This window comes from Vicia villosa, linkage group LG6, assembly GCF_029867415.1.
Source record: "Vicia villosa cultivar HV-30 ecotype Madison, WI linkage group LG6, Vvil1.0, whole genome shotgun sequence".
Taxonomy (NCBI): Eukaryota; Viridiplantae; Streptophyta; class Magnoliopsida; order Fabales; family Fabaceae; genus Vicia; species Vicia villosa.
Genome location: NC_081185.1, coordinates 165,031,438 through 165,100,586, shown reverse-complemented (window position 1 = coordinate 165,100,586; position 69,149 = coordinate 165,031,438). Strand labels below are relative to the sequence as shown.

Here is a 69,149-nt window from a genome sequence, read left to right as displayed (position 1 = left end):
GAACGTTAGCATGTTAAATTACGTTTTAGTATTTAAACCCTAATTGTTAAGTTAGCTTGTTTATTAAGTTGACTTGTATAATGGGCATTGTGAAAAAAACCCCATTAGTTAGTATGTTAGGTTTTATTATAAATAGCATACAAGTCTCTCATCATTGCATGCTGCAAATCCTAATTTAGGATGAGAGAGATTATTTGTTATTCTTGTATACTTGTAATCTTATTTTCTAGGAGAAATTAAAAGAATAGCAGTTATAACCAATTCTCGTGTTCTTCTTTTTCCTTGTTCTTTATTCTTCCCTTGTATTATACTTTGTTCTTGGCATTGAATTCACAACAAATTGGTGCGGTGAGCGTGGAGAAGATGTCTTCAACAAAGTATGAGATTGAAAAGTTCACAGTAGTGAATGATTTCGGTCTGTGGCGCTTGAAGATGAAAGCCCTACTGGTTCAGCAGGGTTGCTTGGAAGCGTTGAAGGGAGAGGCAGTCATGAATGTTGCATTAACGGCAGCGGAGAAAACAATTATAATCGAGAAAACACACAACACAATTTTGTTGAGCCTTGGTGATAAGGTTCTCAGATAGGTACCAAAGAAGACAACGGCATCAGAGTTATGGACGAAACTTGAAAGTTTGTACATGGCCAAATCACTGGTAAATCGACTCTACCTTAAGCAAGCTTTATATCCATTCAAGATGATTAAAAACAAAGTGTTAGCTGAGCAGTTGGATATGTTCAACAAGCTGATTCTTGATCTTGAGAATATTGATGTGAAGATCGACGATGAAGATCAAGCGATGTTACTATTGTGCGCTTTGCCTCGATCACATGCTCACTTCAAAGAAACTCTCATGTATGGAAGGGAGTCCCTGACCTTTGAAGAAGTTCAATCAGCCCTATATTCTAAGGACTTGAATGAACGAAAGGAGCATAAACCTTCGACTGTTGGTGAAGGTTTGAACGTTAAAGGAAAATTCTTGCTAAAGGATGGTAAGTTCGACAAGAAAAAAGGCAAAAGCCAGCAGAAGTCTTATAGTGGCGAAGCATCTGTTATTTGATGTTATCATTGTAAGAATGAGGGTCACACAAGAAAGGTGTGCCCTGAACGCCTGAAAGATCATGGAGGTAAGGATAATGGCAATGCATCCATTATTCAAGATGATTTTGAATCATTTGATGACCTTATTGCACTTGGCACATGACTCTAAAAAAAGACTTGTTTGAGTAATTGTGTGATCAAGATTGTGGATCATTACTGCAGGGAAACAACAAATCTTGCAAGATTGCAGGTGTTGGATCTGTGAGATTCAAGCTCCATGATGAGTCAATAAGGTTGTTGACTGAAGTCACATATGTTCCTGATTTGAAGAGAAATTTTATTTCTCTTGGTGAGTTCGCCAAGAAAGGATATGTTTTCCAAGGAGAGAAAAGTATCCTAAGAGTCTTGAAGGGGTAGAAGAAAGTCTTGAGAGACGTGAAGAAACAAGGCTTGTATACCCTTGAGGCTGAAGTTGTAAGTGGTTCGACAAATGTAGCATCCACGAAACCTTTGTCGAAGATAGAAATCTGGCACATGAGATTGGGCCATGTTAGTGAAAGGGGTCTGGTCGAATTAGGGAAACAAAATCTGCTTGGTGGAGACAAAGTCGAAAAGCTAAAGTTTTGTGAACCCTGTGTAATTGGAAAATCTTGCAGAGTGAAGTTCAACAAAGGCAAACAAAGAACACATGGATCCCTTGATTATATCCATGATGATCTTTGGGGCCTGCAAGGTGTCCATCACATTCAGGAGAAAGGTATTTCCTATCCATAGTTGATGATTATTCCAAGAAGTTATGGGTATTCATCCATAAGACTAAGGATGAAACTTTTGAGAATTTCAAAAGTTGAAAGACTCTGGTCAAAAATCAGACTGACAGGAAGGTCAAGAGGTTGAGAACTGATAATGGCCTTGAATTTTACAATGAGGCATTCGACAGTTTTTGTGCTGCCTCTAGTATTGCAAGGCATAGAACTACTGTAGGTACTCCCTAGCAAAATGATTTGGCTGAAAGGTCTAATCGAACTATTCTGGAGAGTGTCAGATGCATGTTGACTAGTGCTGGGTTAAAGAAGGTGTTTTGGGCTGAGGCTATTTCGACAACAACATATATGATAAATAGATGTCCTTCAACAGCGTTAGATATGAAGACACTTGAAGAAGTTTGTTCGCGACATCCACCGGATCTCAACAAACTGCAGGTACTCTAGAGCAAATTGGTTTGGTTGAAAGGTTTAATCGAACTATTTTGGAGAGAATCAGATGCATGTTGACTAGTGTTGGGTTAATAAAGGTGTTCTGGGCTGAGGCTATTTTGACAAAAACATATCTGATAAATAGATGTCCTTCAACAGCGTTAGATATGAAGACACTTAAAGAAGTTTGGTCGAGACATCCACCAAATCTCAACAAACTGAGAGTATTTTGCTCATAGCCTATGCTCACATTAGGAAAGACAAGGTCGAACCTAGAGCTCTGAAATGCATGTTCATGGTATACCCTGAAGGACTCAAAGCTTATAGGCTTTGGTGCCTAGATCCAGGTCACAGGAGGTGTATCACCAGTCGAGATGTAGTTTTCAAAGAAGCTGAGATGGCTTTCAATAAAACTGATGATGGTTGAAGTGCATAAGAGCTGGAACAGGTAGAGATTCCTGTTGAGGTGGAGAAAGTTGATGCTGAATTGCATATCCCTGATGAAGTCGAAGAAGAAGCAGAAGATGCCAAGGAAGTTGAGGAAACTGTCGATAACTACCTATTGTCGAGAGACAGGTCGAAAAGAGTCATCAATCCACCTCAAATACTTGGGTATGCAGATCTTATAGCTTATGCCTTAATCTCTGCAAGTGAGGTTCTAGACGAATAACCTAGAGACTACAAGGAAGTTACAAGGAGTCGAAATAAGACAGAATGGCTGAAGGCCATGTAAGATGAGATGAAATTTATTCATGATAATCACACTTGAACCCAAGGATTCTATGTGTTTTTATCTTGTTTTTTTTCCCTTCTGTTGAACTATCTTTTGCTTTATCAATCAAGTTTTAATTTCGTTATTTCTTTCTCTGTTATATCTTTATGTTTTCTATGTTTTTCACACATAATCAACTTTTTGACTATGACAAAAAGGGGGAGTAATAACTGAAGTTAATATTTTGATTATAATAGTCATATTTCCTGACATGAATAGCTCACATTCTAATCCACATAAACTTATTTTCTGTTAGAATCATTTTTCTTTCTCAGGTATCATGAACTGAAACACAATCTGGAAGTAATGAACAATGTTTGTGGCTAACTTTTGGATTTAGACTCTGAGATGATTTTATCCATAATCAGACTATGATTACTCAAGAATTGATTCAATATATTAGGCTCTGAAAATTATATCAAGCTCTAAGTACTCAAGATCTTATTTGGCAATCAGACTCTGAGTAAATTAAGTCAAGAATCATGCTTTGAGATGACTGGAATCAGACTTCTATCAGGCTCTAAAGATTTCAAGATCTTGACTGGCTACCAGGCTTTTAGAATTCAAAATCCCGGTTGGCTTTATTGGTATCAAGAAACAAGACTTGCAAGATCTCAATATCTGATCTATTGCAATCAGGGGGAGTTACCCAGATGGTTATTAATCAGGATATCTGATCTTTATCAAGTCTTTGATCAGAGGGAGCTTCTCATATAAATAATAAGTATTCCTTATCTTTTTCTATGAAACTCTTTCTAATTATGTACAAAATTGTGTCATCGAGATACATAGTTTTGTCATCATCAAAAAGGGGGAGATTGTTATAACAAGATTTGATTCTGCAATAATATCTCTGAGTTTTGATGATAATAATGAGTATGTTTGTATGAACAATTTTGGTACCCAAAACTTATTATTTTTTAGTATTTAACAAATAGGTTCTGATCTGATTCAAGGAGCTGCCAATACATCAGAAGAAACCGTGTTATGCTACTGTGCTACATAAGTTATGTTGAACAGTAGCAAATCACTTCAGAAGGCTTTGAGGTAGTGACTCTGATACGCTATCTAAAGAAACCAAGTTCTCAAGATATGAAGACAAAGGTTCTAAAGAATAGTCCATATACTTATGTTTTTTGAAGATAAAGTGCTAAAGACGCGGTTTTGAAGATTCTGAAGACAAAGTGCTAAAGACGCGGTTTTGAAGATTCTGAAGACCCCGGGCTTATTTTCTGTCTTCTAACTCATGCTCAGCAGAGCCTCTGAAGTCCACTTCCATGAAAGGACGAACGTATCGTACGATCTTGTCCCCCAATACATTCAACCTACCAACTTTATGGAAATTCCAGATTTTCCCTCAAACGGATATATTATTATATTTGGCTATAAATAGGCTTAAAGACTCAAAGAGCGAGGTTTCTAATTCACCCTCATGCACACGCTCTTGAAAGACTATTCATAATCTTTTCATTCTCTTTAAGTCTAGAATATGAATTTACTATTAACTCCAGCTTGTGTAGAAGCATTTATTGAAAACAAACTTTCTTTCACAATGTAGGTTGATATTTTCTTTAAGAGACCGGTTGGTCAGATTTCTTAAGAAGCCTAAGATTAGTTTGTCTTATAGGTTGTACCTTAGTCACTTGCAGTTAGCTTGTGCATTGTAATATTCTTGAGATTATTAGGTTAAGACCTTGTTGATAAGGAGAAATCACCTTGGCGGGTATACTAGACTAGCTTGATATTTTTCAAGTGAACTAGTATAAACATATTGTGTTCTTTCCTTCTTGCATATTTATCCTTATTATCAAGAATCAAATTTGTTTTAAAGGGAAAAGTTGTTGGTGTTAAAACCCTATTCAAACCCCCCATTTCTAGTGTTTTTCACACCTTCATGAACCACTGTCTAAAGTGCACTAAGCTAGCAATTTTATCAGGAAGCGCTGCCTTAGCCAAGGCTTTTAAGAAAAAGCACTGCGTAAAGTTCACTTAAGCCATCGCTTTTACATTAAAAAAGTGTTTTCTATACCTATAGCAATGTTAGAATAGACAACGCTTAAAATCGCTGCCTCAGGTCAAAATAAATGTTGCCTAAGGTCTTATTTGGCATAGTAATTTGTAGGTATCACATCACAAAGAATTTAAGAAGTTGAGTTAAACCTGCAGTTGGGACTAAGCAAATTAAGGGACAAGACATAATAACTATCAAAGCTAACATCATAGCGGAAAGAATAATGAATGAATGAAATGTGATAATTAATTCTTCTACAAAAAGAATTATATGTCGATGTTGTTATACATTTCAGAAAGGTGTGTGAGAAATATCCAAATTTGTTGAAAATATGTTGAAACTAGATTTTTGAACCAAGTGAAGGAACAAATTATTTATGCTTTGGACCGATCATGTTAGGCACCTTGAAAATACAACAACTAACCAAGTTGAGTATGCCTATGCAACATTGAAGAGTTTGTTGGGAAATAGTAAGGGTGATTTGTGTAGAGATTTGTAATCTGTGAACAAAATGACCCAAGCTTGATAGTCCGGTACAAATGTATGAGGTTTCCACTTACTATAAAAGGCTTAGGTTTGATGATGAAGATGGTGTAATGAAGGACGATAAATCGAATATCCTTATCTTGATCGAATGAGAAGTGATACAAGAGAGAATTTTGAAATCTGATGACAATATGAAACTCTACATCAAAGAGCAATTGAGGAAAATTTCTTATCCAAAAACGATTGAATTGAAATCACTGTCTCAATCGATAAAAATAAAAGGTGCTCCTAAGAATTTCAAACGAACACCGAATGAAAATTCAATGATGTAATTTCTATTGTATTTTGAACATGTTGACAATCTTTTTCCAGTTTCTCCAACTCTAAAATCTAAAAAAAAAAGTGTTTTCAAAGGAGATGGTGATTTTTATGCACAAATATATTGAATGGATCATTAATGCTAAGAGTGACGATAACTGTGACTTTTGAGCTATTTTTGCTTTACTCGGTAAAGGAGGAGAGGGTCATACAATTATCTGTTAACTACGTATCAAAGAGTTGAAGGTCCATAAAGAAATATACACACGTCTATATGGGATAAAAGAAAATTTTAATGCAATTTATGAATCTCTTATTCCTTGAATTATGGATCGATATTGGAGGATAAATGAATGTACTTCCCTGAAATGAGTGTGTATTGATATGACAAGACAAAGTTTCTCTAAAAAAAATTTTCCATTACACACTGACCCATCTCCAAGTCCAAACAATCATATTATGTGTATTAAGTGGCTTTCAAAAATGTGGAACTTTATTCAAGTTTATTTAAAACTAGGATGCCCTATACTAGTGACATCACTGAAGTGGACAACTCATTCATCAACAAAAGTTGAGAGTTGGCTGGATCATTTTTTAGAAAGGATGCAAGAGTTCACCAGTTGAGCAAGATTGAAAGAGAATCACATAAATAAAACTCAAAGGCGATACCACTCATAGATATATATTTAGTCGACGACACATGTTTCAGTTCAATTTAATTTTTGTATGTAATCTTGTATTAATATTGATGATGTCAAATATATACCTTTTCAAAAAATTCAATACATGTTTAAGTTTACTGAAAATTTGAATATTTTTCTTTCCAAGACAGGTTATCTTAGTCACGGTTTCTGAATTGTTATTGTGTTGGGTGGTTTCGCAAATGTATTTCTGGATGCACCCAAGTTTTTAAAAATAAAACAAACACGGAGCTGTTCAAAATGCATCTCCATACGCACCAAAAATGTTTAAAAGAAATATGAATAACGTGGTTCTAGATATACATTTCTGAAATATTCTTTGGTACAAGATAGGAATTTTGTGGTCCATATTAACCTATAACTTCTATAAGTATGGTTCTCACGCATTATATTTTTACACCATTACATTGCACCTGAATGAACATCATTTTCCATAATGCATATGTCTACTTCGATGAGACAAAGGCCTCGATTGATTTTAAGTTCAATGAGCACACCCCTCTAGCAGATCTAGAATTCACACTAGAGAATCACCTACCATACTTCTAAAATTGAAAAATTGTCAAGCTCGATTATTGTTCACCCTCGATTGACAACAAAGGCAAGATTGATTTCAGCAACTTTGAGCTGAAGACTGGTGCAGATGTAAGGGTAATGTGGAATACATTTTTCTATTACGGAAAAAATGTTCGATCGACATGAATGCAACAATAGAGAGATCTATTATAGATATTGTTAGGATATTGGAACGTCCACCTCAATGTTGAAATGTAATGTTCGATTAATATTAATGATTACTTATGTAATGTTTCATCTTTGATGTTATCAATTTTATTTTTAAGTTCAATTTACATCTGTCTCTCTGGCTCTGTATTAGTTTAAAATCAAGAAATGCATCTCCGTATAAAATCAACGTATTTTTTAGAGTGTGAATCAAAACAAATGTGCTATGTGTATTTAAATGTGTTAAGCGATGCATTCTCGAAGTCTAAAAATATTTTAAATTTTTCAGAAGGTGTAGTATCATCCTATAAAGTACCTTAAGAAACTCCATTAATATTAACACTCATTATCTATGCTAGGAATAAGAGAAGTACACAAGAGACTAAAACAATCTTATTATTGACCAAGTTGCCTTTAATTTACCGACATGGACAAACTAAGTTGCAAATTCAGCTCTTCAGGCAAATGTAATGATTAGTTCTCCAAATTAAGCAGAATCCTAATAGGACCAAATCTCCTCCACAAAATTTAATATCTATGCATTTTCATAACTAGATTCAAACTCATAATCTATAATCAAATTGAAAGATATTTGAATCATTGAAGCTATACAAACTTGGGTAACAAGTTGTCATTGGAATTTTTTCATAGAGATGTTAGTTTTTCTATACAAACTTAGGCAAGTTTAATAAATAAGTTGCCATTAGATAAACAATTTAATTTGAAGTTTCACTACAAAAAAAACTCAGTTTTACCAGGTGAAAGTCACCCCGCAAATACCAAAACCACCCTGCAACTCAACAGTTGCGAGGTGGGCTAGCCACCTCGCAAAAACGTTAGTCGCAACTTTTTGCAAGGGGATAGGCACCCCGCAAATTTGCCAGGTACTTTTCACCCCGCAACGTTGCAAGGTAAAAAGCACCCCGCAAACACGCTTTCCAAGTGGTACATACACTTTTGCTCAGTTGAGTCAGAGCAGGATTTTGCAGTGTGCTTTTCACCCCGCAACTTTGCTAGGTGTATAGCACCCCGCAAACACGCTTTCCAATAAATGCTACCAACTTCGTTCAGTGTGACACAGATGATCCAGTACAGGTATTGCAGTATGTTAGGCAACTTGCGGGGTGAGTTGCATTTAGCAATATTTGAGTATTTAATACTTGCAGGGTGGATTTCACCTGGCAATTATTTTGACATACCTTGCTTATTGCACAACGCAAGTAGTAACATATATAGTAAAAAAAATATTTATATTATTCTAAATATTTAGAATAATATAAATATAATAAATAATTAAAATTCAATTTTTTTTAAAAAAATACTAAATTTATAGTTAATTCTAAATATTTAAATTCATACTTAATATAAAGAAATTCATAATTAATATAAAGAAATGCATATTTAATAATTAATATAAAGAAATTCATGATTATCCAAAATATTTAAATTCAAAATAATATTCACTTAGGATCCGGGTCGTCCGCATTATTTACGTTTTCTTCATCATTCTCGTCTACTACTCCTTGGTTACCAACCGCTCCAAATCCACCACCACCATATTGTTGTCGAAAGAATTTTTGCATTTGTTGCATTTGTTGTTGCATTTGTTGTTGTATTTGTTGTTGCACTTGTTGTTGAATTTGTTGTTGAGTAAGCATCATTTGCTCTTGTGAAAGTCTCAATGCTTCCTCCAACTCCATTTGTTTTTTTCTCAATGTTTCATTTTCACGTGCTGCTTCACTCTGAGCTAGTTGTTTAATTGTTTCAGTTATTTCAGGGGTTAATGTCGGAGGACGTGAAGATCCTTCCCCGTCTGCAATTCTCCTAAATAAAGAATACCTATCCCCTCTTTTGTAGTTGCTAGCTAAAGGTCCTGTAGCATAAATTTTACCATTTCTCTTCTTTCCCTTACTTGCTTGCAACCACAAATACTGATCAATAGCTGGATCAAGAGGATATCGTCCACGTGGACCGCCTAACTCAGGATGTTTAGCTAAAAACTCCTTCTTCAACCTTTTGTACTCCGCCTACACATACATAAATAAATAAATATAACCTTTAATATGAAGCCATCAAACTAAACTTCAAGAACCTTAAATATGCACTTATTGGATCACATGGGAAAAATGGAGGCAACATCAAAACTTAATCAATAGCATGGGGTTCTATGAAGAGATACACATAAACCAACAAGTCATCACACAATTTTATTCAAACATCAACAACAAGGATATCATCATATATTCAAAAATTTAGTTAGAAATTAACATGCTTGTATTAAAAAAAGAACAATTTCTTGCATGTGGTATGGAGCTGTAATTTGCCAAATGCTAATATACTGCGGAAGACTATGCACCAATTCGTGTTTCCTATAACTATACTATTTTTAATTCTTTCCTGCAATCACTTGAGCAGCAAAAAAGTTCCCATAACCGATATATTTGTCTGGCTTACTGTTTCTACCATTGACAGAGAAGTATACCATTTTTTGTTTGAAAAAGCCCCTTCTTATTAAGGAAACCCAATAACATGCTATAGCTTGCTTAAGATGTGCCACAAGTCAAAATCAGATATAAATACAACAAAAACATATCCAGAATCCAGAATACTAATAGGAATAACCCTTCCCTAAAGGGATCAAACTCCACTAACTTAGCATTCCAAACTAATGAGAGGTAAAATTAACCAGAGATTAAAATTAAAACAAAGAGAAGAAATATTAATATCATCTTACTTGAGTATCTCTAGCACGGTCGTCGCAATACTCTCCATCTCTTCCCCGATAAGTCCTCTCGTGAAGCTCTTGCATTAATGGAGCTCTTCTCTTAGCCACAGCCTAATACACATAGAACTCCAATAAAAATATAACACAATTAAGATTATAATTAAAAAAAAGTAGTGAGAGGAAAATATATTACCATTCGTTCAGCATGATCAGCAATACTAATGCTTCCGGCTCTATGATTGGCGGCTCCCCTTTCTGATGCTCTACGTTGCTTTGCTTTTTCAGATTTTTTCTTAAACTCATCTGTTTTCCAATAAACAAGCATTTCTTTAAACACATTTTCTCCCATCCATAGAGGTCTGATCCCTCTTTCTTCATATCCACATCTGGCACGCCTAAGCATATCTGAAAGTCGTGCCGATGCTCTTTTCCTAAAATTTATCTCAACCAACTCTTCATCAAGTGTGTGCCATACACACTTCTCCTACAATATAGAAATTAAAACAAGATAGTTAGAAACAAATTTGAAAATAAAAAAAAAAAACTAGCAGAAGATTATATGAAGAACAAAGTAGAAAGTACTGGAAAAGAAATATTTAACATAGTTTTAATGTCTAGTTTAATCATTGTCCCACTTGCAAATCAACTAGTATTGGAAAAGAAATATTTAACATGGTTTTAATGTCTAGTTTAATCATTGTCCCACTTGCAAATCAGCTAGTCCACATCGGTTATTTGCTGCATATCATGATAGGAAAGTGACACTTGACAATGAGCTAAGCCATGACTCTGAATTTGAAGTTTTTTAATATGCAAAGTAATCCATTGGCAATGTAAATCAGCTATAATCCCAAAAGATAGAATGAGACAGTCTATCAGTGAACATCCATTTAAAGAAATAACTATATAAATGATCAGAAGAGTTAGAAAAACATTAAAAAAACTTGTAAAATTCAAACTCAATTTTATCTTGATTATTTTGAGTACACCTAGCATATATATTATTATTATTTTGACTGTAATCAACTAGCATATATATTATTATTATTAAAATGTTAATTGTTTGAACCATATAATAAGCACCTGATGTATGATAGAATGATAGAATGAGACAGTCTATCAGTGAACATACATATATTAATCAATGTTTCTCTAACTCTTCTGAATTTGTACTTTATATCAAATATGACAAAAGATAGAATGAAATAAACTCACAAGACTATAATCCCAAAGATTCTACTTAAGATTTCAAGAAAGAAAGCTATAAAATCAAACTAAGGACATTAGTTTTTAGGAGGAATTGCAGAATGGAGAGATTCCTGACTCCATTCTGAATTCCTACTCATAATCTTAACATTGCCAAGCTATTTAATGTAGGATTATAGCATTCACTGAAATTTTCAGTTATTTCAAACCCTTAATCATAAAGAAACAGGCTTTCGACACAGGGAGCAACCCAAATAACCAGCAACACAAAACCTTACTGAAAGGTGAGGTAAAATGCATTGAATGTAATTTGTGACACTTTTCTACTTACATACAATTTGTGACACTTTTCTACTTACATTTACATTGAATGTAAGTTAGTAATTAAACTACCCTCTCTATCCAATACAATTATTAGTACTAATTATGGTTATTAATATTTTTGGTTTATGTATTAATTAGTTATCATTTGATATTTTTAATTAGTTATCATTTGATATTTTTGTTTGAACCATATAATAAGCACCTGATGTATGATAATATAACATGTAACACACACTCTTTCTGTATTTTTTTCTTCTTCATATTTTCTGTTAAGAAGTTATCTTAGATAGAACAAGAAAAGGAAATAATGAAGCAAGAGAATGAAGAAGGAAGGGATCTGAAGAAACCATTTTTACACACAGGAAGTTGGTATAAAATTAGTGGAAGAAGAGAATCATCAAGTTTGTTTGGGTCAACTCAAGCAATTTGTGATTCTTCAATTTCTGTCATTGCTTGTGTTCTCATTGTTGCTTTGGGTCCAATTCAGTTTGGTTTTACAGTATGAATTATTTTCCTAAGAACACTTCAAACATTGCTGGAAATTAAGAAACAAGGACTAATTTGAGAGTATTCTACAGACACAAGGACTAATTTTCCCATTTACTCTATTAAAATAACAGGGTATCAACATGAGAAAAGAATAATATTTTCCAATTTCAAACTACACAAAAACAAAATGAAATAACAGGTAGCTGTTGGCTTAGTGGTGCAACCGGAGTTACCACCTGCAAAATAAGCACACTTATAAGCACACTTTTAAGAACAACCTTAACCCTAACAAAATTATTATTATTTTTTTTTTTAATAAGCAATGGGATTATAAGGGAGTATTATGGATACTCCAAACCAAAAGGAACAAAGGGAAAACTCCTTCTACTCAAAACAATTGAGAGGAAGGATATTCCAAATGTGAAAATTACAATGATCCCTAACGACATAATACGAATGAAGCCAATTCCAAGAGGATAAAACTATCCCCGAAATACATTCGGTAAAACTAAAAGACTCATTTCTAAAAATACTCGCATTACGTTTTAACCAAATATTCCACACCGTTGATAGCCAAATCACCGCAATGATAATTCTCTTAGCTTTAGCCTTCACCTTCTCTAAGAAATCAAAAAACTCCTCAAACTCTTCCAACACAAAATTGTCGACCGGACCAATCCACTCGTACACCTTCCTCCAAATCCTCGCAATGACAAAGCACCCTCCCTTCAAATGCGATAAATCTTCCTCCTCCGTTTGACAAAAAACACACAAACTCCCTCCCTCTACCAAAGAGATACCCCGTTTTATTAATTGGTCCTTCGTTGCCAATCTATTATGAGCGAGTCTCCATCCGAAAAAAAGAATTTTCGGAGGGGCTTTAATGCTCCACAGAAAACCAACTCTCTTGAGAATAGTAGAATCTAAGGAGGGACTTTTAAGCTTTTCAACAAATCTATCATAGCAAGAATTTACCTTGAAAATTCCTGCACTGTTGCAGCCCCAATAAAAGCTGTCAAATGTCCTCTCCGTTGGCCGGAAACCGTCAATTTGATCAACCAACTCCTACCACAAAAAGTCACTGCTGCTACCACCATGGAGCAGCTCTTCCGCGTCCTTCCAGCACCACCCAGCAACACCAAAACTGCCAGCCTCCGCTACCGACATTGCGTCATTGTTTGCGAGCACGAACAGCTCCGGAAATTGATACATTAGAGCTTGCTGCCCCGACCACGTGCTGTACCAGAACGGGACAGCAGTACCACTTCCGAGATTACATCCTATTGCACCTGTTAAACTGGTATATTGCTATCATTTTTATTTCTGTAATTGTATATTGTTACAGGAGAATAGGTTCATATATATACATGAAAAAACCTTATTTTTAATTATGACCATATCATGATAATTAACAAATAATAACTATATTCCTATTATAGTTCCTAAAATCTTGTTGACAGCTAATGCCAACACTCCCCCTCAAGTTGGTGCATAGTGTCACTCGGTTTTTTTGAGGCGAACTGACTCCTTGCTCTTTTTTTTTGAATTTTTTATTTTTTGCAAGAGTCGCCACCGACTTTTATTTTATCCAACATTTAGGAAAGGCATAAAAGAACAGGAAAGACCTTTTGACAAATTTTGGGTTCGGGGGGTTGGTTATACAAAGGGAAGGTTTTAAGCACCCTTTGTATCCATGGTTATCCATGGGCTCTTAGTTTTTCTTAGATCACTTTTGCTCTTGTTTGATTTTTAAAATAAGCTCGGCAAGACATTAAGCCTTGTGCCTACATACCTCCTCGGTGCAATGGAGAAGTCAGAGCTAATGTAGTTCCGCTTAAAAGGGAAAACGGTTTTTTTTTAAAAGGAATAAACACTTTATCGTCGTCGGAGAGAAATACTCAGCCATTGATCTTGATTATGAGAACAAATAGATTCTTTGCATCAAAAATGAAAGAAGAGCTCCAACTCGGATGAAAATCAACGAGTATGACACTATCTCTTTCACGTGGAAAAGATTCCATTATATCAATCAATCTCAAAATCGTGGGGTATCTCAACTCACTACAACACTTAATCGTGTCTAAACTTTGAAAGAAAAGCCACTAAGGGCAAAAGGTATTTTATAAGAAAAGATTTTTAAAAGAGGTTTTACAAACATAAGAAGATTTTGGAAAAAGGGAGAAGATTTTGAAAATTTAAGAAGTGGGAGGAGATGAAGAGGCTATCCTAGTGCTTAAAATAAAAGTTTAAGGAGAGAATGATCTAACCAAAATAAGAAACCAACAGTTGACCGACGCATTACCACTTGGGGATACAGATGAACTTATTATCTTTAGCACCACTTTGCATTAAGCACATTAAAATTCTGACGAAAATCGGGCAGAGTAACGACTGTTTTCGGGTAAAATCCTTATCTCAATGCCTTGGAATTAACCATCAAGGACTTTCAAGGAAATACCTGCATACACAAACAAACAACAATCCAATGCCAGACAGACTGAACAACCACAAAGTAATAACAGAATAAGGGTCCAGAGGCACTAAATCCATAAGTCCGAATCTCCAAAATGCTAGGGATAGTAACCAGTAGTCCAAGAGAGAACCTTAAGCGTTTTTTTTAGATTTTGTTGTTTATTAGTGTTTTAGCATAAAAGTAAAGTATGGTCCAAGTGGACAAAAAGAAAATAGCGGAAACATAAACATAGCGTCCAAATGGACAAAGAGAAAATAGCGGAATATAAACGTCCAAATGGACAAAGAGAAAATAGCGGAAACATAAATAATATGTCCAAGTGGACAAAGAAAAATAGCGGAAATATAAATAATACGTCCAAATGGACAAAGAAAAAATAGCAGAAATATAAATAATATGTCCAAATGGACAAAGAAAAAATAGCAGAAATATAAATAATATGTCCAAATGGACAAAGAAAAAATAGCAGAAATATAAATAATATGTCCAAATGGACAAAGAAAAAATAGCAGAAATATAAATAATATGTCCAAATGGACAAAGAAAAAATAGCAGAAATATAAATAATATGTCCAAATGGACAAAGAAAAAATAGCAGAAATATAAATAATATGTCCAAATGGACAAAGAAAAAATAACAGAAATATAAATAATATGTCCAAATGGACAAAGAAAAAATAACAGAAACATAAATAATAAATAATAAAATAAAGCATAAAGCAAGAAATATAAAGAACAATATAATAAAATGCGGAAATTAAAGTTAATTGTTAGTATGTTAAAGATAACCATCTTGAAACTTGTCAAGTATGTTATCAAAGTTAGTAATAAAGATTGATGGTGAGTGAAGGATGTTCTCGGATTTAAATTCAATGGAACTTTATCAGAAGCTTGATAAAATCATAGCGACTACACGATAAAATTCCATAAGTCTTAAATCAACCGCATACAATTCTCTTCCATGTTTGATCTTTTTTATCCCAATTCAAGACAAAGAAAAAGAGAAGAAATAATATCAAATAATAAATAAATATAAATATAAAACAAATTAAGCTTAATATTTTTTTTGTGATTTTCTTGGAATTGATTTTTAGTTAATTAACAAACTAATTAAACAAATAATTATACAAATAATTAAACTTAACAAGAAAAATATTATTTTATATGTCAAAAATTAGATTATAAAAAAAAATAAACCTAAATCTAAAAGGAAAATATTTTTGGAGTTTTTTTTTATTGGTTAAAATAATTAAAAAAAGCAATATTTACATAATTACTAATTAATTAAGCAATATAAATTAATTATGAAAAGAAATAAAATATTTTTATGTTAAAAATTAAATAAACATTTTATCAACTTAAAACTAAAATTAAAACATTTTTTTTTGAGAAATTGAAAATATGCATAAATATGGAGTTTTTAATTCATGAACTCCTAACACTACTACATATTAAAAATTACATTGTACTTACTCTATGATGTCCCAAGAGTGGAATAGAGTGATTGAAATTGATTGAAAGTGGCTATTTGAATGAGCCTTGATTTTTACAAGTTTCTTGAAACTTTTGAAAAATATAAAACTTATGCTATGCTTTTGGAGTGTGTTGTTGTTCTTCTCTTGTTTCTCCCTTTTTTTCCTTCTTTTTTCCCCTTTAATGAAGAAAATGAAGCTTTATTTATAGGCAAAGAGTTTGATCTAGGAGGCCAAGCAAGTGGAAAAAATAATGATTGATTTTGTGGAAAAAGAATGGAATATTCTTTTATGCTAAGTTAAAAAACTTAACCATGGTTTAATCACTCAATTATTATTCTCTCCAATCTTGCAATCTTATCTTTGATGCTTTGAATATATCATTGCTTGTATCACATGAAGCTTCCTTGCATTATCCTTGAATTATCATTGAATTATCCTTGAATTATCTCACTTTAATTAAACTTTAAATGAATAAAATTTAATTAAAATGAAATAAAAATGTTATGGATCATGGGTGGGTCGTGGATTCCCCTTAGACATATGGGAATCAAGATTGAATCACAAAAGAATTGGCCTTTTTGAAAAAGAATCATGTTTTGGTCATTACTTGTTTTATGCATTTTCCCAAAAAAGGTCAACTTCATCAAGGCATATATCCCTCAATTTTGATCCTATGAAAGTGTTCTTTAACTTTTTGGAAAGCCCAAGATGTCCTCTACAAGCCACTTTGGAAGCGTTTTTGCATTTGGAGAAGTTATCTTGATGATATGGGCTTTGACAAAAAACTGCTTTTTGTTGACTTTGAAAATGACCTGTAATGTTTTGGCTTATATCTCTTAGGCGGAAGCATTTCTTGACCTTGGTCCCAACATCAAAGTTGTAGAGAATTGAATTTCCTTGAGAATGAGCTTTGGTTGGAATTTTTCTGATAAATTATGAGAGAGTTATGGTCGGTCAAAGTTCAGTTGACTTTTAGGTAAAAAACTCTAATTTTGCAATTTTGAGTTTTGTCGATTTCTGAACTTTTCTTGATGAATTATGATCAACCATTGATCACATGATGAATCTTTTGACAAAATATGGATGTTGACCAAAAATTGCATTTTTGACTGTCTGTTGACTTTTTGGTCAAACTGGTCGTCTGTTGACTGTTTGAGCTGTTGACTGTGCGTCCGAGCGAATCGAAGTTTGAAAATTTGTCTGGTGGTACTTTGAGACGTATGTAGATCCATGAAATCCATTTGAGGTCTCAAAAACTCGTTCTCCTGAAAAAAATAAAAAAACCTAGTTAGGGACTGTTTGTGTAGGAGACAGTTAGGCGTACCTGATTTTTGTGCACTGTTCAGTCTCTGTTGATCATGTGATTATCAGAAGACTTCCAGAACAAAATCTTGGAAATTTGAAGTGCGAAAAATTGATTTGACTGATGGTACAAACACGGAGAATTGAGCTGATAGCGGGTTTGACTGGTAACTAGCTGTCCGGGTATTAACGTAACAGTTAAAGTGAAAACTTAACGGTTCAAGTCAATTTTTTCTTTTTGTTTTTTTTTGGTTTGTTAATGGTGAAAAATTTATTTACCTGAGCTGTTAGAAAAACATAAACATAATAAATAAATAAAATATACTGTACGCATACGAAATTACCGATAATAACCTTGAAAAAAAATATTTAATGCACAGAAAAATAAATATTTAACACACATAATATTATCTTGATAATTAAACTACGGTACGACAGATAGTACAACATTTAATACTAACAGTACAAATATTACATAATATAATGAACAGTATGACAAATAAAATAAACGGTACACTATTTGAAAGCGACAAATACAACAAACTTTAAAAATGACGATTAATAATCCATGCTATGAACAAGAGAAAATAGATGATCGGAAGTGTAACCATCGCAGGTCCGCATTTTTCAGGACTATGCAGACAGAAGAAGGACATGATCACCGTAAAAATAGTGATGACTATAAGAAAAAGTGTATCCATCCATTTCGCCATTTTTGCCGGGGAAGAAGAGAAAATAGTAGAAGTTTGAGAAATTTGGGAGATGAGTGAAATTTGATGTGAGAATTTATGGAAAAAATGAGGAGTATTTATAGAGTGAAAAGAGAGAGATAGAGACGTTGGGAGTGGAGTGTTACCGTTTGAATAGTAGTAGAATTTGAAAAAAAGTATGGTAAGTTTTGAAAAGAAAAGGGGTATAGAATAAAGCTAGGATTTAATTTGAAAGAAATAGATTTGAAAAGAAAGAAAGATATTTGAAAAGAAAGAAAAAGATTTAAAAAAAAATAATATAGTATAAAAATAAAAATTAGTGGGAAATAAAACCAATAATAATTTAATTGTTACCAGTATAATCTGAAACCTGGACTCCGCGCCTGCAAATTTTAATTCTGCACAAACTGCGTCAGCATTATTTATCTGAAAATAAATCTCAAATAAACAGTGTATGAAGTGATAAACAGTATTTGGCGTTTATGTAAGAATAAATTTAACAGCGAACCAAAATACTGTATAAAAAATTCTAAAAATTGAGTATTTATAAAATCAGGATATTTATGAAATAAAAATCCAAGATTGTATAAAACTCCAAATTTTTAGACAGAAGTCTGTTGACTTCTCTGTTTTTTTTAAAAAAACGCAGGCAAATTTTGGGGTATAACAATAATGATCATAACACTTAGAAAATGATGGGATCTCAGAGGTCAAAAATTGGGGTGCAACACATAGAGATCTCGAATGCCCAACTTGTCAAGTGCATTGTAGAAGTCTCTGCTACATACAGCTTTTGTGAGTATATCTGCTAATTGATCTTCAGATTTAACAAACGGAAATTGAATTATCTTGGTCTCCAAATTTTGTTTAATAAAATGTCGATCTACTTCCACGTGTTTTGTCCGATCATGTTGAACCGGATTCTGAGCAATTTCAATTGCAGACTTGTTGTCACAAAAAAGGTTCATCGCATTATTCGGAGCAAAGCCAATTTCACTTAACAGTCTTCGAAGCCAGAGAAGCTCACAAAGACCTTTAGCCATCCCTCGAAACTCTGCTTCAGCACTTGATAATGCTACAACCTTTTGTTTCTTACTTTTCCATGTAACCAAATTTCCTCCAACGAAGGTAAAATAGCCTGAGGTGGATTTCCTGTTGGTGATATCTCCTGCCCAGTCAGCATCTGTATATCCTTGAATTTGTACGTGATTATTCTTTGTGAACATCAAGCCTTTTCCAGGTGAGGACTTCAAGTACCGCATGATTCGAATTACCGCTTCCATGTGATCTTTGCTCGGGTTGTGCATAAATTGACTTACTACACTTACCGCATACGCTATATCAGGTCGTGTATGAGATAAGTAAATAAGTTTGCCAACTAATCTCTGGTACCTTCCTTTGTCTGTAGACATTTGGTCTGGATATTCTCCAAGCTGGTGATTCTGGACAATTGGCGTATCTACAGGTTTACAATCTAGTAGCCCAACCTCGGATAGAAGATCCAAGATATATTTTCGTTGAGATAAAAAGATGCCTTTCTTCGACCTAGCAACTTCAATACCTAGAAAATATTTGAGTCCACCTAGATTTTTCATCTCAAATTCGGTTGCCAGTTGTTTTTGAAGTTTTGCTATTTCCTCATAGTCATCTCCTGTAATAATCATATCATCTACATACACAATCAAAGCTGTGACCTTACCTTGACGATGTTTCAAGAACAAAGTATGATCTGCGTTGCTTTGTTGAAAGCCGTATTTTTTCATTGCCAGGTTCAATCTCCCAAACCACGCTCTAGGAGATTGCTTCAGGCCGTACAAACTGCGTTGCAATTTACACACCACCTTAGTCTCATAATTTGTCATGTATCCCGGAGGGATATCCATATATATTTCTTCTTCCAAGTGCCCATGGAGAAATGCATTTTTTACGTCTAACTGATGCAATGGCCAATCCAGATTTACTGCAAGAGATAAAAGAACTCTGACAGTGCTCAACTTGGCAACAGGTGAAAAAGTTTCTTGATAGTCTACGCCATATGTTTGTGTAAAGCCTTTAGCTACTAGTCTTGCTTTGTACCTTTCAATAGACCCATCAGCTTTGTACTTAATCGAGAAAACCCACTTACACCCTACTGGTTTCTTTCCTTTTGGCAAAGGAACAAGAGTCCATGTTGCATTCTTGTTTAATGCCTTCATTTCTTCATTCATAGCTTGAACCCATCTAGGGTCTTCAATGGCCTCTTCAACCTTGCTAGGTATACTGTGTGAAAATAGCTCATTTGCAAACTTCTTAAGGGGTTCAGATAAGTCCTTCATAGAGACATAATTAGCAATTGGATACCTTGATCTATGATCCTCTTCTTCAGGAGAGTATCGCTTCGGTGGTTTTCCCCGATTATGCCTGTGAGGTAATTCATAGCTAACAGAAATATCAGCATTATTATTACTAGGAGATATAGGAGAGCTTACCTCAATGATATTCTCAGGAGATGGATCGCTGGGTACCAGAGAGGGGGGGATTCAGATACTTCAACTTCAGGAAGGCCTATTTCAACTTCAGGAGGATCTATTTGAGTTTGACAAGAATCATCAAAATCTTTAGTTGACGGTATATCACTATCCTTGAACCAGTCAAATGTTGACCAATTCGACTCTTCTTCTGATGTCTCCCCCTGAAGAGAAGAATTGGATGATGTCGTGGAGTAGAACTCGTCGAATTCCAAGAATGTAACATCCATAGTTACATAAATGCGTCGATTAATAGGGTCATAGCAACGATACCCTTTCTGGTGTACACCATATCCCAAAAACAGACAGCGAATGGCACAAGGGTCAAGCTTTGTACGCTGGTTTTTATGTAGGTGAACAAACGCAACACATCCAAAGACTCGAGGTGGCAGCATATGTATTGTAGGCAGCGGTACAAATGTAGACAAGGTCTGCAGCGGAGTTTTAAATTCAAGAACCTTCGATGGCATCCGATTAATGAGATATACTGCTGTAGTAACAGCATCAGTCCAATGGTGGTGAGGCACATGAGCTCCATGTAAAAGAGCACGAGCAGTTTCAAGGATGTGGCGATTTTTTCGTTCTGCAATACCATTTTGTTGTGGAGTTTGCGGACACGTGGTTTCATGAATAAGTCCGTGGTTTTTGAAATACTCATGGAATTGGTGATTAACAAACTCCCCGCCATTATCAGAGCGAAGGATCCTAATCTTCTTTGAATATTGAGTTTGAATCATTTTATGGAATTGTTGAAATATGTGCAGCACTTCATTTTTTTGTTTCAACAAATAAATCCAAGTCATTCGAGTGCAATCGTCAACAAATATCACAAACCACCGATAACCAGAGATAGAAGATTTTGGGGATGGACCCCATACATCAGAATGGATTAATGCAAAAGGAACATTACTTTTATTCATACTTATTGGAAACGTGACTCGATGACTCTTAGCTAAAATACAAGCTTCACATTTGAAGTTCAACAAGGATGTATCTGAAAATAAATTTGGGAACACATGCTTCAGGTAGCCAAATGAAGGATGGCCTAATCGACGATGCCAGAGTAAAACTTGCTCCATTTTGTTGTTTCTTGGATAATGCATGTGATGCGCTCGACCTACACTAAAATCCTCCATATAGTAAAGTCCCCCCCTCTTAGTACCACGCCCAATGATCTCCTTCGTGAGAATATCCTGAAGGAAACAGAAAGATGGATAAATTAGCACAACACAATTCAAGTCTTTTGTAACTTGACTTACTGACAGCAACTTATGAGATAGAGAGGGAACAAGTAGTGTATTTGAAAGCAAAAGGGCTGGTGATAACACAACAGTTCCAGCCCCTGTTACCGACGATAGACCACCATTTGCGTTGGCAATACTTGAGCGCAGAGGGGTTGAACGTTCAGAAAAATCAGCAGCGTCAAATGTCATATGATCCGTAGCTCCGGAATCAAGTATCCAAGCATTAGAGTCATCATCATGATTACAGCAAATTAGGGCATTACCTTCAGTGGAGTGAGAGCTTGATTTTGGAATGAGGGAAAGATGTGGCTCAGCAGTAGCTACTGCTGCTTTTCCCGGGTTGCTATCAGTTGTATCGCGACGCTTTCGAGCCTGAAAGTCTGTCCACCAATCTGGATAGCCATTAAGCTTAAAACAGGTATCACGAGTATGTTTGTTACCTCCACAATGAGAACATTTAGTGCCATCCGATGCTTCTTTATGCTTGGGTTGAGAGAATATCTTGCTGCTCTGTAACTTGAGACCCTTAGATGCGAGAACTGCTCCCGATAATTCATTTGAGTTGTCTGTCATCACTGCCTGTCGAAGAGCTTCCCTTCTAACTTGTGCATATGCTTGCTCCACTGTTGGAAATGGTTTCATTTGTAACACATCGCTTCTGATATTATCCAAGCGGTCATCAAGTCCATCCAAAAACACATACACTCGTTCTTCTTGGACAAGTGTATTGTAGTGTTGGATATCAACTTGACAAGTCATCGGGTTTGGTCGACGAAAATCTATCTCACGCCAAAGTCCTTGGAGATCGTTGTAATATTTTTCAAGAGAACCACCGGCTTGTTTAAGACGTGTCACCCGTCGTCGAAGCTCATACACCTGGGAGGTATCGCTACCGTCAAAGTATGTGGTTGCAATAGCATCCCACACCAGCTTGGCAGTGGAGAATCGAATAAAGTTGCTGATTAGAGAAGGGTCCATCGAGTTGATTATCCATCCCTTAACAATCGCGTTGTCAGTCCGCCAACGTCGAAAGGTAGGGTCTGTTTGCGGAGGTTGCGGCAGATCTCCATTGATATATCCCAGTTTGTCTTTGCCCGAGATATGCATCTCGACCACCTGGGACCAAAGGGGATAGTTGTTGCCATCTAACTTGATGCCAATCGGTGCCACCGCATGGTCAGAACTATTTTGTGACGGGGCTGAAGCACGGTTCAGAGCTTCCGTCATTTTCGTCGTCAGCTCAGCAAGAATAGCCGACGAGGTAGCCTCATCGGAGTTTGAATCTGAGTCGGCCATGGAAGACGGATGAAAGGGGTTACCGTAGGTCTGGATTAAGACCTGGCGGCTGATACCATGTTAAACTGGTATATTGCTATCATTTTTATTTCTGTAATTGTATATTGTTACAGGAGAATAGGTTCATATATATACATGAAAAAACCTTATTTTTAATTATGACCATATCATGATAATTAACAAATAATAACTATATTCCTATTATAGTTCCTAAAATCTTGTTGACAGCTAATGCCAACAGCACCTGCAAAATTATGATTAAAAAGAGCAGCATAATTGTCGGATGTTAGAATATCCCTCCACCAAATGGAGTCATTTTTCTTCACGACCGATATGTCACCTATAAGGATTTTCAACCTTACATTTCCGTATCTAGCCTTGAGAATTTTACTCCAAACCGCCTCCTCCTCCACCAAAATCCTCCACTTCCATTTGCTAATCAAAGCCAAGTTCATTATTTCGATATTTTTAACACCCAAACCGCCTTCTTCCCGAGGTTTGCAAACGGTGTCCCAAGACACCCAATGGATAGTTCTCTTTGTTTCACTACCATTCCATAAAAACTTTGCTTGAATAGCCCGGATTTCATTTAATATCTTAGACGGCGCTTTGTAAAAGGAAAGAGAATAAATTGGGATTGAACTTAGCACGGAATTAATCAAACACACACGCCCCGCACTATTGAGATTGATACCCTTCCACACGGACAAACGCCTCTTAAACACCGAAATTAAATCCTTCCACATAGAAAGCTTCCGCGGATTGTCTCCCACCTTGACACCAAGAAATTTGAAAGGAGTTATGCCAACTTTGCAAGAGAGAAAAATAGACGCCGCTTCTAAGTAATCTTCATCCGCATTTACCCCAAAAAGGTTGCTTTTGTTAAAATTAACTCGCAACCCCGACATTAATTCAAAACCCCTTAGTAAAACCTTTATACTCCATAAATTCGCCGTATCACCTTCCGCCAAAATTATGGTATCATCCGCGAATTGTAACACATTAACACTCTCTTCTTCATTAATTTTGAACCCCCTAAAATCTCCATTCGCTATCGCTCCTCTCATCAAAGCCGTGAGGACTTCCGTGACTATAACAAATAAAAAAGGAGATAACGGATCACCTTGTCGGAGCCCTTTTTCCACTTTAAAGTCTTTCGTAATACTACCGTTGATTAAAACGGACATACTACTATTGCAAATGCATCCCTCCATCCATCTCACCCATCTATCACCAAACCCCATTTTCTTAAGAACGAAGAGAAGAAACTTCCAACTAACCCGATCATAGGCTTTTTCAAAATCCACCTTCAAGATGACACAACTCCTCTTATCTCTTTTGGCCAAATCCAAGACCTCATTCACTACCAAGATACCGTCTAAAATGCTTCTACCCGGTACAAAATCCGTTTGATTATGCGACACCAATTTCCCTACAACACATTTCAATCTACCCGCCAACATTTTAGCAAGAATCTTATACAAACAACCCACTAAACAAATTGGTCTAAATTCATTCAAGGATTGAGGATTTTTGACCTTTGGAATAAGAGCTAAAAACGAAGACGTACATCCGTTCGTTAATCTTGCCTTGACGTAAAAATCCTCCACAAAAAGAAGCACATCCTTCTTAACCAAATCCCAAAAGAATTGAAAAAATTCAATTGTGTAGCCATCCGGACCGGGACTTTTGCTACCATCGCAATCCCACACCGCTTGTTTCACCTCATCCTCCTCAAAAGGCCTATCCAACCAAACGCTATCCACCTCATTCAAGCAAGCGAGATCAACTCCTTCCGGGACAGCCCTATCCAAATCACCCTCTTTAAAGTAATTTTCAAAATGATTTTTGATTTCCACTTTAATCTCTTCCACACCCTCAACCGTTCCCTCAACGCCTTCTAAAACCGTTATAGCATTTCTCCTCCTTCTATCTCTTAAAGAGTTGTGAAAAAACCGAGTATTATTATCGCCATCCTTTAGCCAAAGTTGTCTAGACTTTAGTCTAAGCATGCTTTCTTTAATACCGATATAATTCCAAAAATCCTTAGTAGCTTCTTTCCTATCTTCCACTAAAGAAAAGGAGGAACTCCCGAAATTGTTTGCGATAGAAGCATCCAACTCGTTGATCTTACCAACCTCATCCTCTATCTTTAAGTCGATCCACCCAAACACCTCATGATTCCACCGCTTGATACTTGGCTTCAAAGCTTTTAATTTTTCAAAAAGTACGAAATCTCCTCTTCCCACAAACTTCAATTTATCCCATTCACTACAAATGAATGATTTGAAGTCCTCATGTTTAAGCCAAGCATTGTTGAATCTAAACGGTTTCGGGCCCCAATCAATGTTCCCGCAAAAAAGACGAATCGGGGCATGATCCGATATGTCTCTAGCTCCAATCCTTTGATCTATAATCCCCCACTCATCAATCAACTTACTTGTCACCAAGAAGCGGTCAAGTCTACTCATGGCCTTCCCGTTATCTTTGAACCACGTAAACTTTCCACCAACGCAAGGAACGTCAACCACTCCCATGGATTCAATAAACTCCTTAAAATCACTCATACCTCTACGATTATGATTAACCCCTTCCCCCAACCTCTCATGACTACTAGTGACCTCATTAAAGTCACCCCCGAGACACCACTCAGTATCTTTATCCCTGTTCCGACTATGAACCAAACCTTCCCACACCTTTCTTCTTTGAACAACCGAATTGGGTGCGTATATGTTAACTAAATTAACCGATCGCCCATCTTTAGTGGCATTAATACCGACAAAACCAAACCCTCTGAAACTGAAATTGACTTGCATAGTTTCCTTCTTCCATAGAATTAACATACCTCCCGCCGCACCTACCGAGGTACTAGCCGTCCACTCGACATTTTCTCCTCCCCAAAAGGATTTAGCAATCGAGTCAGTAACACAGTCAATCTTGGTTTCTTGTAAAAAGAACACGTCTATTTTGCCGGAACACAACAGGAAACTAATTCTCTTTCTCTTAGAATAGATCCCTCCCCCTCTAATATTGTAGGATACAATATTCATGTTAAAGCTCTATTAACCGCCTTCTCTCCCTTCGCCCCCCTACTGTCTCTTCTTTCCATCTCCTCCAACTTTCTAATGGAACAAATATCATCAACACCTCCTACTACTCCCAACCCAGCAAGAGATTTCCACAATTTGTTTCCCACCTCAGAATTAGAAGAATTGATAATCCTATGGTTACATCTCCTAACATCAGAGTCAGTATTAGACAAGCATGGGAGAAACGTACCATTTGAAATGTCGTCTTCTTCCTTTGAAATGTTGACTTGCTCTACAACATTATTCTCCGCAGGACCTTCGATTTGATGAGAACTGGAAACTTGTCTCGGTGCTATACAAGCAAAGTAAGAAGGGGCTGCATTAACCCTTGCGGCAAAATCTTGTATCTTACTTACTGACTTTTTTTTTTCTTACTATTATTTCCATTGGGCTTAGAAATAGCCTTTCTGCAAGCTTTATCAAATGATAATGGGCTACAGGATTTTTCAACCACGTTCTTAGGCCCACTAACTTCCCACCCTTCCGAATTAATGCTCCTATTTGTCCGGGCCCCACTTTCGCTAGAGCCTTCCTGCAGACACACCTTCTTGCCGCTACGAGCCAAAACCACGTCATTCTTAATAAAACTGTCACCTTTGACAACATTTAATGCACCGTGAACTTTGGAATAAGCAGAGAGTTCAGAAAGCACCCTTTCCTCGCTCTGAACCACGTTAACGCCTAAAGAGGTGGACTTCTCTATCCCGCCGCCTAAGGGTTGCAGAACTGTCCCTCTATTGCCGCCTGACCCTGACCCAGCCTCTTTATTAGTCACCATCAGCTCTTCATCCAAGGTCAAAGGAACGTTTGATGCGTCGCTGTCACCCCTATTCCCCTCCCCGAGAAAACCATCTTCCGCCGGAGATGAAGAAAGCTCCGATTCATCGCCGTCTCTATCTCTAGAGGTCGTTTCAATAAATTCAAGCGAAAAAGCCTCTTCTTTCAAAAAACACCTGTAAGGATCACCATCTACTATCACCATACAAGCTTCATCGATTGATACCCCTACCTTAGTCTTGATAAGAAATTTCGCTTCTTCCATCACCACCCTTGTCACAGTATTGTCACTACATTTGATGAAAACACCAAAAGCTTCAGCCATAATTTTAAAAAGTTTCACACTCCAAGCATGACATGGAAGGCCGGAAACTTTAATCCAGGTTAATCTCTCCTTATCAATATCTGTTGCTTTCCATGCCCTGATGCTACTGAACCATTCTTCCCACCACTTCCTTCTTTCTTCAATGAAAATTTCAACCTCCCCTAAGATGAGATCTTCAAGCAGACACAGATTAGGGCCCAACAACGTCACCCTGATCGTAAATATCCCTTCTTCAATGAACAGTTTTTTCATCATTGGTGCCAAAGCAGAATTCTTCAAGGTTCCAACAAACGCCCTCCCGTATCTGATAATGTCCTCCTCTTCCGCAGAGACAGTAAAAGATTTAATGGATGAATCCCCACCGTTAAAAAACCCTGCACTCTTCCGATTCATCGCAACTTCCGCAAAAGACCGTCTATCGATCCATCCTGCACCATGACTACCTACGACTGCATTGCTTCTTCCATTCAAAAGTATCCCCTTCGAAGGCGCCCTAGCATTAGAACTCCCCTCTCTCTGATATCTAGGGATGTTTGCATAAAGCTTCTTACCTTCAAGCATCGTGTTGTCTAACTTGATTGCCATCATCTTCTCATCAACCACGTTTTGAAAGCGCGCAAACCCGAATCTTTTTCCTCTTCGATCCTTCCTAGGTGGAATAACCACCTCCACCAAATCGCCATGTTCTTTCAGTTCGTGAAACAAGTCCTTTGCTCCCCATTCGTTTCCAAACTCCGTAATGTAAAACGACGAGACCACGCCTGCATTAACTTTCTTCTTCCCTCCGTCCGCCACATCCCACACTCCCCTACCATCCTCATTAGCTTGTTTCCTACCTACCCTTTTCCATCCTCCAGTATGCTCCCAGGATTGTCCCATGTAAAAAACTCGTCGATACAAGAACCAGAAGTAAAAAAAAAAAACAACAGAGCCTCACTCAACAAACACTAAAAACCAGACAAAAGAAAAGCAAGAAAACACGAGAAAACCGAAAATACAAGACCCAAAACCAAGGCCCCTAACCCTAAGATTAGGAGTTTAAGCCGAAGATTTCAAATCTGTATCTCAAAGTCTTCCATGCCTGCTCCCTTGAGTTGCATCAATCTTCAATTCTCCCTAACAAAATTATTCAATTATATTCAATCACAAAAACTAACATCAGAAAGATTATATAATGTAAAAAATATTACCTTTAGGTTTTGCTCGACCCTCTTCCTCCTGTTTAATATTGAATACACAAAATCACAATCACCCAACAAAAACTATTCAAAAAATCAAAATCAGTATTGAACAGAAAAAACTTACCTGTCTCTCACACTCCCGAGCTCGTTCGAAATACTCTTCACGATCGAATTTTCTTCTGAATGTATTTTCTTCACTGGACAAAAGGAAGAGATGAACCCAGCAGCAAAAGGAAACTTGAACCAGCAACAATGGGTTGGAGGAAGAGATGAACCCAGCAACAAAAGGAAACTCGAACCCAGCAACTTTACTTTGAGTCTTGATTTGTGAAAAAAAATTGGGATTTTTAGGGTTTTTTTGGGTTTTGCAGTGGCTTGTTAGGAGAAACAGAGAGAGGGGAAAAGAGTTTTCGGTGGTGTTGGTGTGTACTGAGTGTGGGAGAAATGGAAATGAAAATGTTTTCTTAAAGAATTTTGCGGGGTGATAAATACCCAGCAAAACTTAATATCATTGAATCTTGCGGCGTGCTTTTCACCCCGCAACTTTTGTGTCTGACATTTGTACTTAATAGTCTGTACCATCTTTAATATTCAGATCTATTTTTCCTCCAATTTTATTAGAAAAGTTGCGAAGTGGTTCACACCCCGCAAATAAAAGAGACGGTGCAAGTTTCTAGGTGCATTCCACCCTGCAACATATGTTACTGACCCATCATTAATTGCCAAATATATTTTTTATCAAAATTTAAAATAAAACTTGCGCAGTGATTCACACCTCGCAATCCACATAGGCATTGAGACTTGCGGGGTGTTAAGTACTTCGCAATTTTTGTGTCAGAAAAATCAATATAAAGTCTCCTGCCACTCTGACTTCTCAATAAATGTGATATTTAGTTTTCCAATAACTATTTTAAAACAGGTTGCGGGGTGTTTGACACTCTGTAAACTTTTTTTCCAAAATTTCAAACCACCCTTCCTCTATTGCGAGATGGAAAAATATTTATATTTTTTTTAAAAAAAAATCTGTGTTGCGAGATGTTTTGCACCCCGCAATTGCAATAGTTTGCGTGGTGTTTGTCACCTGGCAAAATCACCCGGCTAATCAACATTTTTCTTGTAGTGTTTAAAGTGCAGACCCAAATGTTGTTCTAGAGACTCTGAACCTCGTGTGTTCTGATGAGGTATTATAAATTTATTTAATCGATATCATTTTATGTTGTTGTTTGAATACTTATTGTCTACAAGATAACATCAATTTGTTGATATAATTTTTTGTTTTCTAAGTTTTTTTTCGTTTACTTTTCATGAAGTTTTAAGTTTTGATTTTCCTTATTGTGTTCGACATGAAAGAGTTCACAGTTTCGATGGCAATCACTGAAGGTTATTTTATTGCAAGCACTAATATAGGCTATAAAACTATTTGCGATTGCCACGTCGTCTCCGATTCTACATTAACAACAAAACCTTAAAAGTAAGTTATGTTTTTAGTCACACTTATGTATTTTTAGTCTCTGTTTGTCCAAAGATTCAGTTTTACTTTGCTTTGCTTTTTTATGTATTTTTTAGATATTTATTTCTATGCTCATTCCAGTCTAAGTTGATTCAGGGTCCATCTTGGCTACTAGTTGTTGGAGTGTTAGCCTTTTTAAGTTGATTCAACGTCCTTCTTATTCCAGTTATCATACACTAAATAGGCATATGCTATATTTTCATTTTACAGTAGGGGATATATATTGTTGTTTGTATCCATATAGTTCAACTTCTATATGTATTTGTTGCTAGTACTTAGGCACTGGCACCAGTCTTTGTAGTATTCTTATGATTCAAGGATTTAATTGAATTTTTATGCTATGAATAAATCGTAATTGTTAGATCATTAAAAATGTAATTGTTAGATCATTAAAAACCGTAATTTTTATGCATTGAACTTTACCAACGACCAATACCAACAACAAACCCCATATCAAATCCAGTCCCAACCACTATTTCAATTACGCAGTCAACCACCTCGGCAAAATCGTAGGCGACCCACCCAGTATCAAGAAGCAGACTCATCTAGATCACTCAGCCAACACAACATGGCTAGTTCCTCAAGAATCCAACTAAGTCCCCACTTGGGCTCACACAATGAAAGTGACTGCCGCGACCCACTAATATCACAAGCCTCTCACCACCTAGCCCATATGGCTACGCAACACCAACCGAAACATTTTCCTATTATCAAGGCAGTGCAATTTCCGCCGAGTGCTACCAACCAGAAATCATAACTCTACCTCCCCCCCCCCCCCCCACCGCCATTTCAGAGCTATGAGGGAATTGGTAACCGACTTTACGACAGTCGGCTTCCAAAAAATTACGGTGGCCTTGACGATTTCCTTAACACCGACCTTATTGACGATACAGTTCCAGGGTCATCCACACAGACACAACAAGAACCACAAAGGGGAAGGGGTGGGGCTCGCAGCATTACACGTGCTCAACGAATCATACACGCTCCTACATGCAGAACTAGTGGGCGTTACGGTGATGAGAGACACTAATACATATGCGCCATTTTAAATGGCTACCCTAATTAGCGATGCACATTGGTGCCATTTGATATGGCGCATACTCCAGGGTGTGATGTCAAACCTAAACACTTTAGTAATTTTTTTCAAAATGTGTTTTTTTTGTATTTTTTTTAAACACGGTAATTTAATTTTTTTTTAATTTGTTCATTGTTAACAATGATTCTAATTTTTAACTGTATTATTTATTGGTGAAATACCCTTAAATTTTGTTGGGTACTGGTATCTTTCTTCAATCAAATAAAGATATTCAATGTCACATCATTTTTCAATATTATTTTATTATTAAAAGAAGGGTTAATGAACTTTTTCGTCCCTATAAATATTTCAAAATTTGTTTTTAGTCCCTCCAAAATTTTCCTTCAAGAAATCGTCCCTTCAAAATTTTTCTTTCGAACTATTGGTCCCTAACGTCAAATTTCGTAGCTAAAGTCGTAGCTAATCTCCAGCAAATTTGACGTTATGGACCAATAGTTTAGATGAAAATTTTTTAAGGGACGATTTCTTAAAGGAAAATTTTGGAGGGACTAAAAACGAAATCTGCAATATTTAGAGGGACCAAAAAGTTCATTAACCCTTAAAAGAATTAAAATTTTAAATCAATTAACACTAAGGATACTGATACCCAACTAATACTAAAGGGTACCAAATTTTTTTGCCTTATTTAATTATTGATGTGTACAATGCTTTCAACAAGTTTTTTTTTAGAAGGCAAGGAATGATATATAAGGGAGAACTAAGGGTTCTCCGACCCTCTTACAAATCGGACACAAAACAAAACAACCCCCAAAAAAGAAAATTACACACCAATTAAAATTATGAGAGAAATAGAATAGGATCTCTACTAAACTCATGAAAAGAGTAATTGGCATGGGTAATTTTCCCACAAAAATACCACTTCTATACTAAGATCTTAATATTCCAAATTGTATCATCTAAATTCCATCCATCCTCCCGAAAACATACCCCATTCCTTATCAACCACAAAGACCAAGTGGTAGCAAGCCATAACACATCTATTTTACCTTCTTTCTCCTTTTGAACCCGGAAGAAATCATGCCAATTCATAAAATTCGAAAGACATTCATCCTCCGCCCTATCCAATTTTCCCACCCAAAGAGCGATATCTATCCAAATATCCTTAACCACTCTACAAAAAAAAAATGATTCCTATTCTCAACACCATACCCACAAAACGTACACCTAACTTTATCTACGGGAATAGAAATACCTCTATACACCAAAAGCTCCTTAGTAGGTAGTCTATCAAGGAATAGTCTCCATTCGAATGCCTTAATTTTGAAAGGCACTTCCGCCTTCCACAAATACCGATACGCCTCATCAAATTTTTGAAAGAGGGACCGAAATGGATAAAATCTCTTACGTAGAAGTCATAGCAAGAGGCCATCGAGAAGTCCACTCCAACACCACCGCTCCACCTAACCTTATCTTTTCCAAGAACTCCCCTTGGACCATTCGAGAGCTCCAACCGGTCCCAAAGCAAGGAATATTTCTCCAAACAACCGCCCTCCGCCAAACGAGACTCGGAAATACCAAGATCCCCCATCTCCACTTTGAACAAGTTACTTAATTCATTTCAAACTATATGATATTTTAATAATTAAAAAATTTATTAATTGAATTAAATAAGTATAAGTTATTGATTTAAGGTTTAATTTTTTAAGTTAATATTTATATATAATTTTGTATTAATATAAATTAATTGTAAGTAATTATAAGAGTTTAAATAATATAGCGCTTAAATGTGAGAGTAACAAATAATAAGAGATATGTTTAGGAAAGAAATATTAAGCTTAAACGTAATTTTAGTTTTTTTTTATGAAGTCTTGATGTCTATTTTAAAAATTAATTTTACGATTCTTTAATTTTAAAATTTTTAAGCTTTAGTTCCATTGCATTTTATTGACGTGGTGGTGTCTAAATTAGCAAATCAAATATTTATGTTATTAGTATCCCGTGTTAAATTTTAAGATATTTTGAGTGTTTTATTATTTTATGAGAAAGTGAAATGGTCTATAATTTGATAATTATATTAAAAAATAAAATTAAAAGAATATGAAAAGAAGGAGTATTAATATATTAAGAAAAAATATATTAATGTTGCATTAAATTTATAAAGTAATTTATAATTTGGGATGCAATTTTTCTCCAAAGCGTCTTATAATTTAGGACGGAAGGAGTATATATTAAAAGCAAATTGGTTGATGTGTTACATGTCCAACTAGATTACACATCATCAAAATGAACTTCAAAGAACAAAATACTTAATTAATTAAAATTAAAAAAAAATGTTTTGTAAATAGGAAGATTAATTTTTAAAAAAAATAAAGTTATCATAAGTACATTTTTTAAAAGTTGTTTGTTATATAATTATATTATAAAAATACAAAGAAATGTTGTTAATAAATATTGAAACTTTGATTAAAGATTTATACTCATTTAATCAACTATTACATATCAATTAAACTATTTAACTCATATAAAATTATATTTAAGTTTTGATATTAAATTAAAATTGGAAAAGATTTATAATTTTAAACAGTTAAAAAGGAACTTATAATTTAAAACAGATGTATTAGTAAAGTTAACTTAGCAAGATTGTAGTGTTTTTAAACATTTTTATTGCATGATTTATTGTGTATAAACATTTTAAACATTTATTCTAATTTGATCTAGTATATTTTGTAACATTAAAGTTATCAATATGTTAACTAAGTTATTAAATCATGATTTTTTTTCTATAATTATGTTTAGTAGCTATGTATTTCATTCATGTAAAACTACATGTAAGATTCAATATTATATTCAGATTTGTTGTAATATGGGGAAACTATAATTTTGGATCAGGTGAATGAACAATTACTTATGTTTGGACTGAGTAGGTTAGACAATTTGAAAATACGATAATTAACCAAGTTGAGTTTTTACATGCAACATTGAATAATTTGTTGGGAAATAATAAGGATAATTTGTGTAGAGATTTATAATTTGTGAACCAAATGACCCAAAATCAACATAATGAGATATATACATTATTTGATCGCAACATCATAGTGTTGGAACACATTCAAAGACAACAAAATATATTCACTACTACAAATAATGCATTTCATGACGAAGGTTTAACCTCAGTCAGGAAAAAAAAAGGTATTATGCCTAGGCGCCATGCTTTATTTTTTTATTATAATAAAAACATACTCTCTTGGTTATTAGGAAAACCAAGGGTACAAATAGATCAATATACACTTCGAATCTCAGCTATTGCAGTTTATGTTTTTATTTGTTTATAAGTGTAACCTAAAGGAACTAACACTTCGGTGGTTCGTTATAACTGATGGATCAAATAATCAGACTATCCTATAAAAGCATTAGTTAAACAGATTTTAACCTAATCCTTAGTTATATGAAGTCGCCCCAAACTTGCATGAATCATTCTTTAGGATGAATTGCAAGACATAATTTTTTTAATGTTCTTCTATCTAGAACAAAACATTTTTTCTGCCCTTGCAATCTATGTCACATAATGATGTTAATTTGTTGTTGTATTTTTGTTCATTTGATATATTGTTTGTGCAGAAAATCATTCTTGCTTCAAGTTACACAAAGAAGGGTGTTGATTTTCTTGCTTCAAGTTACGCAAAGAAGGGTGTTCAACCTTTGAAAAATCAGACAAAGAAGGGATCTTAACTTATTAGTAATAACTACAAATATTTGTTGTAAGTAAACAGACCGATAAAATGGTGAATTTGAATGAAAAATTCTGACATTCAAGCATCATTCTTATAGAAGTTGGATCTTAAATATAGAAGGGAGTTTAACCTTTAAAAAGATTTATTGTAAACAATTTACCTTGATATTTTGTGTAAACAATGTAATATTTAAAAAAAAAAAAAATTATTCACCTCATTTTTTATCTAAAATTGAGGTGATAGTTTAAATGAGATGATTATTTACCTCGAATTTACAGTTAATCGAGGGGAATAATAATCATGTTTTTCTATAAAAACTCTCGTTAAACAAATCTTACCCTAATTTTTAATAATATGAAGAAGCCGCAAAAAAAAGAAATATTTACCACCACTAAAACATATCTCTAGGATGGATTGCAAGTGCAAAAAATAAATATTCTCATGCTGGGAACATATAACTTATTATAAGTTGGATAGGATATAGTGTGTTTTTTACATATGCAACATAAAGGTATAAAACAAAACATGGATTCAACCAAAGATCTCTAACATCTTTCATAAGAAATCTAGCATCTAAATCTTTATATCATCAAAGATTTGTTGTATACAATGTATTTTTAATATTATGTCAAGACAGTGTTATAAAAAAATGTGCATTCACCTCTATGATTTTACATGCCTGAGGTGATAGTGTAAGCGTTTTTTTCTATATTTTTTTCATCGGCCTTCACAAATCTTTGTCATCCATTTAATGTTTATCAATGCTCAAGACGTTCCATCAGTGATCCGGGTGAAACTTAAGGGATATCCATTATAAAATCATGCTGAATATTAAAAATCTAACCTAAATGAAGGATATAAGCGCTTGAAATTAAACCTAAGGACGCTTGGAAAAGTTCTCTATGGTGGATTGTAAGACATGATATTTTTTAAGTTCAAGGTTTGTCTTCTAAAATAATTATTCCAACCTAAAATGATATAGTATTTGATATTAATTATCTTACCTTTTTTTCCATCGGAAATAGAAAATCTTTCCCAAAATTCAATAGTTAGAAGACCCAAAGTCTAAATTTCGAAGAAATTTGATTTCTATCTCGATCCTAGAAAATTTGGTTTTTCTCTTGAACTCTGTGGAAAATTACTTTTATTTTAATTTTAATATTTTGTGTTAACAATGTAATATTGAGTAAACAATATAATATTCTAGGTAAACAATATTATAACAAATTTTAAAAAACTAATAATAATAATAATAATCGTACCTCTTAATTCTTTTATTAAATTGGTATAAAAGATACGCTAGTTTTGTAAATATTAAAAGTGGGGCTGTTGGGGTTCAAACCCATGTGCATATAACTATATCCCTCTGTTTTTGAATCATCGGGGTGTTAAATTGAAACTTTTAATGACGCGCGTCGTTACCTCGATGCTTTAGCTGATGTAAAATGAATTTTGCGTGTAAAGTTAAAAGCGTTATTTATTGTAGTGATTCTCAGTTGGTCAGCAACATATGTCGAGCCTGACTAAATATTATTTTTCACGAAGTCAATAGAGCCGAAAATGTAGGTTCTAGTAGCACAAAACATGGTTGCTAACTTAGGAAAATGTATGAGCTCGCATGTGCTTGTCTAATTTCGAATAAGGTGAAACTTGATAGCCCGATACAAATGAATGAGGTTTGCACTCACTGAAAAGGCTAAGGTTTTATGATGATGATGATGTTGATGATGATGGTCTGATGAAGGAGGGTAAATCTGATATCTCTATCTTGACCGACTAGGACACTACTACAAAAAAAACGCTTCCAATACCGGAAGCGAAATGCATTTGACCTTGGAAAAAGAATTGAGGTAACGAAGGGCGTCGTGAAAATTAATGACTTAACACCTCGATTTTCAAAACACCGAGGTAAAGGTTTATTATCGCATGAGTTCGAACCCCAGTTTTTGCATTTTTATTATTTAAAAAAACTACTCCCTCTATCCTATATTATTTGTCACATTTGGTCATTTCACACCGATTAAGAAACAATACTAAATGAAAGAGAGAGAATAACGACTTTACCAAATTATACTGATTAACTATTGTTGTATTCAAATTAACATTAATGTTAAGTGAGAAAACAATAAATTAAGAATATTTATTAGAGGGTACAATTTGGAGATTAAATATAAAATTGTCTTGGTAATCTAAAGTGACAAGTATTTTGTGACAATTTTTTTCCTAAATTAATGTGACAATTATTTTGGGACGAAGGGAGTAGCGCCTTTTTTTATCTCGACTTATCATAAAAATGGAGGAGTCGTTAGTTTTTTTAATAAATCTCGTTACACTGTTTACCATAGTATTATATTTATTTAATAAAACTCGTTATAGTGTTTACAAAGAATATTACATTAATTTCAATGAAGATCATATATTGGATCTTCAATTCCTTGATATTTCGGACAAGACAAAATACTAGGAAACTCTTTCATGTACGGATCTTGCATTTATTTGTTTATGGTGAAAAAAAGATAATATAATTAAAATTTATAATAAAATATTTTTCGGTACAAATAAAAATTTAATAGAACAAACCTTGAACCCAAATGATTTTCAGCTATTGTAATCTATCGAAGATAACTTTTCCAAATTTCCTTAGGCTTCATATGTTTCATTTAGATTTCCAATATCATAAGAGAACTTATATAATGGACGGCCCTTAGGTTTCACACAGATCACTAATGATGGATTCTTGAACATTGATAACCTTTAAATGGACGAAAAATATTTGTTTAAGGTTGATGATTGCAAATAGTGAAAAAAAAACACTTAACTATCATCTCAATTTTTAAAACAACCGAGGGGTTAGAGTAAAATAATTTTTGTTTTACAAAAATTGTTACATTGTTTACCTAGAATATTAAATGTACATTGTAAGAAACAAAACTTTGCCGAATATCATATTGTTTACCCAGAATATTAAAATTATAGCATGAGCAAATCCTAAACAATATTTGTTGCATACAGTATATTTTTAATATTATATATGGGTAAACAATGTAACCTTTTTTGTAAAACAATTTTTTTTTACTTTAACCTCTCATTTTTAAACAAAACCGAGGGGTTATAATATATTTTTAAAAATGGTTATTGTTCTTACAAAATACTTTTGGAATACCTCTGGAAGCGAATCCAGTGAGGTCGCAACTGTTTAGGGTTACCTTCCTCCCTAGCGTAGTCCTCGGAGGAAGATATTGAGTGGACTGGGGGATTTGAGTCGCATGATTGTGTAATGCATGCACCCAAGAATTGTGTCTCGCTTATCCCTCGGATGGGAGCCCCTATTTATAGTAAAATCCATGGTCTAATGACCATTAATCAGCTCCGTAACGCATGTAACCGTCCATAAATGTTGTAACGTCTCCATTAATCTTGTGTAACCGACTCCGATAATGGCCTGTAACGTCTTATGACCATTGATCCCTCTATTCCCGAGTCGGCCACATGATAGCTTCGGGCTATCATCACGACTTCCAACCTCCAGATGCTTTAACATTAACTCGTCTGCTACTACTTCTTAGTAATGATCGGCACATCCGACCTGGGAACCCGGCCAAGAGAATTATGGAATATGTACAACCCCACGATCTCGTGGCCTATAGGGTTTAAGTGTTCAGAAAAAGAATCCCAAAATTCTCTTATTTTCTTCCCATTTGAGATCTTCACGACTTAATGATGTGTGATAAGGGGTTATCTATGCGGAAGTCGCGGACTCCGAGTAGGCTTGTGACCTTTAGTCATTTACAAAACTCGATTGGTTCGATATTTTCACAAATTAGAGAGCCCTAATGGGTTCTCGACCAATTAGTTCATGTCTTCGATTGCGTTCTAGAACCCAGAAAGTTATAAATATGGAGAAGTTAAAAAGCCCCAAAGGGATCATGACTTTTTAGCTCTTCTATTTAATCCAATGCATGACCTTGTGATTTGTGATGATAATAGATAGTAGAATTTTTATATGTCCCTGAGTTTAAAACTCCTTGTTTCTTCATATAGCCTTGAGGTGCCTAGCACCGATCCTCATAGATTCTCCGATGTATCCAAAGTAATAAACCTTTCTCCAACATATTTCAACTGGAGATGGTTAATGTCTTGATATCTGGCAGGGGTCTTCCTGATCTTGACCGGTGTCAAAAGCACTAGTCTAGTATAACTCGTACGTTTTTCGACTCAGCTGGGAGTCATGTTTTAATCGAAAAGCTTCCTAGTATATCTTCGACCCCTTCTATCGTAAGTCTTGACGAGATTCTTAGGCTTTTGAAGAAATCGGAGAGCCCCGGTGGAATCTCGACTTATTGTCATTTTGGATAACTCGGTACATAACTTTCATATCGTTCAAATCTTTTTTCAAGTGTTCATGCAATATTAACAATGAAACGTTGCGCATAACTTTCATGTGATTTAAATAGCTTATTTCAAAATTTATGAGTACTTAAGGTTACTATATTTGAATTGTACATTGAAAGATCAATTTTCTATATAAGTATAGATTAAAAGAATTTCACATATTCAATATCTGTTTTGGTCAGCAAGTGTGTGTTCACAATTATTTGTAATAGAAAGTGGTGTGCTTTCTAACTGGTGTAAATAGAAAGTAGTTTACTTCTAGTTTAAGTGAATTCATCAAAGTGTTTGATGATTTTTGGAAAATTTCATTTGATTTAAGAAGATTCAAAATTTACCATATGTTTGGTGTTAATGTTACAAGATTGTAAGAGATGTCTTGGTTTGACGCTTGTACAAAGATTTAACATAGTAGAAAGTCCATTAGGTTGTGAAGGGACTATATGTACCCTTGGTTATAAGGCAAACTAGGACATATCCTTGTATCATTTACATTTTTTCTGCACTTTTATTTAAAACTCACTAACATATTTGCGAAAATATTAAAAGAAAGAACATCTGCAAAGTTATATGAAAAAAAATTCATAAAACCTATTATAATTTCATATATAATATATCACACTGTCAATATATCAACTTATTTTAGATATAATATATCACACTGTCAACAAGTGTTTAATTCACACCAACTTATTTTACATATTTCATATATATATATATATATATATATATATATATATATATATATATATATATATATATATATATATATATATATATATATCATAATGTCAACATATCATACTTACTACATCTAGAATTGTTATGGGGTCGCCAACAAAAGATTTAAGTTTTCCTACCGTAGCTATATATCACACTGTCAATAACTCTTTATGCATATGTCGCTCGCAATACTTTTTATTAGGAACAACGTATCTAGAACATCTCCATTTTTTACCATTAGTTCTTCTGCATCTATCTTCCACTAGATCATTAATGTTACTAATTCATGAGGTCCCTAGATCAGTAATGTTACTACTTGATGATGAGGTAGGGGCGTTGTTGGTATTTGAATATGTAATATTCTCAAACCATCTGCGAACATAACATATAATTAATTTACTTGAGATTTTATTGAACTGGATGAGTAAGGCAATTACAAGATTGACCTTTGATGATGCAAGTTAGAGTCGCACTGCTGTTACCACTACTATCAAAAACTGAAGTATTTTTTATAAATATGATATCATTTATGCTCTTGATGTGTCAATGTATTCAACATGGTTGGTTGTGACAAGTGATGATAGTTTTGTGCGTGTTGAATTACTAATGGAAGTTACATTTACATTGTTTGGCCTTAGAACTTCAACTAATGGACCCATCTTTGATTGACCAAGAGATAAAAGGAATAATTTACCTTTTGATGCAGAAGCATTGTAGTTGTTAGCATTGTTTTCTATTGTGTTTGTGTTGGAACTACATCCTCTTGATTTTTCAAATTGGAGAGTTTGTATTGGAACAACAACTTGTGGATAATAAAATAAGAGAGTAAAGGGTCTTTCATGTTGAAAACTACTATATTTTGGAAATAAATTTATATAGTGAGACTTAGTGCTTTTATTGAGAGAGAAACTTTTATTGGTTATTTCAAGTACGTTGTTGTACATGAGTGAGTGCAACCCTGAGTTAAAAGCACCAAGAGACATCATACCACTATTTGGTATCTTATTCAATGAATCACAAAATAAGTAATCCATTTTGTGAAGTTGTAGTTCTTGAGCTTCTATATGCAGAAGTGAGAGAGAATATATAGAGGAGAAAAGAGAGAAAAAAGTGCAACCAAGATGGAAAGGAAATGACATACAATAAAGGCCACACAAAGTGTTTCTATAGCATTTAAGAAGGAAGCCATAAATATTAATTTAATCTCAATTTCATTTTAACTTATGGATTAACTTAAATTGTGTTTAGTATAAAGTAAACTTTGGATTCTCCCCTATATAGTGAAACTTGTGCCAAGCCTATGTGATAGTGTTTTATTGTGCTTAACCTTGTCAATTAACGACATCATTTATACATGCTTCAGAGTCACTGTTTATTCTGCATTATGAAGTATATAGAAAATGAAAAGTTGTCGGTGCGTATTTATAAATCAATAAAGACTAAGTTCTAATTTTTATCTAATAAGTGGTTCTTCCTTTTGTTTCAAAACTCCACAAATCAATTGCTACTAGTATTTCATTTCCTTTTAAAGTCTATTATTAATTCTGCATCAATAGGTAGCATCATGTTATCAACCTTAAATGGGTAGGAGAGAATTTGCAACTACCAATATTTTTACATGCATGACACTGTGTATGTTCCAATCACATTCGTTTAAAACAATATTGTACTTCATTCATTTTAAAATGATTGATAATTTAACAAATTAAATTTATTTAAAATGTATGTTTTATTATTTTTCATTGTTAAGAATGATTTTAATTTTTTAATTGTATTATGCAATTACTAATATGTATATTTATTTGTTTCAAACTATACGATATTTTAATATATAAATAATTGTAAAAGAGTTAAGGGTTTAATTTCTGACGTCAATATTTATAGTTATTTTGCATTAATATAAATAAATTTTAAATAATTATAAGCGTTAAAAAAATATAGTTAATTTTATATTAAATAAAGAAATTATGAAAAATTTATAAATATATTTTTTATAATGATATTGAAAAGAAAATTTAAAGATTTGATACAAAAGTGAGAGTAATAAACAATAAGAGAAATGTTCAGGAAAAGAAACAATTATATTAAACTTCAATGTGATTTTGGTCACTTTTTTTTTTAAATGAAGTCTTGATCTTTCTCTATTTTAAAAATTAGTTTTTGTATTCTTTATTTTTAAAAAATTTAAGTTTTAGTTCCATTTTCAATTTAATTTATTGACATGCCATTGCCCATGCTAAATTAACAAATTTAATATTCATGTCATATTTTAGAAGCAACTTTGTTGATGTGTAATTTAAATTTGTCCACCTAGATATAGATATTCAAAATGAACCTCCTTAGTGATTTAAAGTGCATTTTTTTAAGTATCTGCACAAACTAAATTCCTTGATTTATTATATTTGAGAGTTTTCTTTGAACCAACAACTACTGGATTAAATAAGAGAGTAAATGGTCTTACACATTGAGAATTATTATATTTTAGAAATGAATTTATATAGTGAGACTCAATGTTTTTATTGAGATATAAACTTTCATCAATCATTTCAATTCAAGTATGTTCTTGTGCATGAGAGAGTACTTCCTTGTTCAACATCTTATTCATCGGAACACAAAAACAGTAACCCATTTGTGCATGAAAGAAAATGGCATACGATGATGTTTTTGGGCTGTACTTAGTTTGAGTATTTATATGTAAAATTGTGGGTTGAAAGTAATATTCCAAACGTATGATTTATTGGAGCATGTCAAAACTTGCTATGAATATCAATGGTGAAAAATGAATTTGGTGAAGATGAAGTGGAAAAGAGAGAATTGAGGAGAAAATTGTTTATTCACATTCGCATTAGTCAAAACAAACTTTACAATATATTTATATAATGCTCTAACAACCAAAACTAATAAAACTACACAACACTGAACACAAAATAACAATCTGTTATTTTTCAAAATGTCATGCCAGAAACCGGTTTCCATATATGGAGAAACCAGTTTCCTCTTCAAAAACCAGAATTCCAGCAACAGTAAAGAAGCTTCTTCCAATAAGCTATTTCTTCACAAACAGTTTTTAGAGGCCACCAATTGCACTTGACTTATTCTACATCCATGATGATTTGGTTGACTAGTTTTTTCAAACGCTTTTTTAAAAATTAAATAAATAATTCTTAAAAAAGTTAATATTTTTATTTTCGGACTTGTTTTTTTTTAAGTTCTTGATGAATGTTTCTAGAATATTCAATATCATTTTTTCGTTTTCCTTGTCTCACACATGTTGGAACATCCTGCACCAGAAGCTGATGTGCCTCGCCAAGATCACACGCCAGATCTATTTCCTTATTTGTCTACATGTTTATGCGTTTTTTGGAATTATGAAAGAATTCCTAAAAAAATATAATAGGTCAAGACCAAAGCAGTGATGGAGATTTAATTTATGAAAAATTTAAAATCAAATTAAGTCAATATTTGAATTTGCGCTTTTCATATCTTTAATTCTACAACAAGTTTTACAAACCCTAAGGTTAAGTTGCAGCTGGCGTGATGGTGCAAGTTGGAGTTGCATTGCTATTATCACTACTATCAGAAAATGAAATAAGTGTTTTTTTATGGTGATGATGTCATTCCTGTTCCTGAACTGCCAATGGATTCAACAAGAGAAAAGAGAGATTGAAAGAGAATGTGCAAGAAGAGAAAAGAGAAGAAGGTGCAACAGAGATTGAAAGGAAATAACATATGGTGAATGCCAAACTTGGGTGTTTATATATACCTATCTTAACTTAATCTCAACTTGTGAATTGAAGTAATTTTTCAAGAATTATTTTTAAAAATTTGAACTAAATAATTTTTAATAAAACTTAGCTAAAAGTGTTAATTTATTTTGTAAAAAATATTAAATAATAAATTAACCTAATCATCACATTCAAGTTTAAACCAAAAGTGTATGTAAGCCAATAAATTATTACTTATGGATTTCTCTAATCATTTAAAAAAAATTAAAATAAATAATTTTTTTTAATAGGCAATGGAATTAAAACTAGAGTATAAGGGATACTCCAACCGAATACAAAACAGAAAGTTTCTACTACTCAAAACATATGAGCGGCAGAATATTCCAAACATGAAAGTTACAATCATCCACTAGCTTACACTACAAAAAATAAGCTTATTAGTGACGTGAATTTCACGCCACAACAAGCAAAATCACATCATAAACTGGATTTTGCAACGTGATTTTTTACGCCGCTGAAGAGAGGGTGGCTACTATGTTGTGACGTGATTTTCATGTCACTAAATGTCACTAATTATGACATGAAAACCAGGTCGCAAACGTCTGCACAGAGATTCTCAATATTATAGTCAGAGTAGGCGCAGCAGACGGTGTTTAGAAAAACAGCTTTAGTTGCGACGTGATTTACATGTCACTACTAATTAGTGATATGTAAATCACGTCACTAATTTCCTTTTTTTTTTAAATTTTGAAACCAATTAATTATATATATATATATATATATATATATATATATATATATATATATATATATATATATATATGAAATTAAGAAATTAAATATATTAAATTATATAAATTAAATTAATAAACTAAATATACTAAAATATATAAAATTAACCTTTAATTCTCTTAAAGTACTATATAGATCTTTTGTCACAAATAAAAAATATTAACCTTTGTACAATATTAACCTTTAATATTCTGTTTCTAATAAAAATAAAAAATATATATTATTTTTATTAATATTCTATTTTAAAAAATTATAACATAAAATATATTTTGTTATAATTAATTTTGGTTTTATTAACATAAAAAAAAATTTATTAAATATATATTATAAAATAATAACATGTTATTAATTTAAAAACAAATAATTAAAAATAGAAATTAGTTATTAATTTAAAAAAATATATATATAAAAATAATAAGAAATAGATGAAGTTTATACCTTTGATTTGATGATGAAATTTAATTGGATGGAGGAAGAAGAGAATGAATAAGGTGGTGGGTGGAGGAAGAAGAGAGATTGAGAAAATGAGAGAAAAAATGAAATAGAAAGAATGAGAGGGTGAATCGTTCTCGAGACGAAAAAATGGTTTGTATATTAAATTTAGTGACTTGATCTTTACGTCGCAACTTTGCCACATGAAAATCACGTCACAACCCCCAATAGTCATAATAGTTAATTACTCAACTTGCACAAAGTTTAAAACACATCACTTCAACGTCAACTATTTTTCCTCTAAAAAAAGTTGCGACGTGATAAACATGTCACAACGTAATTTTTGAACTTTTCAAACTTCCCTCCTCCAGAAAGCTGCAAACTTTTAATTTTTTATTCTATAAAATATGTTGCGACGTGATTTTCACGCCACAACTTTTTTTAAATAAAAAAACTAATACATGCATGTACTAATGTTATTCTGATTATTTTAAATGGTTTATATAATAAATTTAGTGACGTGATTTTTACGTGGCAAAGTTGTGACGTGAAAATCACGTCACAACCCCCAAAAGTCATAATATTTAATTACTCAACCTGCACAAAGTTCAAAACACATCACTTGAATGTCAACTATTTTCCCTCTAAAAAAGTTGTGACGTGATAAACATGTCACAACATAATTTTTGAATTTTTCAAACTTCCCTCCTTCAGAAAGCTGCAACGTTTTAATTTTTTTATTTTATAAAATATGTTGCGACGTGATTTCCACACCACAACTTTTTTTTATAATATAAACTGATACAACATGTACTAATGTTACTCTAATTATTTTATTATCTAAGTATTTTAATGACGTGACAATCACGTCGCATATGTATTTTTTTGCCACATGATTATCACGTCACAAATGCCACGTCGCAGGGGAGCATTATTCTTGTAGTGTTATAACTAGAATAAAGTCATTTCCAAGAAATAAAAACTACCCCCGACATTTATTCGGTAAAGCTAAACGAGACATTCTTAAAAATGATAGTGTTACGCCTATTTCAAATACATCAAACCGTTGCTAACCAAATTGTCGTAAGTATTTACCTTCGGCTAAATTCTTCACCTTCTCAACAACAAAAAAAAACCCTCAAACTCCTCCAAAGATAAACCATCAACGGGACCAATTCACTCAAAACCCTTCCTCCAAATACCCGCCACGACAAAACAGCCCCCTAACAAATGAGAAAGGCGTTCCTCCTCTGTAGAACAAAAAACACAAATTGAATCACTACTATCCAACAAAATGCCCCTCCTAAGCAATTGGTCCTTAGTAGCTAATCTATTGTGAATAATCCTCCAACCAAAAAAGAGAGTTTTAGGCGGAGCTTTTACCTTCCAAAAATGTTTAGAAGTTTTGACAATAATTGAATTAAGAGGTGGTCCGGATAACTTCCCTTTGAACATATCGTAGCAAGACTTAACGGTGAAAGCTCCTTCTGAATTGATGCTTCACGCAAAAGCATCCTTGACGTTCTCTCTAGGAAGAACATGTCGGATGCTGTCAACGAGATCGCTCCAAAGGAAAGCAGCCCCGTCGCTGTTGTCATGCAACAGCGCTGCAACGTTGCAATGCTCCAAACCCAACCTGCATTGGACTGAAAACCAGCCTCTGCAACGGAAATATGGTCATCGCGAGAGATGGCGAACAGCTCTGGAAAAGCGTGCGCCAGCGGCTGAACACCAGCCCAAATACTGTGCCAAAAAGGAACATCAAAACTGTTTCCAACGAAGCACGTAACAGCCCCTGAAAAATTATTATTCAACAAGAAAACATGGTTATAGATAAAAGAATATCCCTCCACCATATTGAGTCACTTTTCTCCACCACTAATGAATCACCAATGAGAATCTTCCTCTTTACGAATGTTTCGTTAGCATTATTCATTTTTCTTGTCGCAAAATATAATAAACCATTAAATATAAATTTGTCAATAATATTATAGTTATTTATTAGAAAGAAAAAAAACTAAATATTAAATAATTAAATATATTTTAAAAAATTTTAAAATTTTTTTTTTGTGTAAGCAAGAATATATTAACCGGAGAACTAAGGGTTCTCCAACCTTGTTACACAGAGAACGGAATTAAACCATCAAAATACGATATTACAAACCAATTATAATTACGACATACAAGACACCGGGTCCTTAACAAATTCGTAAAAACAACAATTGGGATGAGCAATATCGCCTATAAATGACCATCTCCATATCAAAATCTTGATATTCCAAATCATATTATTAACATTCCACTCCTCATTCCTAAAGCAAAAACCATTTCTTGTCAACCATATAACCCAAGAAATGGCTAACCAAAACACCCCCAATTTACCTTTTTTAATACCTTTTCTACGGCCCATCGAATACCATTCCATAAAAAAAGGAATACACTCCTCCGAGTTCCAACCCGGAAAATCCACCCACTTAGCCATTTCATTCCAAACATATTTAATCACACCGCATTTGAAGAAAATATGGTCCCTATCTTCCAAATGCATATCACAAAAAACACACTTTAAATTAGTAGAAGTTAAGTTAATACCTCTATACACCAAAAGATCCTTTGTGGGGAGCCTATTCACAAAAAGCCTCTAACCAAAACTTTTAATCCTAAAAGGAATCTCCAACTTCCAAATCAACTCCAAAGCCTCATCATGCCTATTAACCGGGCCAAAAGGAATGCGCTTTTGAGCATAAAGGGAATAACAAGAAGATACCGTAAATCCTTTCTCCAAATCAAGAGACCACAAAACACCATCCTTCCCTTCTTGAATTCCAATAAAACTCTCCAAAAGATTATGCAAAGCCGAGTATTCCAAAGCAATTCCGGGCTCAAGTAACGCCATCCCCGATACTCCTAAATCCCCCCACTTCCAAATCCCCTCACACCAACCTCCCATAGCCGCTACCGAAACTTTTTTCAAAGAAGACAACAAAAAAATATTCGGAAAAGTCTCCAACAAAACACAATTGTTTAACCACCGCACCTCCCAAAATGGTGTATTGAAACCATTTCCCACTTTGAAACAATAATTAGAAGTCAACGGGTCGACGGAAGAAAAAGATGAAGTAAAATACCCAACCTTTAAAATATCCCGCCACCAAAAGGAAGATGATGAACAAACGTGAGCATCTCCTCCACAAAGAATATGCAAAGATAAGTCACCGTAACGAGCTTTCAAGATCTCAAACCACAAAGAATTGGACCCATTAATAATCTTCCATCTCCACTTGTTTAAAAGCGCTAAGTTGAAGTCGGAAATATTCTTGATAGCTAAACCCCCCTTTAAATACGGTAAAGTCACAACTTTCCAACTAACCCAATGAATTTTCCTTTTTTCCTCCACCCCTCCCCATAAAAAATTGCTTTGAATCTTATTGAACTCCTTTACCACTTTAACCGGCATCTTGTAGAAAGACAATGTGAAGATAGAAAGAGAGCACAAAATAGATTTCAAGAGAGTAATTCTACCTCCAAGATTGAGAAAGCGATTCTTCCATCCCACCAAACGCTTTTTCAACTTCTCCAAAAGCGGATACCAAGAAGAGACCTTCCTAGGATTTAATCCGATATGAATCCCAAGAAAAATAAAATTACTTTCTTCCATTTTGCAAGAAAGGTAGAAAGCGGCGGCCTCCAAAAAATTATGCGACACATTAATTCCAATCAACTTGCTTTTATGAAAATTGATACCAAGACCCGACACCAACTCAAAAGCTCTCAATACAATCTTAATCGCTTTCACATGATTCCACGTCCCCTTTCCAACCAACAAAGTGTCATCCGCAAATTGAAGAATATCCACACTACATCTTCGATTAATGTCAAACACCTCAAAACCCCCTAAATCCACGGATTTTCTAACCAACCGAGCAAGAGCTTCCGTCACCAAAACAAAAAGAAAAGGTGATAAAGGATCACCTTGTCTAAGCCCCCGTTTGACAACAAATTCCTTGGTTGGACTACCGTTAACCACCACCGACATGTTGCTATTGAAAATTAATAACTCCATCCATTTCCTCCATCTATCTCCAAACCCCATTTTAACCAACAAAAACCGAAGAAAATTCCAAGAAACTTTGTCATAAGCTTTCTCAAAATCAACTTTAAAAAGGAGGCAAGAATTACCTTCTTTTCTAGCAAAATCTACTACTTCATTAGCCACAAGGACTCCGTCTAGAAGTTGCCTTCCCGGAACAAAGGCGCTTTGACAATGAGAAACTATCGGATCCAACACAAGTTTCAACCTTCCCACCAAAATTTTTGCTATCACCTTGTACATACATCCCACCAAACAAATAGGTCTATAATCATCAAGATCTAATGGATTAGATGATTTCAGAATCAAAGCCAAAAAGGAGGATGTCACCGCCTTGGACAATTCACCCCCCATATAAAAATGAGCAAGGTACGGCATGAAGTCGACTCTAAGAAAAGACCAACATTTCTTGATGAAATGAAAAGTATATCCGTCGGGCCCCGGACTTTTGGATCCCCCACAACACGCTAAAGCTTCCACAACCTCTTCTTCTTGAAAAGGCCGTTCAAGCCACCTTTTGTTCTCTCCACTTATGCTATCAAAAGGGATCCCCTCTAATGTCGTGTCAAGGTCCCCCTCATCATCGAATTTGCTAGAAAAATGACGAACAACTTCATCTTTAATCTCCCTCACCGAATGCAAAGTCCCGTCCGGAGAGTTTAACGGCCCGATATGATTATGTCTCCTCTTATCTTTCAAAACTTTGTGGAAAAAAACCGCTATTGGAATCCCCCTCATTTAGCCACTTCAATCTTGATTTTTGTAACAACATGTTCTCTATTTAAATATTTGAATAAGTCTCTTTTAATTTAACTATAAGTTTTTTTGTTCGAATGCAATGTTAAATGTATGTTTGATTTTGTGGTTGAGAATATTTAGAATTTATTCTACATGTATAATTAATTTTGACATGTTTAATTGTTGTTGAGTAGAATTAATTCTATTTTTTTAAGAATTCATTTTACTTATGTTAAAATTTATTAATTTTAAATATAGTCATAAAGTTTACACTGAAATTTATCTAAATATAAATAATTTTATTTTTAACTCACTTTCACCCACAATCAATTTTTCAAAATTATTTCACTAGTTTCTCGACAAAGAATCAAACACACGTAATCATTGGTTATTATGATTTTTTTTATTCGAGTGATTAATTTTTACATTTGCAAAGAGAATATTTGAAACTATATTAAAACAATAAATTAAAAAAATTAAGAAAAAAGAAAATAATTATTTTTAATATTTATAAAAAAATATAATAACATTTAAGAAGGAAGTCATAAATTTATATTTATTAGAAAACAGCATAGTCAATGTTACCAAAGCCCTCTTTTGATTAAAAATAAATAAATAGCATAGTCAATGTATAAAATATAAATCTAATCTAAGCAGTGTACTAATTTATTATAACTAAAAAACTTAATCTCAATTTCTTTTCAACTTTAGTTATCAACTTAGATTTTGTTTAGTGTAAAAAAAACTTTGGATTCTCCGCTATACACAGTGAAACCTGTGCCAGTGTACCATAGCCTCTGGGAAAGTGTTTTATTGTTCTTAGCCTTTATCAATTAAAGGCATGCATGAGTCATGCATTGTTCAGAGACACTATTCGTTGTACATATCATGAAGTGTATAAAGAAATGTAACTATAGACAATGAAATGTTAGACATTGTCAGTTGTCATACTTATAAAGATTACTTGACTCTAATTTGCATCTAATAAGTGGTCCTTTCTTTTGCTGTAAACTAGTATGTTGGTTAACGGCTATTTCATTTCCTTTTACAGAGTCTAGAGTCTATTAATTATGCTTCAATAGGTATGATAGCATTATGTTACCCACCTTAGATTGGGAGGAATATGCAGCTACCATTATTTTTCCATGCATGTATGACAGTGTGTATGTTCCAATGATAATCTACTATCTACTGTCCACTATTCTACTTTCTAGTATCTACTATTCTACTATCTATTTATCTACTTATCTACTTATATCTAGTATATATTAAGAGATTGACCAAACTCCCTGAATTGTCTTTTCCTCAAAAATAATTTACACTACTAAATCGACATTCTGGTAACTAACAAAATAATCCTTCACATTTTTATATTTTGCACCAAGTGTTCCACTTTCATTGGTCCACCAACTTTCTACAACATACACTACCTCATTTTCTCTCTCCTTATAAAGCACAATTTCAATTGAAAATATAATATAGTTGCATATTTATGATTATTATTCATTTATAAATGAATCATTTATTTTAAATTTACATGTTTTTAAATATATTTTATATAATATTAAATAAATTTAAATGATATTAGACTGTAGTTTACGGGTCACTGTCAATATAATACATATTTTATTTATTTTTTCAAATGTTAAAATTCTTTTTATTCTCTTTCCGTCTCATGGATCAATTTTTTTCTTTGCTTAATTATTTAATATTTAAATAATTCGTTTTAAATTTATTTGTATAATGTATTTTTTTTTAAAAACATAATACACTACCTCATTCTCTTTTTCTTTTTAAAGTATAATTTCAATTGAAAATATAATATAGTTGCATATTTATGATTATTATTCATTTATAATTGAATCATTCAATTTAAATTTACATGTTTTTAAATATATTTGATACAATATTAAATAAATTTACATGATATTATGTTGTAGTTTACGGGTCACTATCAAAATAATACATATTTTATTTATTTTTTCAAATGTTAAAATTCTTTTTATTTTATTTCCGTCTCATTGATCAATTTTTTTCTTTGTATAATTATTTAATAATTAAGTAATTCATTTTAGATTTATTTGTATAATATATATTTTTTAATTTTAATAACATGAAAAATGTATTTATCTCACGGATCACTAACAAGACAATATTTATTTTAGTTTAATCAATCGTTATTTTAATTCCAGAGACAAAATTTTTATTTTTAAATATTAATTTTTCTCCATCTCATAATTATATTTTTTTCTTCTTTGTGTATAATTATTTAATATAATTAAATCAAAATGATTACTGTTCATTTTAAAATAAATAAATCATTTCAAATTTTGCATTTATATCTAAAATTTTACATTTGTATTTGATATTATCTAAGTGTTATTACATTAAGACTCATTCATGTGTTATCACATTAACAAATATTTTGTTGTTATTTTTTTTATTTCATGATTATTATTTGAAGATTCTAATTACTACATATTTTTTTAGTCATTTACACAATATCATAAATAATTACCCATCCTTAAAATTATGTGGTTGGAATTGCAAAGCATTGTGAAATTGATTATGAAAATCTTATTAATAAAACTTTCTCTAATGGTTAATTTTTATTTTATATATACAATTTGGTCAATTTTTCTTACTTCACATTTTTTTTCGTATCATTCAAAAAATACTACACCATAAATAATGCACCCGTGTGACAGCACGGGTCTCTGACTAATTTAATATAAAATTGTACTTCATTCATTTGTTTTAAAATGATTTTATTTTTTTAAAGTGATTTTATTTTAAATGAATGTTCTTATCACTTTTTATTGCTTTCGACATGACATTTCATTCATTTGACGTTTTGATAAATAAATAGTTATGTTAGATGAGTTAAATAAGTATAAATTATTAATTTAGAATTTAATTTATCACGATAATATTTATTTATATTTCTAAGTTGATACAAAAAAAAAACTATGAGTAATTAAAAGGGTTTAAAAAATATAACTAATTTTATATTAAATAAAGAAATTATGAAAGAATTTATTATAAATATATTTTTTATACTGACGTTGAAAAGAAAATTTAAAGAATTTAAATAAGAGTGAGAGTAATTAATAATAAGAGGTGTGTTTAGGAAATAAACATTAATATTAAGTTAAATGAAATTTTAATTTTAATTATTATTTTTTAAAATGAGTTTTGATCTTTCTATTTTTAAAATTATTTTTTTAATGTTCAATTTTAATTTTGTTTTTAAGTTTCGGTTCCATTTTATTTTTGAGTTTATTTTATTGATGCAAGAGTGTCTAAACTAACAAATTTAATATTCATTTTATATTTTAGAGACAATTTTATTGATGTGTCGTCTAAATTTGTCAACTTATATAGTTTCCGCGTCATCAAAATGAACTTCTAAATAGAGCGTGGGACTAAAATATTTAATAAATTAAAATTAAATGATACAAAAATTAGTTTTTAAAATAGATAATTCAAAAAATTTAAATAGAATGGCCAAAAGAATTTTTTTTAAAGTTATTGTTTACAATTTTACATTATGAAAAATACAAAAAAATATTGTTAATAAGAATTAAATTTTGATCCAACAGCTTACACTTAATTAACTTAACTACCATATATCAGTTGAACTATCACTACAAAAAAACTCCTCCCCAGCGACATAGGTAGCGACGTGGTTAACACGTGGGTAGTTGCGACGTGTGTCCCACGTCGCAACAAACTTTTATAATTAAAAAATCAATCCAACGTTATAATCAGACGTGTCAGAGGTTGCTTTTTTAAAAAAACTGTTGCGAGGTGCGTTACACGTCGCTAATAAAAAGAAAAAAATAAAAAAATACAAACTTTAACGTTGTAGTTGGTGGGAGATTTGAAATTTTTTGAATTTTAGTAGTGACGTTACTCCCACGTCGCAACGTATTACTTGGGAATATAACTCTGTCACTTTTACAGATGTGTCATTATTATTATGACCGTTTGAGTTTAGCGACGTGGGATCCACCTGGCAAAGTAGCGACGTGGTCATCACGTCGCTGATGTCCTTATATATTTTTTCACAAAACCAAAACCCTTGCGTTCCAGATTCAGTAACATAAACACAAACACATTTCCCTTTTTTTCTTCTTCTTCAGCGCAACTCCAACTCCCCCCCCCCCCCTCCATTGCTGCAACTCCAACTCCCCCTCCCCTTTTCTTCTCCATTGTTGTCTTAACCTCCCTCTCAAATATCACTAAAGGTAACTAATTTTATTTTTTATTTGTATAATTTAATTTTTTTAGAACTTTTAAATTTCTGAAATTAATTTAGAGTATTTTTTGAAGGATTGAAGTTTGAAGTTTGAAGATTGAAGAATTGTGAAGAAGAGGTACTACAAGAGTGAAGGAGATTTGAAGAAGAGGTATTTTAGTAATTTTTTATATTTTATTTTTATTGTGATATATATTCTGTTTAAATATTTTGTTTTTTATATATATATTCTGTTTAAATATTCTGTTTTTTATTGTGTATAATTTTTTATATTTTAATATATATATTCTGTTTTTTATAACTAAATAAATTTATTTGGTCTAAGTTTAAATTAAATTTGTATATATTCTGGTGTTGAAGTATTTTTTTCTATACTGGTGTTGTTGAAGAATTTTTTTCTACTGTGATTTAGTAATTTTATTTAGTATAGGAGGAGATTTAGATAATATTTTTATTGTAAAGAAATGGAATTTTCTGAATTTATTTAGGTGGTAATTAGGTTTAGTTTAGTTTAGGTTTTTTATTGTGATATTTTAGAATATAAAATATATGTATTTTAGAATTTTAAAAATTAATAGAACAATGTTTAGGTTTATTTTTAAAATATGTTTTTTATTTTCTAAATAAAATATATGTATTTTATGATATTATTCTTAAAAACTAAATATTACTAAAAAAGAGTATATATAGAAAAAGAATATATGTTATGTTATTGTTATTATATTAGAAATACATTTTTTTTAAATTAAAATATATATTAAAAGTAGAATATATGCAATAGAAAAAGAAAAGTATTTACTATTTACTATAAAGTAAATATTATATGCAATAGAAAAAGAAATGTAATATAAATTTTAAATTATAAAAAAGATTTTTATGAAATTATTTTTTATGCTCCAAATATTTTTATAAATTATTTTTATTATTTTTTATGCTCCAAATATTTTTATAAAATATGTTATTATTGACCAATTATTCAAAAAATTGTCTTTATTTACTATTTAGTTTAAAAAGGAATTTTTATTCGAGAGAAATAAATAAATGATGAACACATCAATTACTTTAATAATAATTTATTGTATATTCATATATGTGATCATTAAAAGAGATGAAAATATTTAGTGTAATAGTGTAAAAAAAATAATGGATATCAAATTAAGAAATTAAATTTTAAATTATAAAAATGATTTTTATGAAATTATTTTTTATGCTCCAAATATTATAAATGGTATAAAATAAAATAAAATATAATATGATTATATGGTATATTTCTAAAATTGAAATATATGTTATTGTTATTAAATTGAAAATACATTTTTTTAAATTAAAATATTATATTAAAAGTATAATATATATTATATATGTATTTTTAAAATAAATAATATAACATGTATTTCTAATAGTAGTATTTTAAATACGCGTAGTTAAAAATATTTAATAGTAGTATTTTTAATATAACATGTGTAGTTAAAAATATTAGTAGTATTTTTATTAAATATAACATGCGTAGTATACGTCTAAGAATAATATCAAGTTGATTAGTATTCTAACTCAAAATAACAACGATTGTATAAATTTGCAGTATGGAATACTATCGGTATTATCGTAGTTGGATGTACGATAGAACATTTCCAGGAAGAATGGGACTTAAACCCAATTTTATAGTAGGAGTTGAAGGGTTTATCAGTTGGGCGTTTGCTCAGGAATTATGTCGAAGCGAAGGAGGAGTTAGGTGTCCCTGTCTTAAATGTGAATGTAGACCAATAATTAGTGACCCACAGGAAATAACAGCTCATTTGCATAGAAGGGGTTTCATAGCAAATTATTGGGTTTGGACGTTTAACGGTGAAGAAATGCCTAGTAACGTACCAGAGACTAGCAACTCTCATGCTTCAAGTAGTCGGCCGCCTGTGGAATATGAGGAAAACTTTAATCTGATTGGTGACATGGTTGAGGATGCTTTTGGTGTGAACGTGACTTATGATGAGCCTGAAGATTTTGGTGGGGAAGAGATGCCGAATGAGGAAGCGCAGAAATTTTATCAGTTGTTGAATGAGATGAATACGCCGTTGTTTGATGGATCGTCTGACTCAAAGTTATCAATGTGTGTGAGATTGTTGGCCGCCAAGGCAAATTGGAATGTTCCTGATAAGTGTTTGGAATTCTTCGTAAAGATGATGTTGGACTCAACTGCAATGAAAGACAACTTGCCTACAACATTTTATGAAGCAAAGAAGTTGGTGTCGAAGTTGGGCTTAAGAGTAAGAAAGATTGATTGTTGCATTAATGGCTGTATGTTGTTCTACGACAATGAGTTTGGTACTCAAGATGGGTTGTTGGAGGAATGTAAGTTTTGTATGAGTCCAAGATATAAAGTTCCAAGTAGAGCCGTTAACACTAATCAAGACCGTGTAGCAGTAAAGTCCATGTTTTATCTTCCGATAATACCAAGGTTAAAAAGAATGTTTGCTTCAATGCACAGTGCAAGTCAAATGACATGGCATCACACAAATAACACAAGTCCAGGCACTATGCGGCATCCATCTGATGGCGAGGCATGGAAGCACTTTGATCGGATGCATCCTGATTTTGCCGCAGAACCTAGAAATGTCAGGTTGGGATTATGCTCTGATGGATTTACTCCATATGTCCAAGGGTCGGGAACTGCATATTCTTGTTGGCCAGTTATTGTAACCCCCTACAACCTCCCTCCTGAGATGTGCATGACAAAACCATACATGTTTTTGACGTGCGTCATTCCAGGACCTTCGAGTCCAAAAGCAGGAATTGATGTGTATTTACAACCTTTAATTGATGATTTGAAGAGATTGTGGATTGGAGAATGGACTTATGATATATCACGTAAAGAAAACTTTACGATGCGAGCTTCATTGATGTGGACCATCAACGACTTTCCAGCATATGGCATGTTGTCTGGTTGGGGTACGCATGGCAAAATGGGTTGTCCGCATTGCATGGGAAACAACAAAGGGTTCACGTTGGATAAAGGTGGGAAAAGCTCGTGGTTTGACTGTCACCGCAGATTCCTACCACGAAATCACTCCTATAGAAGAAACATGACAAACTTTAAAAAAGATGTACGAGTGAAAGATGCGCCTCCGCCTCGATTGTCACCATGGGCTATATGGGAAAAAGTTAGTGAGCTACCAAAATTTACAGATACTGGCAAAGAATGCCGAATTGAAGGATACGGAGTCACGCACAATTGGACAAAAAGAAGTATATTTTGGGACCTCCCATATTGGAAGGATAACTTGTTGCGCCATAATCTAGATGTTATGCATATTGAGAAGAATTTTTTTGATAATGTATTTAACACAGTGATGGATGTGAAAGGCAAAACGAAAGATAATGAAAAGGCCAGACAAGACATGGAAAAATGGTGTAACAGAAGAGAGTTGGAGTTGAGGCCTCTACCGAATGGAAAGTTATTAAAACCCAAGGCTTGTTTCACTCTGACTTCCCAAGAAGCTAAAGCTGTTTGTCGATGGCTAAAAGATTTGAGAATGCCCGATGGCTATTCATCAAATTTATCAAGGTGTGCTGACCCTAACACTGGGAAGTTGCATGGAATGAAAAGTCACGATTGTCACATTTTCATGGAACAATTGTTACCAATTGCATTTGGCTCGCTACCCAAACATGTTCTTGATCCACTAACTGAAATTAGTCAGTTTTTTAGAGATATTTGTGCGTCATCTTTAAAAGTGGAAGACATCATGAAGTTGGACCAAAACATTGCAATCATTCTTTGTAAGTTGGAACAAGTATTTCCGCCTGGTTTCTTTGACTCCATGGAACATTTACCTGTGCATCTTGCATATGAAGCTTTTCTTGGTGGACCAGTTCAATATAGGTGGATGTATCCGTTTGAAAGGTTCATGGGTGATTCAAAGCGATCAGTGAAGAATAAAGCAAGAGTTGAAGGTTCTATATGTGCACATTACCTGCATCGAGAAACATCACATTTTTGCAGTCATTATTTCAATCACTTGATGTTAACTCCTAGAACCATACGGAATCCGGTAAATGTCAACCAGAGGAGTCAATTCACCTTATCGGTATTCGGTCTTCCAGGTCGACCTTCTGGAAAGAAGAGTGTGCATTGGTTGACCCAGAAAGAAATGCAATCCGCACATGTCCATGTCTTGATCAACTGCGTTGAAGTTAAACAATACCTTGAGTAAGTTTACCCAATAGTTTTTTTACCTTTGTTGACAATGTCTGTATACCAAACTTATTTAACTTATGCTGTATATTTTGTAGGGAATTTAACAATGCCTATTTTCATAGTACCGGTGTACAGTCAACATCCGGCGTCATTCATGCTCAATTTCCCTTATGGTTCAAGCAAAGATTGTCTACCGTGTTTCCACCAACTCCAGAAATACTCCATTTGAGAAACTTAGCAGAAGGCCCTATCCAAAGCGCAAATGATTGGCACACATACTTCGTGAACGGATATAAGTTTCACACTGAGGCATGGACTGAAGGGAAAAAAACCATAAACAGTGGTGTATTTGTAAAAGGAGTTACAGATGGTGGTGAAGATGACTTTTATGGAGTTATTAAACATATCTACGAGTTGGTATACCATTACATGGATTCAGAAAATAAAGTTGTCTTGTTTTATTGTGAATGGTATGATCCAAGTAGAGGCACCAAAATAGACAGGTCATACGGTACTGTTGAGATTCAAATGAACCGGAAATACAAAGAGTATGATCCTTTCATAATGTCAAATATTGTTAGGCAAGTTTATTATGTACCTTATCCTTCATTTGTGACACGTAAAAGAGGATGGTGTGTTGTAATAAAAACAAAACCCCAAGGTCATATTGAAAACGGAGATCAAGTAGAAGATGTTGCCTATCAAGTTGATGATGTTGATCAAATTAATGAAGTGGTTGCAGCTGAAGACATTACAAGTTTGAATGACACAACTGTTGAGGGACATCAAGTTGATGCATCTATATTGTTGGTTGAAAATAATGTGGATGAAGAGAATGATGAAGAGTTTGAATCCGATGACAATAATGAAGAGAATGACGAAGAGAATGATGAAGAGAATGACGAAGAGAATGACGAAGAGAATGATGAAGAGAATGATGAAGAGAATGATATGGATAGCGAAGATGAAGAATAACTAAACATTGAATGTAATATCTAATTATGTGTTAAGTAATATCTAGTTATGTGTTAAAGAATAACTATTTATGTGTTAATGAATATCTATTTATGTGTTAATGAATATCTATTTATGTGTTAATGAATATATATTGATCTTAATGAATTTATTATCTTTGTTGGTGAATAATAAAATAGGTAACATGCCACCTAAGAGTAAAGATAGTGGTAGGAAGTCCCAACGTCCGAGGATAGTAGTATGTGAGGCGCCTCCCATGGCCGTGTCTTCCCGCCCTCAGAGTGTTGATCATATGTCTTTAGCCAGTACTCAGGCTTTTACCCCATTACTCTCCTCCCACACATTCCCGTCTGGGGTACCACCATCCTTCCAGTACTCAGCGGTACCGCCATCCTTCCAGCATCCTGGTGTGCCCCCATCCTTCCAGCAGGCGGCAGGACCTAGCTTTCCATTCACACATACTGGTGTGCCCCCGCCCAGCTTTCCATTCGCCCATACTGGCATGCCTTCATCCTTCCAGCATACTGGAGGATCTGGTTTCTCATATCCCATGCAGATGACTTCCTCCTTTCAGCATACGGGAGGATCCAGTAGTACACCTCCGACACAGGCTGGACGATCTCCTAGTCCACGCCCCACACAGGCTGGACGATCTCCCCGTCCACGTCCGACACAGGCTGGACGATCTCCTAGTCCACGCCCCACACAGGTTGGAGGCTCACGCACCCCACATCCCACACATGTACCAGCACGTGAGGTTGATGAGGCAGTTGATGAGATAGATGGAGCTGATCTTCGTGGGAGGGATGATCCTGATGAGATTCATGTGATTGACGGCAGATTTTGGATTCAGCCCGAAGGAAGCAAGTAAGTTTCCTATTTAAAAACTTTTATAGTATGTATACTTTTTCATTTTTTTTATAAATTTATATCTAACATTTTCATTTTTTGTTTCAGTTTTACGCCGAGTCGGACAGCTGCTAGGGTTGTTAGCTATATAATTCAGCAGATGTATAAATCAGCTTTTAAGAGCTATGGGGACGTCAAAAATAAAGATGAATGGTTTAGAATGTTTAAGGTATTGTTATTTATATATGTTATGCATTTAATTTATTGTTTTAGTTATAGTTATTTAAATAAAATTCTCATTATAATTACTTAACATTTTATTTTAATGTCATACATTATTGCAGGAGAAATGTGTGTGGGATCCTTTGAGTGAAAAAAGTGTTCAGAAAGTTTTCAACACCAGATGCTCTAAAAGAATGTCTGATATGCTGCGGAGAGTAAGGGAGAATCATGAGCTTCATGGCATCCGTCCTAACTGGATAGGCGAGGAGGTTTTTCATGATCTTGTTACATATTGGAGGAGTCCAGAATTCCGGGCTAAATCAGAAACTTTTAAGAAGATGAGGGCATCTGAAAAGGGCGGTTGTGTCAACACAGTTGGAAGTATTAGCACCGCCGAGCATGCCCGACGATTGGTAAAAATTTTAAATTTTTTAAGTTACATCTTTATTCATAATATATTTTACTAATTCTTTTTAATTATATTATTTAGGCTAAGGAGTTGGGGAGAAAACCATTGATGCCTGAGCTGATTTCGAGGACCCGGACAAGGAGATCGGGAGGTTTTGTCGACGAGCGCACGAAGTTGTATCTTGTAAGTGAAATTTACGTTGTTTATTTTTTTTAAATTAATACAAAATTTGTGACGTGAATTTCATGTGGCAATTGATAAATTGCCACATTAAAATCATGTGGCAAATCATAAGTTGTGGCGTGAAAATCACGTGGCAACTTTTTAATATATTTTAATTGACTAATTAAATATGCATTTAAATATTTAACTTACATTTTTTATTGAATATCTGTGCAGGAAGATTATGATAGGCGACTTGCCATTTTTCTGGAAAATAATCCTCAATTCATGCCAGCAGAGGGGGAGCCGCTAAATGCGGATGTTGATCACTATATCTGGTGTGAGGTTATTAAAGAAAAAGGACCTAATGGTTGCTTTTTTGGTGCTGGAAATTTGGCGGCCAGCTATAGACGTGGTGACCGCAATCTGTTTCAAAGACTTCAGGATGGAGAGGGTGGATCGCGTCAACCAAATCTGACACAGGAACAAACTGAATTAGTAAGGCAATTGGCGAGACGCGAAAGTGAGGCCCAGATCGAGATGATGCGGAAGAAGCAGGCTGATATGGAGGAGCAGCATGCGCGACAGATGGAGGGCATTATGAAGAAGCAAGCTGAGATGGAGGAGCAGATGAGACGGTTTATGCAAGGAGGTGGAAATTACAGTAGTGCTCCTCCTCAAGAGCCGGAGGATGACGGGGTGGCTGATGATTTTAATCCGGATAATTATTTTCCGGATGATGCGTCTTGAAAACATTTTGTATTTTATTTATTTTTAATTTATTTTTATGTAAAATATTCTACATTTTAATTCATAACAGTATTAGTTTTAAATTTTTAGTTTTAATTAATTGAATTTATTATATAATGTTTATTATATGAATTTATTTTATACAAATTTATTATATAAATTAGTTTTTATAGATTTTAATATATAAATTTTATTTTATAGGTTTTATTATATAAATTTTATTTTATAAATTTTATTATATAAATTTTATTATATAAATTTTATTATATATATTTTATTATATATATTTTATTATATATATTTTATTATATATATTTTATTATATATTAATTAATTATAAAAAATATATAAAACAAAACAAATCTAGGGTGAATAAATTTTAAAAAAAAAAAGCATTTAATGTAGCGATGTGGTAATCACGTCGCTACATTGGTCAGCAAACACACTGTCCCACACCTGCCACGCCTGTTGTGTGTGCAGATGGGTGTTCCCCATGTTTCCTTGTTGCGACGTGGGAGGCACGTCGCTACTTTCTGACGTGGTCTCCACGTCGCTACAAGTTGCCACTTTGTCTCCTGCGACGTAGTGGCCCACGTCGCTACTTTTTTGTTGCCACGTGATATTTCATGTTGCGACGTGTTTCCCACGTCGCTGCAGAGCATATTTTTTGTAGTGTATTTCAACTATGCAAAACTACATTTGGTTAGCTTTAATTTGGAGTATTTGGTTGATGAGAAATGCTATTATCTTTGAGAATGCTACATTTAGCTTTGAAACGGTAATTTCAAACATTTTGTTTTTTTCTTGGAGATGGTTAGGTAGTAGTAATTCTACTTCTAGACCCCTTTTTATGATTGGTATTTCAATTCTTTATAGAGTTCTTGTTGTAAGGGTTGCACCCCTAGTGCGATATCTTATATAATTGCTTATTAAAAAAAATATATGCAAAACTACATTTAAGTTTTAATATTATACTAAAAGTAGAAAAGACTTATAATTTTAAACAACTAAAAAAGGATTTATAATTTAAAACATACGTATTAATAAAGTTAACTTCGTAGAATTGTAGTGTTTTTAAATGATTTTATTGCATTATTTAATGTGTATAAAAATTTTAAACAACATTTATTTTAAAATTGATCAATAAGTTAAGTAAGTTATTAAATCATGATTTATTTTTTTCTATAATTTATGTCTCGTATCTATCTATCTTGATCGGTGACTCCTATTTAATGGTTGTGGCTCATGGGATTCTTTTAGGAATACGATTTTTTGTTTTGAATTGTCCTTTTTTTAATTCGTCTTTTTCCTTGGATAAGTTAGCAACCATCACGTATGCTTTCTACTTTCTCTAAGGATTTCATGTCTGCTCACCACAAGCGCATAACCACCACCTTCATTGACAAAAATAATAACATACCAAAATGCATATTATAAGATATTTGTGGAATCATGCAACCTGGAGCTTTGTTGTTGTTGATGCTGTTTTCACGGTGTTGGTGCAGAGCTTGAAGAAGGTAAAGGTTGTTGAAATGCCGGTTGCAATTGAGGAAGATGGTCATTGCTGAAACAATTTATGAAATGTGAAAGAGCAGAAATGAAAAAATTCTCTCCAACCATGATATGGATCCTATGATGATTGACAGAATTAAACATAATATAGTAATTAGATGTACTATGATTAGAAAGTTGTGCCTCCATGTTAATGTTGGACAACTTGGAATTTGCTAAGTTGGTAGTAGTACTAGTAGATATTTGGATCATGTGATCAATATATATATATATATATATATATATATATATATATATATATATATATATATATATATATATATATATATATATATAGGTTACAGGTAGGAGTGGAAATAGGATGGGCCGAATTAGGCTTGGTTAAGCCTAAGTCTAGCCTATAAAAAAAATGGAAGTCTAAGCATGGTCTGTAGTCTGTCGTAGGCTTATTTTTATTTTTATTTTGTAATAAGCAATGAATATATGAATCGCACTAGGGGTGCAACCTTTACATCAATAGAACACTAAGTGTTATAACAAAATAAAGGAAGTTTATACCAATCGAGAGCCTGGTTAGCCTGATAGCCTACATAAAAGCCTATTTGTTTTAGACCTATGTAAATAAGTAATTAAAATAATATTTAAATAGATTAACTAACTAAAAGACCAATAGACTAAATATTTGTTTGCATTGACTTATTTTAACTTACCTATTAGCATAAGTTTTGTGAGACTATTAATGTATTTTAACTCAAAGTACAAAATATAACATAATGATAATAATAAAAATATGCATATTTATATAAATAGACCGGTTTGATAGGCTTAAAAGGTTTTTTTTTTAGACTTAAGATCTAACTTTTTTAATTAAATAGGCTTATAAAAAAACTTAAGTCTTTTCTATTTAAAAAAATGTGTGATCTAATTTAAACCTAATATAAGCTAGCATGTAGGTCTTAGTTATTGCCCTGACCTATTTTCACCCGTAGTTGCATGTTGTCTCGTGGTGTAGTTGTAGACCCATGGAAGGAGCTGGCCGGAAATGGTGATGAACTGATGTTTATGTTGCAGTTGGATATACATAAATGAAAATATATGTGCATGGGCATATGATGATGAAAAGTTATTTTTACATTTGAAACTACTGGACATATGATAAATCAGCATGATAAAGAATAGCAAACAAGTTACATGACTCATTTGATAGAGAATATAAGCGTCGTTTATTTTGCAGGAGTTTTGTATATTTAATTTAATTAAATATAGAATTTTTGTATTTATATTAATGATTATTTTATCCTTTAAATAAAAAATATAAATAAATAAACAAAATTTTAATTTTTTCAAAATTTTAATATTTTATACTGGTTTTCTCAAACATTCAGCATAAATTTATAAATTTGGAAAAAATCTATGATTTCATATCGATTTTTGAAATAATTGGTGTAAAACCTTAAATTTGAGAAACATTCGGTTTAATGTCGAATTTTTGAAATAACTGGTATAAAATATAAGGGTGCATCAAAATTTTTGAAAAAATTCGATAGAATATTTTTTTAATAATTATTTAAAAAACAAAGTTCAAACTATCAAATTCTTTGATAATTACGATATATATGGATTGTATGGTGCTCGAATTTTTAAAAAAACAAAAATCAATTCATAATTTGTTTTCAAAATTTATGGTTTTATTCATGATTTTTAAAAAAAATCTGATATAAAAAATATGATTTGGCATTGCTTTGTTTAAAGAATTACTGTAAAATGTCAATTTTGAAAAATATTATGATTTATACCAATTTTTTAAATATCTGATTTTTTATATAAAATCATAGATTTTGAAGAAAAAATGATTTTACACCATATGTTTGAAAAAACTGTGTATAAAATGTCAACATTCTAAAAAAATTAAATTTTTTTATTTTTATTTTAAGGGTAAAATAGTTATTAGAATAGAATTTAAGGATGTCATGTCTAATTTGAAATTGTGTCATGAATAATTCTCCCCATATTAGGGCAATGCTTTTTTAGATGGGTCAAAATAAATGGGCATTTACTCATTCCACTTCATGCATTACTCACGTAGTTTGCCGAAAAATATCTTTAAAATATGGATTATAATCTTCAGACGCACCAAATACACAACAAATTCTCTCTGAAGCACTCCAAATCTAAATTAAAAATATGTATGAGTATTAAAATTCAAATTAAAAACTTACGGAGATAGAAATCCAGACACGCCTCAGCATACCACACCAAAACTCAAACTCAGAACTACGAAAAAATGTTAAAGGCTTAGTCTGAATTTCAATCTCTAGATTTAACTTATGGAGATTGAAATCATGAAGCATTCATTTAAGTATTCACGCTTAAACCTTTCCCTCATCCTTCTCTATCATTTCATCATATTTGAATACAAGTGAAAACATATCTCCCCACTATCTACTCCTGCACCAACATTTTTCAATCTTTCTCACAACATCTAATCCACTACAATCAATCCAAGATCATTCATCTCTCACATTTGGTAAATATCTCATTTTCTTACCGTTTTTTATGTATACATTTCTATAATAGGTTAAATATGGTTAGGCTTCATTAGGTTACATGCAACAGAGTTGTTGTAATTTTTTGTATCTATAGTCCTAAATAGATTCAGTTTGAAATTTTGAACTTTTGAGCTTAGGGTTCGTAATGCATGCTTTATTCCTGATTTTGTGCAGTCCAAATTTTTAAATCCGGACCCTTAGTCCAGATAATAAAATCTACATTTCTCTATTTTACATTCTGCTTTGAAATCTGTTTTCTAATACATTGTTTCCGCTTCTTTGATTATGATATTCATTTTTTTGTTTGATTATAGGAAAAATGACTGAAAATCAATCAAGATTAAGATATGGGAGAGTGGTCCAACTTACTTTTGCGGCAAACACAACAAAATGGTGTTGTTATAGAGGACTGGTGTTAGTTTTAAAGATATACCATAGTTTTATTATTTTGAGCATTGTTTATATCTATGTATATCTAGTAGTTATATATTTTGTTTATAAATACTAACCCATTAAACTTTAGAATCAGTTTCGCTTTTACTAGTTTACACAAGGTAAGATTCATGTAGAACAATTGTTATTCGATCCTGAAATTGAATGAACTGCATGCAAGAAACCTCGGTAAAAACAGGAAAATGAAACAAGTGTATGAAAGTCTAGATCTAAAAGATTCTTTTGTTTCAAAATAAAGAACCTTGGCTGAAGTCGACAACAACACCAACAACAATGGAAACAACAATTATGGCACGCTATGTCCCAATAGTCTCAGACGTCTATCTCATCTCTCTAGAACGGAAGGGAATGTCAGACATAGTGAAATGAAAATAGGATTGTTCAAAATTTTGGATGCTAATCCTTTTACAGGTTTAGATCATGAAGACTCGTACACACACATCAGAAAATTAGTGCTACGCTAGAAGCTCCAGAAGATGAGGAAGAAGCGATATTCCTACGATTGTTTTCACACTCTCTGATTGCAAAAAAAATATAAGTGGTATCTAGATTAACCCACATCGACAATGACAAACTAGAACTTGTTGGTGTAGAAATTATTAAACATATTCTTTTCTCACAACAAATTTATGAAATCCAATACAACAATCATGATGTTTTCTCAAGGCATAACATGAACTCGCTGTTATGCATGGGAAAGGTACAAGTTCATGCTGAGATAATGTCCAGACCAGGGTTTTGAAGAACTCAACCAGATATTCATCTTCAGGAATGGACTTCAACAACAACCAAAGTCGCTACTAGATGTTACTACCGAGAGTTCTTTTATGTCCAAAAGTGCATAAGATGTAACAAAGACCATTGAGAAAATGGTAGGAAATGATCATCAATGACAACACAACCTAAACCCCTTATTAAGGAAGAATAATATCATAAAACTGAACACCAATGATATCATTTTTGCTCAAAACCAGTTGTTAACTCAAACGATGGATGAATTACACAATAACTATTAAAGTTGCCACAAGAACTGAAAGAGATGCATAAAGTACCTCAATAAAGGCAGATTGAATTTTGTGAACTCTGCAGCGGAGACAATCCAATCAGATTTTTCCATATTGATAGGGAAGTAAATTATGTAGGCAATCAAAAGATTGAGCAATATCAGGATAATAACTTCCCACTAAATAATAATGTTAATCAAGGATGAAGATTCGATGTTGGGTCATCAAATAGGCAATCTTTTCGGCATTACTCACAAGTAAGAGTGGAAAAACCAGCACAGCCCGTGGGGAAAACCTATTTTACTTGTTAGTTTTTGCGGGCACGGCCTAAATTTTGAACCCGCGTATTTAAGTTTGCCCGCCCCGCTCCGCAAAAATCAGGGTGGACATGGGGCGGTCAAGGCAGCCCGTGGGGATAAATTTAGAAACAAATAAATTAATTTTATGGCCCATACCAAAACAGCCCATTATATCAAATATAAATTAACAAATTATGCAACAGAATTAGGGTTACATTTATAATACATCACTCTTTTCCTTTCCAAAATAAAACGAGTTTTGGTTCTTCAGGCATCAGCCCTCGCCTCTCTCATTCGTCTGCGAGCTCGCCTCTCTATCTTTGTTGGTTGTCACGCTCGCCTCACTCTTGGTCAGCGTCTCCTCCTCTTTGTTGGTAGGAAATAGTGGTATTTTCAAATCTTGGCTCTTTCTCTCTATCTCTTTTGCTCGTCTCTCTCTCTATGTTTGTTGCTCTCTCTCTCTCTATGACTTTTTCTCTCTATTTGCACACAATTTCATTTAACTAATTTTCTGTTTCTATTCTATAACAATTGTTTGTTGTTTGTTGCTAAATAAGAGTGTGTGCATGATTCGGTTGTTAAATATAATGTTATGTATATGAAGTTGAACATAAACTTGACACGGGTTATTTCTGATGCAATGCACTTGAACATAAGTTGAAAATTTTAACATGTTTTTTATCAATTTTTCTTGTTTTTGTTCTGATGCAATGGTTTTCTTTTTTTTGTTTATGATGCTATACTTTTTCTATGTAATACGGGACCTAGAAATACTAATAGATATAAGAGATTGGTTTTTTGTTGTTTTGAATTCATTATTGTTTCTTTTCATCTTTTGCTGGTTGAAGTGACTACCCTATGCTAACTCTTAAAATTATTGAAAGTACTTACAACATCGAATGGAAACTCTTGAAATACTAATTATTGAAGTACTTACACCGCTGTTTCTTTTATAGATGTAGTGGTTGAAGATGAAGATAATGATGATATATGGAAACTTGGCGGAAAGTATTACAATAAAGGCATCATTTGTTCATGGCATAGATAAAGATTGATTAGTGAATATTTTATGTTTGTAGAGAATTTGGAGACTTTGGTGTTAGATTAAACTATGGGTTTAATATACTTCACCCCCCTGCCAATATAGCGAGAATCGGTTTGCCCCCCTTGAATGATTTTTTTTACATAACACCCCTTATAAAACCCAAATCGTGGATTTACCACACCTTCTTACCACACGAGCTGACTTGGCACTGTACCAATGGACACGCTGGCGCTGACTGGACTTCTGTTCTTACATTTGAAATGAAAAGCGTATGATTACCCCCCCAAATCCTACATTTCCAGCTTAGGGTTTTTTTGGCAAAATTAGAAACGAGAAGTAGAAGACGGAAACGATGGCTGAAGACGGCGGCGCAACGGTGGATTCGCCTGAGGTAAGTACTCATCTGTTCTTCTTCACCGGTCCTCAGTGTTTTATGTTGTCTTATAACCCGTTTTTGTATGCAGTTGAATGTAAGGTTTGACTGTTTGTTCCACCACGGAGGAGAATTCATAAAGCCTCACGACGGTGAGATGATTTACAGAGGCGGGGTTACGACGCTTATCACCGGTGTACACATTGAAAGGTGGTCTCAGGCTCACATTCAAAAGGTGGTAAGTGGGTGGGGATATGAATATGGGTCGTTTAGGTTATGGACGAAAATCCCTGAAATAGATCCTAATTTTTTCCAGATTAAAACTGATTCTGATGCTTATGATTTAGCTGCGTTTGCTTGTTCAATGAGAGTAGATGGTAAATTGTTTGTTGAACACGATGCAGATATACACAGTAGTAAACCTAGGTGTGTGAATGAAAGTTTAGAGTTAGAGGTAAGTGATGAAGAGATCTTAGAAGGGATGAATGATAGTGAGGATGAGAGGGCCACAGCTCTTGATGATGGGTTTGGATTGGTTGATGTTACTTTACCAGTTAG

General features: G+C 33.4%; 2 protein-coding genes across 2 annotated transcripts; both read right to left on the bottom strand.

Annotated features, from left to right (window-relative positions):
* Positions 1–8,648: 8,648 nt before the first annotated feature.
* Positions 8,649–10,468, bottom strand: LOC131613099 (uncharacterized). Its single transcript, XM_058884813.1, has 3 exons — positions 10,166–10,468; positions 9,982–10,083; positions 8,649–9,274 (listed from the first exon to the last, which is right to left on the bottom strand). Exons 1-3 carry the CDS (start codon positions 10,373–10,375, stop codon positions 8,708–8,710), a joined length of 879 nt encoding a protein of 292 aa, XP_058740796.1. The 5' UTR covers positions 10,376–10,468; the 3' UTR covers positions 8,649–8,707.
* An 11,061-nt stretch (positions 10,469–21,529) lies between these two features.
* LOC131611000 (uncharacterized) lies at positions 21,530–23,076 on the bottom strand. The gene is made up of 2 exons (XM_058883114.1): positions 21,966–23,076; positions 21,530–21,651 (listed from the first exon to the last, which is right to left on the bottom strand). Exons 1-2 carry the CDS (start codon positions 22,996–22,998, stop codon positions 21,614–21,616), a joined length of 1,071 nt encoding a protein of 356 aa, XP_058739097.1. The 5' UTR covers positions 22,999–23,076; the 3' UTR covers positions 21,530–21,613.
* Positions 23,077–69,149: the final 46,073 nt, after the last annotated feature.

Excerpts from the sequence above, each read along its gene's own strand:
- LOC131613099 (XM_058884813.1), bottom strand. The coding sequence starts at position 10,375 with ATGCTTAGGCGTGCCAGATGTGGATATGAAGAAAGAGGGATCAGACCT. Across the intron at positions 10,084-10,165 it reads CTGATCATGCTGAACGAATG|GCTGTGGCTAAGAGAAGAGC; the intron begins GTAATATATTTT and ends TATGTGTATTAG. Across the intron at positions 9,275-9,981 it reads ACCGTGCTAGAGATACTCAA|GCGGAGTACAAAAGGTTGAA; the intron begins GTAAGATGATAT and ends ATGTATGTGTAG.
- LOC131611000 (XM_058883114.1), bottom strand. The coding sequence starts at position 22,998 with ATGGCCGACTCAGATTCAAACTCCGATGAGGCTACCTCGTCGGCTATT. Across the intron at positions 21,652-21,965 it reads AAGCTCTCACTCCACTGAAG|GATATTCTCACGAAGGAGAT; the intron begins GTAATGCCCTAA and ends TGTTTCCTTCAG.